Genomic DNA, 72,089 nt, shown 5'->3' with positions numbered 1-72,089 from the left:
TCCATCCTCGCTTCCTCCACCATCCTCCCTCAGCCAGAGGATAAACTCTCTGGCTTGCAGACTTTCCGTCAGAGCCCAAAACCACAAAATGGAGCTCAGTGCCTTTATTCCTCCAGTCTGTTTACTCACAGATACACTATATATATATATACACTTTCACCTCCCTGCAGCTGATTTGCCTAAAATCTGCCACTGCTTCTTCTTAAACCCTTTATAAACAAATTGCTTTGTCTCTGTGCAGAGTTCAGCCAAAGAACATGGGCTATGTCTTTCATTTTATTTAATTTATTTATTTCTTTATTTTAAGAAGAGATTATTGCATGTACGTGCACTGAGGTGGATTAAGACTTTGAGCTAATGAAAGGCCCCCCGACAGAAGCATTTTTGGAAGAGGTCAGCTGGTCTTAAGCCCGGATAATGCGTATAAGACCAAAATGAAATCACCAAAGACATGGGCAGTAATAATAATAAAAAATAATAATAATAATAATAATGATAATACTGAGCATGGAGGGACAGAGGGGGGGTGGAGAGAAAAGCACAAGCAATCAAGAAATGTCTGGAAAGTGCAATTTTCACCCAGAAACCATCTGTTCTTACAGTTTATAATCCAAGGTTGTTTTTGATTAAGATTATATACATGGGGCTCAAGATCCCTAAGCTATTAAATGCATGCAGCCCCTTTTTTTTTTTCAAATAAAGATGAATGATTTGAATAGTGATTTGGGGAGTTCGGAACAAGGTGAGGGGTTTGTGTTTATGCATGTTCTATAAATGTATGTGTCTTTAGGGCTGTCTGCAATTGCTCAGGGATTAAGACGATTTATGTTGTCCTGGCGTGATTTGACATTCACAGCGCGTGTGAGGTTATGGAGCCATCGTCCATCTCTCTCCTCCTCTCTCTCTTTCTTTATTTTCTCTCTGTCCGTGAAAGTAGGAGACTTGATTCCTTTCAGTTTTAGCTTTTAAATCTTTTAAAGCCACCACTGCTAGTCCAACTTTCCTCTTTCAACAACTGTTTCAGGGATAAATCCTTAACCTTAAGTTGTTCTTTCCCTTCCTAAATTTTCAGCCACTGTCACGTTGCTTTTTTTTGCTTTTTTTTTAATTCTCAATCTGTAGCTCCATTTTTATGTTTACGTGCAGTCTAATGTGACCATTCGCTCTAGACCAGCCACAGTGTGAACAATCCAGTAGCCTGGTGCAAACGATACGTCATCATATCCGTAATTTGAGCCAAACAGAGATGAAATTTTCTTTTCTTAATCTTCCTGATGCCACGTCCAAATGTGCAGTGTATTATTTACCGGGGGAGAAGTACCTTCCCAGTACCACCCCTCCAACAATCCCTCCCACACACAGAGAGTTACAGGTAACGGGATGTTTGCTGAGGCCACCAAAAGGCTGAACTCGGGGCATTTACTCAAACAAGGTTTTAAAATCTTGTGTTTTAATCCTGTCCTGCACATACTGAATGGATTAGCATGTGCACTTATGTGTGAGTGTGTAAATGTGAATTGTATTTGTTGGCATCACGAGTGGATTTGCCGCCACATTATCTGGATTAGGATGTTCCATTCTGTCAGGCCATCGGTGGTGGTGGGCCTACACAAGTAGAAGAAGAGATTTTTCATTTGTCTCTTCCTGCTTCCCTTTCCCTTTGTTTCTCTCTAACTCAGAATATAACAAAATGACGGTGTAGGTTGACAATTTTTGTACCAATATGATAGAAATTTAGGGGCCTTTGTGTGAAAAGAGTATGATATTATGTATGAATATAAAAACAATAGTTTTAGTTTGTGGTATTGATCAGCTTTTTACAATGGTTTCCATTTGAGATTATATATTGATCCACTTGTTTAAAAAAGTGACAAAAAAGCTATCAATGAGCTGAAATCAGGAGTAAGTAGTAAGGAGTAAGTGAATGTGTGACTCTTGAAGCATTTTTAGTAATTCTTTGTCTCTCTGTTGACCACATGAGAGCCCATTACCTCAGCTTCATGCATTTTAAATCCAGTCGTGCAGAGGCACGTCTGTGAGCATGCACAGTTGCCTCTCCTCAAGTGATGTGCCTGAGAGTGAGCCACAAGATAAATGCTATTGTTTTAGCCTTCAAGGTAGCCATTAGTCTGCGGGCGGGACTGCAAACAAAAGAGCAGGAAGCACAAAAGAAGAGTCACACACTTTGTCACAAATGCATAGAAGCTGTTGTGCCCTCTGGTGCATTTGTTCCAAGGGTTAATCTTTTTTTTGTTTTTGTTTTTTTACAAACGCCTTGGGGAAGGAAAAACAACCCACCTGGCTTCCCTTCATCAAATCCCTACCACAATTACCTCCATTGTTTGGTTCCAGTGTCGAGTTACTTTGCTGCGATTATGTCCGCCGATGGGTTTTGCCTCTCGGGTGCATTTCTGTTGTGGTTTAAACGGAAGCTTTTGACTGCCACTTTGGCGTTTCTTTTTTCCCATCATCATTCCTCACAGGAAGTTTGTGCTTATAACTCCGCGGTGAATGGAGACGCGGCTTTGTGCGGCGATTGCAGCATTTGCCAGGTTTGAAAAGGCAGCTGCCACGGTGAATGGAGCACAAAGGTGGTGTTTTTTTTTTCCTCCATGATTTGAGGCCTTGAGGTGACAAATAATAAGAAAAGGAAAGAAAAACAATCCACACCTGAAGAGGAGGATGCGAAGCTTCCCTTGTGCACTGCGTGCTTGGGTGAACGCTTCGTTGCCTTCATGACCAGGTGCGCCGAAATTACAAACAGCAGTGTGGGTGTGGAGCTCTGTGCCGCGTCACGATGGGAAGAAATCCGGAGAAATTTGTCAAGTCAAGGGCTCAGGTTAACGTGGCATTTCAATTACTGGGTGCCAATGCATATTCATCGCAGCATGAAAAGGGAAATGACGCGTGGTGCCACCCCCCCAAAATAACCCCCGATCTGTCAGCGAGTTGTTTTATTTCCGAGATGTCAGAAAACCCAGCGCCGTGGTCTCTGCGCTGACGTAGTGATGACGACATTTCAAATCCCTGAAAAATGAAGGTGTTGATGCATTTCGGAGGACAAAAGAAACAGATTGCCATTTTCTTTCGCTCTGCAGTGATTCATAGGTTTCAGCTGACAGAAAGTTATGCAATCCAAACTGATGCAGCGCTTCTTATTTCTTAATTGACCATGTAGGAAGACATATCATACGTCTCAAACGATCATGATCAGCTTTCAAAATGCAACAGATTGGGGACTTAAAGCTGTAGTACGTAACTTTTAACCATAAACAAACGTCCCTGGTATTCAAATCACCGTCAAATGAGTTCACACACTGCTAATTAGGGCCTTCCAGCTCCATGTGACTCTCTGCTCCTCAGTATAGCAGTGTTTATATGTATGCACCATGCACAGGAAGTGATTCGTTTTATGTCGAGGTGGACGGCGGCACGCACAGCACTGAGCTAGTAGAGGAAAATGGAACCGGGGTACGACTGAAAATGAAAAGAAGCGTCCACTAAAAGTAAAAAAAAACTGCTCGTACAGCTGTTTGATGGGATAAAAGCCTTCCTGCCCCTGTCCACCATATCCACCGTCGCTGTACAGACACAAACAAAAATCAACAAATGATTTGGACTGCCATGTAGCTTTAGGTAAAGCGCTTATCAGTGAGGCTAGTCAAGGAAAAGTCAGTGTTATGATCTTAGGTTGCTTCAGTTAACCAGGATTACCATGTCTTGGGTTTCTTTGTGCAAGATGCTGCATGTATGAACATGAACCAGTGTGAGTTGAGAGAGAGGCAGCACAATAGCAAAAAAAAAACAGAAGAAGAAAATGCTACAGCCTTTAAATGGGTCAACAATGAATAAGCAAGCAGCCTCATGCTCATGAGACACAGAGAGAAGCTGCAGAGAGTGCAAATATTAGCAGCACACATACATGCACACACGCTACACGTACACACAGCACTTCCTCCACTTACTGCACACACAGGACGCACCAACTTCATGGGTGGTGTGCGGGAATGACTCAGCGTGTGTTTTATCTTAAGTGGGGTGTGCTCCTGCTCTCGGCCTTCATAAAACATGTATGGAGCTAATGCTGACCATTACGTGAATTACTTGCCTCACAGTCGCCAGGGAAACTGCTTTGAGTAAATGGACAAGCCTTTGTTTAAAAAAAAAAAAGAAAACATCCCCCTGGAAATACATTAAATCACAACGCAACGTTTTCGGACAAACTCCTCCACTGTTCTTTTTTTGACTGCTGACGGAAGCAGAAGCAAAGATTGTTCAGAGAAAGGAAAATAATGAGCGTCCTTTCTTCCCCCTGAAATAAATATATATATGTATATATATATTATACTGTATATATCTCACATCTGCTAAGGGAGGAGATTTCTTTTTTTTTCTTTTTCTCGTCTGACCTCCGAGTAATTGTGTCCATGAGCACATTCCCTTCAGAAAAGAAAGAAGAAGGAAAAGGGATATATGAGCAGAGAGAATAATGAAATTCCTCAGTGAGAGGAACTTAGGAGGATATTGTCCCTCTAGGTGAATGGAGTGCACGAGCTTGCACAGGCTACAGCTGTACGAGGCGGTCTTTTTTGTGTGAGACATGTTATGAGCCCTTCCAGCGTCCGCCGTGTCAAAGGTGACACCGTGTGCTACTCGGTGACCTCTGACAGCTCCGCCACAGATAGATCCTCCCCTCTCTTCTATCTCTCTATGAAGAGCATTAGCTTTTCATTTAATTCCCCCCTCTGCGCCTTTCTCTCCATATGAGACACATTAACGGCGTCCTCAAAGAAAAAGAATGGCCAGGGAGCGAAGTAGAGGAGGAAATGGGGGGGATAATCTCCCCTCCTTCTTCCATTTTGACATGCTTTTATCTATTTTTAAGAAGCAAAAGAGCGAGAGAGTGGAGGGGGCACGGGAGACGCACATGTACACAGAGGACGCATCGCCTGAAATGCTTGTTAATTAACTTTGAATGAGTGTTGCTGAACTGCATTGTGAGTCCCTAACTGTACTCGAATACTACTGTATGTAACATTTTGACAATTTAGCATTTTTAAGCAAAAGTATGAGCCAGCATGAGTATGAGATAAAGCAAACAAAAAGACCGGTACCCTGTGTGCGAAAGACATCATGGTCGCAAGTTCGACTCCACGCTTTGGCTAAAAGCATCTGCTAAATGTGACATGTAATGTAATGTAATGTAAAAAGGTTTTCACGCCCCCCCTGAATCAAAATACTATTGAGAACCGGATCATTGTTTATGTATCTGTATAAACCACTGTATGAGTTGTCCTGCCCTGCCTCTCACAACCCCCCCGGACACCTCACCACGCCCCCCCGCCCCACTATTTGAGAAGTACTGCCTTAACCTTCTGCTGTGCATCACACAGCTGTAGTGCAGGGATGTGTCACAGTCGTATAGCTTAAGCCTCTGTGCCCTCCACGTAACCCACGCAACACACTTGATTATCATTAGCTTTGTGCATAATGCCTGCAGCAAAGCAGGCAATTGTTTGCCTGGGTTTTGACAGTTTTACACCATTTAGCGGCGTCTCTGAGTCATCAATCCATCCTGATTAAAGACTTGAGTTTAAAGAACATGATGTCAAATTCCTAAATAATACCACCTAATTGGTATCAATTAGCGGTGGCAGATGCGAAAGCTGGCAGACTACCTTTCCAGAAGAAAATGCCAGGATACAGCCATGTCTGGCACAGCAGGTTGTTCTATAAATAAGCACGCATGGGTGAAATAGAGGCTAAGGAAATCTACAACAAAAAAAAAAGTTTGTAGCTTGGACACTAGTTCAGATTTGTGTTGAGGACAAAGTCGTCGGTGGTCGGCAAGCACAGTGTGCAGCGTCGGAAGTCAAAGGTCGACCTGCTGGCAGGCCAGATGTCACATATACATAAGTAAAATAAACAGAGACAGGGATTAAAGGAGATCCAACGTGCAGGAATTTGCAATTTCTACCTTAAAGGTCAAAAAAAGTCACTGCTTATGTTCAAACTACAGCTTCCTCTCTCAAGTCACACTCGCTCACAATAGGGGCGGTCACTTTTTGTCAAACTCGAACCGGATGTTACCTCGTGGTCCTGCAGAGGGTGCTGACCATAGAGCTTCACAAACGGGCAGCCCGGCGCATGACTAATCTTTTTAAGAACTAATTCTTCCAGGCCCCTATATTCAAGCCAGGTCCCTCCACTGGACATCTACACCTACAGAGCAAACTTGGGTCTGAAAATGGCTTTCGAAACAAAAAAGAAAGACAGTCTTTTGTCAACTTTGGCAAACCCTCACTAAAATGAAGTCACATTTATAGTAGACATTTGGCTGTAAGGACGTTACATCTGGTTCCAGTCCATTCCGTTGGTTTTGTGCCTCCTCCAAACAATCAGCACAATCACACAAAATGCGATGTGTTTAACAATCAGCCCAGCATTCCTTGTGCGCAAAATTAAATTGTCATCAACATTTTTATTCTTTCCTGAATGTGGAACTAATGTGTTCCAGCATAGTTGTTTTGCATTGATTCCCGTATATATGCTTTAAGTGTGAAATGGGGGGGTGGGGTGTTTGCAAAATACATGAATGAATGCATGAATGGTGTCGGCCCGGCCTACGGAATGTGCGAACACCTGAGTGTGTGTTTTTTTTTTGTTTGTTTGTGTTTTTGTAACAAATTCCCTGAGGTGTGAAAGAAAGAAAGAAAGAATGAACAAAAAGAATGCCTTCATTCTTGTGTTCCTCTCAGATATGCTCCCGGGGTGAAGACTGCCGCCCTGCAACATATGCATGTGCACATACAGTAAAGACACCTGTCCCTTGCAGTATGCTCTGTCCACTCAGAACATGTGCGAGTGAATGAATGAATAAAAAACTCTTCACTTGTCGTCTGCGAGTATGGTTATTGGCATCCCTTGCAGTTTGCCCCTCCCAAGCTGTCGGGCTCACACCGGGAAAGACATGGCACCCACTGTGTCTCAGTGCTGCACACCTGGTGTTCCAGCATGCACAGGAGTATGTACTTCCCCCACTCTGTGCAACCTGCTCATCTTCATGAGCATGCACAGAATCCTAACGGGGAGAAAAGTTACACAGAGGAAGGGAAGGAAGAATGGGGAGTCGATGATGTAGTAGGAGTGAGAGATCTGGAGGGGGGGGATGGTAGGATACAAAAGCAGAGCTCCAGTTACAGATATATATGTATATGTAGATGTATGCATACGCATATAATGTATAAAGTATTTCCCATTCCAGATGAACAACTGTGGGAGAGGGGGATTTTATTCTGAACATAACAAATGCCTGTGTCGTTTGGGCACAAGCCAAATTGTTGCAGCTTGGTTGCACCTAAAAAGGCACAAAATGCACATGGCAGAGTGTATGACTGTAGGCCCTCATTGAAAATGCAGTCATGTCTCGGCAGTACCACGAGAAACCATTCCGCTTTCTCTCTCTCTCGCTCCTATAATTTCTGGCTTGCCCGTTATCAAATGCACATTGGAATCACAGAAATAGAACAATTTTCAAGTGGGAACTGACTCACGTTTGAGGCACGGGCTTGAGTTGCAAGGACTAAACAAAAACGCCTTTAAAATAGATTCTGTTCCTACAAACGTCACGTAGAATATATAGAGCCGCTTAACTTAAATGGCAAAAAGTCTCCTGTCCTTTTCTCCTGTCCCTTATTGACCTGTAAACCCTTAAAATATAGCCTTATTGATGAGTGATTACATTTTTTTGTTTGTTTTTTCAGGGGTAATATTTATAATGAGGCAGAAATACTATACTATGGATTACTTTGTCGCACATTTATCATCCTCCGGGTTTGAAGTCACAGTTCTCCGTTATCCCTAGACTGGGGACTATTTTCTGAGTGGCAAAAGAATCTCAGTGGGAGATAATTCAAAACATACACAAATATAACTAGAACACAGTGTATTGTATTGGTAGATAAGGATGAGCGAATGTGAAATAGCCGATTTTTCCATTTGGGTGAAGTGTTGCTTTTAAAAGGCAACACAAATGTGCAAACGCTGCTTTCCCCACATATTCTTCTGCTCTGGTATTTGTTGACAGTGGGTATTCTTTATGTGTAATTCTCTCAGTGTGGCGTGTGTTACGGCACTTAAGGCTGCACTGGGTGGGCTTTACAGTTCATGTGGCGAGGCAGACGGGGAGGAAGACCGCCGATGTGACACCGGGGTACGATTTAAATACCTGCCTGCTCTGGCTGAGCAGTGATCAATCATCTCTCTGTCAACGACCACTCCCTGCTGGCAACTTCTCCATGCATGCAACCACCAACCATCACTTTTTCCCCTTCTGTTTCTCATTCTCATGTTTTCTTCCAGTTTTTTTCATATCATGAATTTTCCCTCTATCTCCTGGTGTCTTTCCAACCTCGCATCCTTCGATTCCTTTCCTGGGCTCGGTTTCAGCGCGCTACTCATTTACCCCGCCGAGCCATGCCTCCCTCTCTCTCTCTCTCTTCACCTTCCCTTCACTGCTTTTTCGCACATCGTCTCACCAGGCCCTCTTGTTCTTTCTATCTCCCTTGCTGTCACGTTGCCGGAGGATGTCACGGAAAGAAATAGCGGAGCAAGAGGAAGGGGACAGATGGAAACGAATGAGAGAGGGAGATGGCAGAGGACTGCGGACACACACACAGCATACAAAACCCGGCTGCAGAATGTACAGGCATCCCATCCCTTTATGCACTTTTTAAACAGAATGGATCATTATTCCTGTGATTTATTTGATTTATATAAAGAAAAAAAAAACTGTTGTGTTTACACATGGACTGTGACCTTGGGGGGACGTCAAAGAGGAGGAAGCATGTGCAACATGATGATTGATAGTGCGAGTGCCTTCCACTGGGTGATTTTTCACTGAACCTCTCTGTTGGGTAGTGATAGGCACACTGTGCATAGATCTACAAGTACACACAGACACACACTCCCATCTCTCCACTGAGTTGGGGGAAATCAGACCTAAGACCAGCGCTGCTGCTGCTGCTGCTGCTGCTGCTGCTGCTGCTGCTGCTGCTGCGCCGCTCTTCAAATATGAATGGTTTTAATTAAACAAACTTGCTTTGCCATCTGGCCCCACAATTGGGCTTGCCTAATGAACAGAGTAACACACAAACACACACACACACAGACACACACGCGCACGCACATTATTAACCAGGCTAAGCAGCATTCCAATGGGTAAAACTCGAAAATAGAGATAAACAACAACAGTGATCTACCGAGGTGCCACACAAAGATAGAACATGATGCAGTGACTCATTGTGTTCGCTAAAGTGTGTGTGTCTGAGCGTGCTCTTCCCTCATGCTCTGGTTGTTGTTGTGGTAGAGAGGGAAGGTGAAGTCTAAGGGTTTTTTCATGGGTGCAGAGTTGTGACCCACATGTGTTACATGTGTGCTAAACCTTGTTAGAATGTTGTGTAGCTATGGCAACCACAACGAAAACCTGCTTGCAGCACTGTTAAATCTCTGACAAGAACGTACCCTGTCTGCTTGCATGATGACAAAGGGGTGTCCCATTTCGTAGGGCTGGATTTGAACCCCTACAGTCTTATCTACAAGAAACTACCACCGGGAAGCTAACATTGGTTAGCATGTTGTGTAGCTGTACTAAGCATACCAAAAAGTGGGATATGGTATGTGAATTATACACATTCCTATTTAGCTTTTACCACTTCCCTTTGTACTTCAGCTCCAAATGGCAAGGGGTAAAATGACAAACATAACTAAATATACAGTATGTCTGCCCGTACACTTTGTCCTTCCTATTCTTTGAGCTTGTGTGTTTGCTGTGGAGGTTGTCTGCATTGCTGTGATGCACTGCTTGCCTGTCCAAGTCCATAGAGCCTGCTAGTCCACACAAAATCATGATGTTTGTAGTGGAATGGTAGTACCATAAGAATTCTCAGCAGGAGGGACAGCACAGGGAATATGGTGTGGAGTTGAATGTGTAAGCGTGTGTGTGTATGTGAGTGTGTGTGTGTGTGGTTGTCTGACAGCCAAAGCACAGAAACGTGGGAGGCATGCTAACGTTAGCAGCCAGTGCGACGTGTTATTACTCTCTCAGTGGCTACAATAAATTTGCAAGATTCATCTGTCCAACAAAAATCGGGCACTGGCCTTTGTGGGATTGCACTCGGTGATGCAAAACTAGTTTATATCCTCTGTGAACGTTGTGATCACAAGGCACGTGTCCATCTGAAGAAATAGTCCCTTTTTCTTTACGTGTTTGTCTTCAAAGGCAATTGTTCGAACGTTGTTCAGCTGTATTGTATGTTTCTTTCTTCTTTGCATTTTTGCACACGCTTTATTTGCATATATGTATATGATACCCTATGGCAGCCTCACAAAGCATGCATTAATGCAGCTGATTCCAACTGAAGCAGCATTAAAAGGTTATAGCTATAAATCGAATGTCTGTTTGTTTAAAATAACTATATTATTATTCATGCTGCGGATCAAGCCATGACCTACAGCGCACCGCATACAGGCGCTGCACTGATGCACCAAACAAACATCTTCAGTGCCGCGAGCTGTTCTGATTCGCGCGTGAGGGTTGACATGAAAACACTTTACACACTTCACACACCTCACTCGTGATGAAAGGGCAACGTGGAAGTGTGATATTTTGAGGTGTGCTTGAACTAATCTGGCTAAAATTGGCCAAATCCACTCCCACCCCAGCCATGTGGAGATCAATAATGGAGCACAAGTCTTCGACCCACTGATAACACACTGCATCTGGATGGGCTCTTTGCCATCCACGGCGACCTAATCGGGTGTTTGACTCCAAATGCTCAATGTTTATTAATATATGATGAGCACTGGGGTAAGCTTATGAATAAGTGAGCGGCCCAGCTGTGCATCAAAAAAGATCAAGACTTCATGAAACCTATCGAGTACCATATAACTGAGAGATATATAGAGTTGTATGTGCTGCCCAAGAATTATGGTAAATGCTACTGAACGTAAGGCTACAAAAGTATTTTTCCCTCCATTTGGCAATCTTTGTGACGTGGGGGGAATTCTTCTACGGTCATGACATGCAACAGCTCCAGTCAATGAAAACAAGGTCGGTGAGGAGTCTGGGTATGTAAGTATGGGTCAGGAATGTATCCATTTCCCTGTGGTGACTCCAAACACTGCCTGTTTTGAGTAGGTTCTGGAGGAATATGTCTTGGATTCTGAGTTGTTTCTTTTTTTTGCTCTTGTAATATAGTTTGAATCCTGACCTTGATGAAAGATATGAGGAAAAGAAAATACAGTCCCTTGGCATATCTATGCAGAGTGGAAAGGAAGGATAGATGAGGAATGGAAGGAAGGAATGAAAAACAAGCCTGTTGCTTGTGTAGCCTCCATGTGCGTTTGTCTGGGTCAGTGTTAGCATGTGTGTCTTGCCGTGTACATGCATTCATGTGCGCGAGACAGACTCACAGCCGCAGTGAAGGGCGATTGTTCTCCTGCACATTGTGTGAACACTGATTGACGACAAGCAAGTCAGAGCAGGAGGAAGCACGGAATCGAAATGGAGACTCTAGCCTTTGTCCGCGTCTCACCCAGACACAAAACAAAAGCATAACGGATCAGTGGCATGGCAGATTAGAAAAAAAAAAAAATCATATTCAAAGTTGTCAGACAGCAATCGGGCCATTTGCAGCAAAGATCTGACCATAGAATAGCTCTTTCATCTTCATCTACAACACGCGCACCTCATCTCAGTGCTGCTGATTGTCACATTTCCTTGCTGCCTCCTGGTCTTCTGAAACGCCCATTGTCACATTGCGCACATAAATGTCTGCAATTACCTGTCGCTAATGATGTCCATGTCCGCGCCGAGCGCCACAGCAAGCCATCTGCTAACTTTCGTGCTCCCGCTTTCCTCATAACTCTGTAATTATCTACAAGAGCCAGTGCTCCATATAGAGTAAATGCAGCAGCAGCAGCAGTGGCGGCGGCGTCCGCACTGTACAGTTTGTGCTCACAAGAGGGGGTGCTAATGAGTGTACTCAGCTTTCCCTCAAGAGGCCCTGAGCAGTTTGCCAATATGTGCCCTAACCTGAGATGATTACATTTACTTTACGCTTAGGTATTTAGATGATGTTCTTATTCAGAGCGACCAAGCAAGGAAGGTGCCTCAGTGTTGACCTCAAGGACACGATAACAGAAAACATTGATCTTTTTACAGGGGTTTGAGTCTCATTCAGACCTACACCGATTACAGGTCTGTCAGACCACAAAGCCAACCCTGCCCTCCCCGCCTGTATTTCAGCGTATAGCATCTCGTAGTTTTGCAAACGTGTAGGTGTGTACGCTGATATTAAAACAATATGCTGCCCCACATGCACTCACTTATTTCATGTTTCATGCCTATACACACACACACACACAAATACACAGCCTCACATACGCTCACACCAGTTTTTGGCTGATCTCACTGGAGATAGCGAGCAGCAGCAGAGCATGTTGTTTCTTTTGGATGAAGCCTGATTCATGAATTGACCTTCACTCGTGTTTCTCCAACAAATCTCCTCTGAAGCGCCACTATACTAAAAACCTGGAACCGTGGAAATGGAAAATTGACAACATATGTACACAGAGCTGAAACCAAAATTGACTAGGATTATATTAGCATATATATTTCAGGGTCGGCCTTCTCGTTGCAATGTATTTCAAATTTCACGATGCATGAGCTCCTTTGGTGTCGAATATTCCATTTTTGGATTAATGTGTTTCACTTTTTATGCTGCGTTTGGTACACAGTGGATTTGTGTGACAGACTGATCGCAAATTTTAAATTCAACGAGGGCTGCCTGCAATTGCCCAATTACTCTGAACAGACACCAACTTCAAAATGAGCCTTTTGGGTTTAATTTGGAACTGTTTAATTTTTTAGAGATTTTAAATATCCACAAGGTAGCCCTATCCGTTCGTACCAAATCCCCCTTTAATCTGCATTAACGCCAAAATGGAAGAAAGGTCACTGTTGGGACACCTGGCTAACTGCGAGTTTGATGTGCACATGGGTCTGGTTTGTCCAACTATCTACTTTATGGGGTCATCACATTAATTTTAACCAGACATTTCATCCACTCAGATACCATTTTATGTCCAGGTTTCACTTTGTGGCCACAGTGGAAGATTATAGTGTGTACACTAATCATACGCAAGATAGGTCATTATCTACCAAGCAGCTCCATCTAACATGAGAGGATGTGAATCTTTAAGCCATTTAAATTCCCTTATCCTAATCTGCAATGGGAGAGCCTCTGCACTTAGGCTCAGCACTCTTAAGACAGCTCCTCCTTGTTAAGCATTGCCTCAAACTCGGAGGCTATGAATTGGACCATTACCCCCATCTCTCAGTGCACACACACCCATATACACACATACAGTTGCATGTATTTTGGCTAGAAACTAGGTCTCAGACGAGCTGTGAGAAGGTCCTACAAAGGAAAGACTCAGTGCTGCACCAGAAGACTGCTTTTACAATCGGTTTCTATTCCGTTGCTCCCACTCACTCCCTCTAGGCTCAGCCTTTCCACATTACAACCTACAGAACATAGGTTCTACCTCCCCAGTGCAGCAAAACAAGCTCTTTCAGAACAGCAGCTGCCTATGCAGCTTCTAATTAACGCGAGTGGAGTTTCAGTCCATCTTTTACTTTATACCAAATAATCAAAGACTAGATGTAGGGATAAAAAAAAACATAACAAAACAACAACAATGAACAGCGACCCACAGTCAACCTGGGACGGAGGTGCCAAATGAAATTCAGGGAGAATTTGAAAGATAAGGGGGGGTGGGGGGATCAATCAAATAAATCTAAAACAGACCATGGGGTTTATGATAACCACCACACCTCGCCTTCACATGGTACGTATGTTGGAGGGGCGTTTTTTAACAGCTACAGTATCACAACCACCACACCACACCACACCAAACCAGACAGTCTAATCTTCAAGAACCAATCAATGCTTTTGGAGATGTACTTGATTTTTAGAAGAACAAACAAGAGGAGTGATAACCTCACGATTCTGCATGTTTGTGAGACTGTCTAGCTTTGGACGTGCTACGTGAATACTCTAGCCAGTGTGTGTGTGCGTCTAGTGTTTCCTAATTCTATAGCTTAGCGTTTACTAATTAATCTCTTCAGTGTTTGCCCCTACCATTTTCCATGTGCTCTGCCTCACCGACACTGCCATCCGGCGTTGTCCTCTCGTAGCTGTCCTCAGGCAGGGGAAGGGCGCCCAGCCGGGGGCCCGATGAACTCTTGCTGCTGGGCGTCTCCGACTCGTCCAGGCCGCTGTCGTAGCAGCTCTGCAGCGATCCCTGCTGGTGAGGGTCCTGGGGCTGGCTCACCACAGAGAAGGTCACTCGGCGAAACGGCTACAAGAGAAACCAAACGGCCGGGGGTCACTATCAAAGGGACTGTTTCTTTAATTGTCTTTAAAAGTCAACTAGGGGATTTGGGTCCTCTTTGGATTTCAGAAAGGGGATTTGGGTCAGGGTGGTGGGAAAGTAGATTAGAAAAAAAGGGGGTAAGGGGAAAGAAGCGTATATATGTGCTAGCTAAACACTGGGGGTATACTTCAGTCTACATGCTAATTGTAATGTCCCTTTCCTACTTATCTGCTCTGTCACAGTAGCCGACACAGACCTGTTCTCATCACTGGCGCATGGAAAAACTAGCACGCTCATTCACATTCACAGTAGAGGCACAGCCTCAAATACAACACGTACTAAACACACGGTTTACAGCGGTAACTCGCGCTAACCCAAGTTCAAAATGGTGACATCCCTTTCGTGTTTGTGCCGAATACAAATGTCAAGGCAATGTTGTCAAACCACTTGTTGGTCTCAGGCTCACGTCACGTTTTACACACACACTTGCATGGGTGTACCTGGCTGGCCCCGCCTCACAGCAGCAACAGTAGAGTGTGTGTGGCTTGGCTATGTAACCTAGGTGTTTTCTCCTGCTGTTGGTATTCACTGTGATTCTAGGAAATGCTGAATTTTGGTCAACTACAAAATGTACTGTGGGTTCATGCTGCTAATGTGACACATCAAACTTTATTAGAAAGCGTCCTGTGTGCATTCGGCATGTCGTTAGGGACCGCAGCCTCTCTCTTTCTCGGCCCGTCTCTCTCCACACTCTCTCAATCTGCATCTGAGCCTTGTACAAAGGTAGTAGTAGCAAGTGAGGTTGATGAAAGCGGGAGAATGAGCATGGGACTAGGAATGAAAGACCAGGCTTGGTCATCACTTGAACAAATGGCATAACAAGTGGCTAATGCCATTCATTAATTAGATACAAACACAGTCAAAGCTTGCCTCTATTGCGGCTCATCTCAACTTTCTGCCCCTTTGCTGGACCCTCATCACTTCCTCCCACTCCCCTCCTCCGTCTGTCCTTGTTTCCTTATTCCATCATGAAATTATTAAATGGAGCACCAGACCCATTACTCAAACATTTTCTCCTTCTCCCTCCCTCTATATCTTCCAATTTGTTCCCCCAGTTGTCTCGTCCAATAAGGTAAAATCAGTTATAGCCTGTGATTAGTAACTGCGCCATCAGGTCTATTATACGGAGACGTGGGCGTCAAAATATAACGTCAAGCTCTTGGATACTTGCATCTTTTGAGAAAAGAGAGACAGGGTCAATCGTATAGGGGGACATAATCAGCAAGTCTTAACAGGTCACCTCAGAAAGGCAGAGCTCATCCAGTGACACTTACTGCAACCCCCATGTGAGTCCTCTCATATTTCCCACAAGTCACTAAGAAAAATGGGCTTCCTTTGTGTTTGTGTTTATAAATTTGCATTTATTAATACATTTCTTCTTGGTTCCCTCTCTCTGTCTCTGGCTGGCTGGCTGGCTAACACAGCAGTCTTGGCAATAAATCATGTTTCCATGTAATTACAGTCAACACTCAACAAATGAATTGGTATAAATATTCATGCAAATTTCACTTGGATAGTCAAACATTTGTTGCATAATTAAAATCAGGACCCAGAAGAACTGCTCCATAAGTGTAATAACACTTGAGGAGATGTTAAGATATTAAAGCAGATTTTTTTTTATTTTTTGTTTACTTGATTCTTTTATTTTTGTGTTGTTTGTTTTTATTGACTTGTTTGGTGCACGATGCATGTTAACAAGTCCCACAGCTTGTGTGTGTGTGGCGGAGAATACGAGTGCTTTGTCTGGATCAGATATAGTGGAGTGCCACATTCCATGGGAAACACGGTGTTTTAATGATACGGATTAAACAACTGTAGCCTAATGAATTGCTGGCAAGAAGAAGAAGAAGAAAAACACCTGAGCAAGTGTGCATAGATGGCTGTGAAGCTAAGCTGTGAAGAAAAAAAAAAAAAATCAAAGTTAAATGAACACAAATAGATTTTATTCACCTGAATTTCCCCTTGTTTTCACTGGCGGCAGAGTGAGATAGAAGAGAGTAGGGAGGGAAGCTAATTTGTTTGCAGACCAGAAATGGAGTTCATGCAGAGATCGCCAGAGGCTTTGGATTAGATTCTGCAGCAACCACTGTCTGCACAGCGACCTTCACTCCCTTCATTCTGTGTCTTTAAACAAATGAATAAAATAAATAAGTGATTTTTTTTTTTTTTTGTCACATCCCCCTAATGTTTGTGCGTGTGTGTGTCTGCCTTGGCGTGTGCTGGGGAGAAGAGAGAAATTGTCCGACAGGCCGCGTAAAATCGCATATGGCTCTGAGTTGTCACAACCAGTCGTGTGTTGTTGTTTTTTTCTGTCCCTCGTTATAAGGGAAAACAATTTGGGGGCTTGTCATGTGGCCAAACCACAGGGGAAAATTAACAAAATTATCTGTCACACACACACACACACAATCAGGGTTGACGACTGGGGTTCTGCTGCCCTGAAGATAGTTTAACGCATGAGTAACGGTAAAGGGAGATTTTACACTATGAGAACTCTAAAGAGGCGGTGGGTGTTAAAGTCACACTGTTTCCCTTGCTGCCTGTCCATGCTGTCACACGGCACGAGAATTGACCCCCCTGCTCACCAGATACTGGTCATTTTCAGGCCCCGGTGAGTTTGTCAAACTTCACTGAGTACATGCCCTTTGATGCCGGCCCCTCCACCGCCCCCACCACCCTGACCCTCTGCTCTCACGGTCAACACAGCTGCCAATCACTCCAGCAGTGACCGACACTGAAACACCAGTGCACACATACACGAAAGCAAGGGAATGTCATAACCCCGCTCCTATTAAATTGTGAAAAGGAGAGACATGCGATGGCTACACCGTGGCTGTCAGTTTAGTTTAGTGACGGTCTATAATGTGATGAATCTTTTTTTTTATATAGCCTTGAACATATAAAAAAGAAAAAAAAGACTAATACCATATAAAATTGCTCTACTTTGACAGTTACAAATGTGCATGAGGACATTGGCTAATGCAATAGCTAGGTATGAGCCGATATGATACTCAGCACAATCAATCAATCCAATACTGGTTTGATCGTATATTGATATTGATATTGATGAGCCTTGGCTTTAGAGAAAAATGACTGAAATCATATCAAATCGTTGTCCTTTTTTTTTCTTTACAAAGCACATGAGTGTAGTTCCAAGGAATGATGTCATGCAGTACTCAGTGTAGATATTGGCAAATACCTCACTAAGCACAAACTGTAAAAATGTAAACAAAAAGCAACAGCATGTTGTATTTTGATGAGTCATGTCGTGTGCTCTTTATTTCTTCTTAATGGCACAGCATAATGTTGTTAAACATTGGCAGCATAATGTGTCTGAAAAGGCCAGATATGACTGATATATTGTTGTAGGCAGCTTGTGATACCAGTGGCAGACACAAAAACGAGCCATCCTTAGCTTTACCTAACCATATAGTCATGTTAGCGCTGGGTTGCTTTATCACTCCCAGATGCTGGAACCCCTTTTCGGGTCCTGACAGCATAGGGCCTCTTTGGGGCGTGCCTGTGTTTGAAAGCTTACTGTGACAGCCACGGGTGATTGAGTAAATCCTTCACTCCCAAAAAAAAACAGAACAACGCATACAAGCCACAGGTTTCTTGGTGGCTATGGCCGAGGCTCAGCCAGGCCGATAACATATGGGCTGCCTGACTCGAGCTGAACTGGAGCCAATAAAAATAGGACGGTGCCACTCATGTCAATAATGTGTGACCTCTTGCGTTTGATTTTCATTTCCTGCTCCCTCGTACTAAATGTTGAGCTGCTGTCAGGAGCATTCTGTTTCAACCCACTTTTCTTTTTTTTCTTCCAGCTAATGCTGAATGAGTTACACATTGTTTAGAAGTTGAGTGCTCTGCTTTTACATGAAACCTCAAAGCTGATTAATGTCACCACTTGACAACACAGTAAAGACACATTACCTAAGGCTATACAGTGACTTTAATGTCACTCATTAAAGCTCATGTGGTACGCTGCATGTACCAAAACGGCAGTGGTTGTGTTAATGCGCCGCTGCTGCTCCTCCTCGTCCTTTAAGAAAGACTTTTGGACCCATTGGCTTTGGATGTCTGGAATCATAATTAAGCCCACCTTGAAAGGAGTGGATAATGGAACTGTGGAGGTGGATCTGGGTGGAAAACACAGTGTGTGTGTAATTTCAGCCATAAGTACTTTTGGCGGATGGCAGTGACCCACCGCCGTGAACCACAGGAAGTAATTTTGGCTGGCCTGACTTGGGTAAAGGGGAGCAAACATAAACTGCAGGGCCAGTGTCTTATTGCAGTCAACCGAGAAAGACGGAGGGATCCGGAGAAGGACGTATGTGTAAGTGAGATGCAAAGGAAGATAAAGAGGCCAGTCAAACAGGAAGGGAGGGTAAGAGGAGGGAGTGACACAAGAGTACGGCCATAATTGCCAAAAGTGCCAGTCGGTAATTAAGAAGGCATGTTTCATTTTTAATGGGCAACCAGACATAGACTTGCAATATGCCACCTGAGACGCATAGAAAGTGCCAAATGTCCATGTTACACCAAGAAACAACCTCTATGGGATGCACTGCAAAGCTCAAATGTAGGTAAAGCATGGTTGTAATTCCAGTCCTCTGAATTAAAAAGTTGCACTGATGCTGAAGCGACAAATGAGACAAATGCCCTCGAGGTGAATGTCTGTCTGGAAATCAACGGGAATCTGATCCAGGTGGATTCAGGTTCTATTTGGGTGCTGCTCAGTTGCACTTAATTGCAGAGGTACAGGGTCATCTAAGAACAGAATTCTGATGCTGTCTGGCATCAGTGGTCAAAAACAAGGGGTAATTGGAATGTGCACAGTCTTTCATGTGTATTGGGCCTCTCTCTATGAACGACCAGGTATATTTCAAAAGGGGTTTTGGATAGGGCCGAGTAAGTTGTGGGAGTGCTGGCAGGAGTATTTGGCTGCTGCTTTGTTAGTGCAGTGATCGCCAGTGGAGTCTCAGGTATCATGTACTAGCCTGGATGATAGGTTTGGCCCTGTCAAGCTCCGGCGCACTTCTTCAATTCTTTCACATTCCCCCTTACTCTTTAAACTTCACTCCTCCACACAACATACCTCCCAGGTCACTCTTTCTCAGAAAACAACAACAAAAAAGAGGCAGGGTGTGGGGGAGAAACTGAGGTAACAGCTCAAAAGATCACCCAAGACTCCAGAAGAAAAGAAAGACAAACAAAACTGAGATAACATAGGCTCTGGTAGGTTCCTTGTCGGATTTTTCCAACATTATCTTCAAAGTCAACAAAGATGAAGAAGTATTATTTTTTTATGTTTTTCAAAAACATTCTTTTAGACAGCTGGGGTTACAAGGTTATTCAGCTGCCAGTTTCTCACCTGAGCTATGCACACAATACTTGATCTGGAAGAAAACAAGCGAGAGAGGTAGACGGATTCAGTTGGTCGTTTCTATTGACGATAAGGGATGGCTCAATATCACTTGTTCTTGTCCCATATGATACCGATACAACACTAAAATAATTTCAAAATCTACTGAGACAGTATTAGTCTGATCTTCATTTTCACGTCTTTACATCTAACAACTGTTAATGGCAATAGTTGTGCTTTTGACCAGTATCTGACCTATACCAAAACTCATTTTGGCTTATTTCAAACTATGTTAGGAGGTCCTACAAACACCTTTTATTACAATTATGTGTACACATAAGAGGCAACAGTGCAAATATACAGTAACTGTCTCTTTACGGGTTTATGATGCCATAAGTGCCCTTTTCTTAAGAGTTTTTTTTTCAACCTTTCTATGTTCTCTTGGGTATTCACTGACCCCCTCACCACACTCTTTAACAGAAGAAGGCGATGTATAAATACACGTGCCACCATGCAGGACTACTTCACAAACACAAAAAAGCACAGCAGGAAACCCAAAACATGAACTCCCTGATGCTGCTGACTATTAAACAGTTGAGGCTGTGCCATAAAAAGTTGTTGCACAAGAGGTCCTCAGATGGAGCTCTGTGGGGATTGAGTCTTAGTTTTGGCGCCTGTGCCATGGGAACCACTTTGGAATGAGAAAAAGGAAGTGGGTAAATAAAAGATGCAAAACTTGGAGAGACACGGGATGAAATAAATGAAAGGGAAATAGATAAGAAAACTAAAGAGTTCCATCCCAACCACCATTTTTTTCTTTTTCCACATGCCCCCCAAAGTCTTTTCTTTTCCAAATGTATTTGGAAGGCCTTTGGAAGAGTGCCACGGTAAGCACTTTCCTATTAGCATGCATTTCATGTGCGCCACTGCAATGACAGACATAGAGGGAAAAAAAAAAAAACATACATGGTTTCTTTCTTAAAGTCTGGGCTAAACTTTTAATTGCTCTTCAAGTGGTGGATTAGGCCACTGGTGAAACAGAGATACTATTCTTGGGGGATGTGTTTGAACATCCTCAGAAGCTTAGTCCCAACCCCTGACCCACTCTGAATAGCAAAGGAGAAGTGCCTTCAATTTTTGTGTTGATTTTGTTCTTCTTCTTCTTCTGGTTGATGGGGTAGGGGAGCAGCAAGATGTGTTTGGAGGGCACTGGTGTTGAGTGGATTAGCTTTGAGCTGACAAATAAGACTCTTTGTGTTTCTCTGCGGGTCTGCAGGAACATCCATAATAGCAAAGCTAGTGTCACGTGACTGATAGCATGAGGGTAAACTAAAGGATAAACAGAAACGTCATAATTCATACAGGGTGGCTTGTCACTCGTCACAAACAAATAGTGTTTTCCTATTTATGCTGTGGTCATTTTTTTTTTTGGGTGGATGTCCACGCAGACATCTGCAGATGTCAATCCTGAATTATGTTACATCCCCTCATTATGAATGGATGGAGGCTTCTCTTGTGTCGCCATGTTAGAGCTGCTGCTGCTGCTGCTGCTGACACAAGTGCTGGCAGACACTGGGTGTCAAGCAAAACCTTGACCCTGGTGTTCCTTACATAGCGTCTGCTTGAAAATCTCCAGATCGCATATCGGACATTGCTCCTGCTTGAGCCCTTGTTAGTGCCCTGACAGCTGAATGGCATGCTATTCTTCAAGCTCATGCATGTGAGCACATGAGCACGTATATAGAGTGAAATTGCCCTCTGCGCACTCAACCATTCAAGTGCCACTTGTCTATCGGTGAGTGTGTGTCATGTCTTTGGCATTGTCATGTCATTTCTCATGTCACGACGACATCAGCTTTGGTTCCCAGTTGTGGCATTTTGTGGAGTTGGGGGAGTGCGAGGGGGGGGTCTAGGTGTCATGTGTTGGAATCCATCACAGCGCTGGCAGCGCCGGTTTCTGACCAACGACCTACTACTGTCAGTTTGTGACGAGCCGGGGGGGGGGACTTGTCAAGCTAACGTTAGCTTGTTGTGACACAGGTCCCTGTGTCAACAGAAAGAGCACGACGTGTGGAGCTGCAGAGCATTTGCCTTTGTGGATATGAGTCGGAGCATCTTGTTTTATCTGTAACATGTCTCACAAAAGTGCAGATGGGGGGGGATTTAGAAGCCCTTTAAATGTCTATGTCTAAAGAAAATGATGGGGTCTTCACGGATAGACCGATTGTGGAAAGGAGGATAAAGACAGACAATGAGTGAGATAAGGAAGGTAGAAAGAGACCGTGTGTACAGGCTTTAATAAGGCTGATAAATGATTCTTTATCCACCATCCTGAGTCACTGATGACAGATAACTTGCATTTAGGGGATCAGGGCCGCCATCCAAACAGCCAAAAGAGTGAGGAGAGAGATAGATTGGGGAAGGTTAGAGAGCATATCCAGCTTATCCGCTAATGAGGCGTTCTATTTGACTATGATCATGCGGGCATGTATCATTCATGTGGGATAAGCAGTGTGTGTGTGTCTGTGCGCGTGCATGCGTATCTCCTTGTATAGCGCCTGTCCATGCCTGTGTGTGTGGTGTCCTTGTGACATCTTCACAAACACACGCTCTTCCCTGAATTCATGAGGACAGCACCACCAGGTGGAGCTTGTTTGCCTTGATGAAATGGCTGCCAACTGTATGACACATGTGCATGTGCACGCACGCACACACACAGACACACACACTTTCCTTACAGGTCCCATCAAGCACCTGTTCCTGACAACAGAAACATAGGACAATTATGATCTCGACAATTAAGAAAACAATCATTGCAAATGTGTAATTAAACCCTAATGTCAGGATAAATAAAGTGGCAGTGGGAGAGAAGGAGAAGGAGGGTGGGAAAAGGGCCTGAGGCAAGTGAGGGAATAAATGAATAAAGGGCTTCGAGAGTGGAAATGAACTGTGAGAGATTACTGTAACGTTCAGCCGCTGACATGCAACATTGTGCCCGTTGCATGTCAGCGGAACATTTGGATCACAAAAAAACGGTGCGGATAGTTCTCTGATTCCTGTATTTCTTCCTGTCTCGTTCCTCGTTCATCATCTCGGCTCTGCCGCCGTATCGCCTAACTTCCCTCTATCCCTCTATCCCCCTCATCTTCATCTCTGTCTCTCTCATCCTGCTCTCTCCCTCCCTCCCTTCCCTACCTTGCTATCTTCATCGAGATCCCGCAAGGTCAAACCTCCCCGACGTTTGATGGATGAAAATGGAATTAAGATGAAAGCACACTTTCAGATAATGAAGATATGCGGCAGGAGATTAGGAGGCCGGGGAAGGCTGCTGAGGTGCAGACCAAATTAATATTGAAATTTATGTGCGTTTGGCTCAAGCCCAGACAATCCCCATGTGTTACTTTCACCAGGGGGGCCAAAGTGGAAAAAATAACAAAAAATTTAATTGCATTTTAGGAGAGCAAGCGGGCAAGCGGCACTTTTTTTTTTTTCCAGTATTCATTTTGTGTGACGAGGCAAAAAGTAGTGGCAGAAGTGCACATCACAGCAGAGGAGGATTTGTGATGGAAATGCTGAATCTGCACAGCTGTGTCGGGATTTACAGCTTGAATTGATGTGCAATTTATGTTTAGAGGTACATGATCACGTCTGCTCTCAGGTTTATGTGTACATGCATATTGGCGCATGCCCATTCGGATATTTGCGCCGACGTTAAAGGGGCGTGCAGTGATGTGCTTTACAAAAGAGAACGTGACACGTGTGTCACACAATCCAGTCTTCCCCATCTCAGCAGTTCTAAAAGGCTGGATCAGCGTATGTGTGTTTGAGGAGCATGAGTACTTGAAGATAGGCAACAGGGATAAGGCCACACACCTCATAGGGTATCAAAGACAGACACACTATCAAGGCCCTGCATCATAGACGATGCCAAGGATATGCACTCTAATCCGCATGAAAAATATTCCTATCCTCCCTCTTTGAGTGCACTTAGCTAACAGTCTCTATCCTCTTCTCTGTTGATTCTTGTCCTCATTCTCTTCTTTTTTTCTTTAACTCTATTCCCAGTGAAGGGGGGCGAAAAAAAAAAAAAAACGAAAGGCAAGAAAGTTCCGCATTGTGCTCTTTAGGTCTCATTTTCAGCTCCTGCTCTATTAGATCTCATTACTCAGCAGCCATTTTGGGTCAGCTAATGGGAAATGTGATAATGGCATCAGGTTGTTTTGGTTCCTGCTGTCATAGCACTCTGCTTGCAGCAACACTTTGATAAAAGGGCACAGGAATGTCAAAAAAAACAACACAAAAAAACAAGACAATTAACAGTGCCGCTTGTTTGTTTCTGCCCAGCAAATCGCGGTAATGCAAGCAACAGACACATGTGACATTTATTCCTGCTCTTATTGTTGGTCATGTGGGTCAGATTTGTTTTTTTTTTTTTATTCTGCCATCTTGGGCGAAGAACACAAAATACGCTCTTCAGATGCTTCAGTGTTGTGACTGTCAGGTCAGGAGGGCAGTTAAGCTCGCTTGAGTCGAACCATGTGATAATTACTTCTGAGGCTGTACATGATCAACTCGAACCGGTTTTTAAGGGTCTAATTTAACACACATGCACACTATTTGAAATTTGACAAGTGGCATCCCTAGTCGAGGGTGAATAAGAGAAATTCTAGCATAGTTCAATTTGGTCGAGTCTTTGTTCTACCCAAGCTACAAGCTGTTCCATCTCACTGAAAGGGATGGAGAAAAAAAAATGTGGTCAGGTTACATGAGAGATTGCCAACAATGAAATTCTTTGTTAAGACAGTAGGTAAACAGGCAGAATGCTGAACATAGATTATCTTTGTTGTTGTAGATTTTAACTCGGCCAAAGGTTGCAGAAAGTCAAACGGCCATAATTACTGGACACCTGTGCTTGCTGAGCTTGGTACCAGTGTGCAAATGCCCCCTGTGCCATCATTGTCCATACCAGTGCGTGTGTGTGTGTGTGTGTGTGTGTGTGCAAGTTTCACCTATCACCTTACCAGCAGCTGGTATCCCTGGAATAAAAAGAATTGTTGAAATGGCCAGCAGAGGAAGAGACGATGAAGGAGGACAGTGGGTGTTTGAGTGGCAGTGGGTAGCAGATGGAAAGGATCTTGTGTCGCGCTGAAATGCGCCACATTGCAGGTGAAAGCACCTAACTGTATGCATGACACCCCCGCCCCCTCTCTGTCTTTTGAGGGGGAACAGCTAGAGAACGGCTTCTATTGAGGTAACCTAAGCTGCCGAAGGGAGCTTTAGCGTGTGGACACACCTCACGCACATACACAGTCTCTGCATTGACAGAGGCCGTTCTGCTCACTGACTCCTTGAAGGAGCTAGTGTGTGTGTGTGTGTGTGCGTGTGAGTCAATGACACTGAGATGGTTATTGATTTAAAGTGACATCAGCTCAGCAGATAGTAGTGACGGGCACAGAGAGCGGCGCGGCGCTGCACATCGCATCGCGTACGTCACGTGCAAGTTCATCAAGGATCCATGATGCTGGATCAATACCGAGGCATGAGGACGGGCTAGCAATATGTGCATGTGCAGATTGCTATTAATAGCCTTCCCTGAGTCCTTGTGATACGGCAGGGAGAACAGAACAGCGGGGTTTAAATATCTACCGCCACTCTTTCACCCCCCCCACACTGTCACCTCGCCACAACAGAAGTACTGAAAAAAAGAAGACAACAACAACCTGACATCAAAACTCAAGGCCAGAATTGAGACTGTCACACAAAAAGACAAAAAACATCCATTCCATTTGAGCTCATATTACAGTGCCACTTTCTCTCTCTTTGATCTGAGAACAATGGCCAGGATTTGCCTCAGACTGGGCTCTTTCCAAAGCCTTCCACTCAGCTATACACCTATTTTCTGCTGAGCAGGTTTTTCTTCCCCTCCCTTTTCATAGCTTCATTGAGCAAAATTCCTTGCAGCTTGCAGCCGAGCACAGCAACCCGCCACACTAATGATGGCTCTCATCAGGCTGGCTAATTTAACCCCTAGTGTAAATTGAGAGGTACAGTAGCGGTCATTGGGGGGAGTTGGACTACGTGGATTGTAATTCATCAAAGCTGAAGGAGCTTGAGCTTAAAATAATGATCAACTGTGTAAAAGTAAAAAAAAAAAAAAAAGACAATCAAATACAAATACAGCTGCCTGGCCCACATTTTTATGCAAACAAGAATATTGGGTATGTTTTATTTATCTGCAGTGAAAGCAGACCACATTATTATGAATTTGGGGCATTGGGAGTGTAGCTATTTAGAAGGCTACAGCTTCTGCTAGTCCAACCACTGAGCCTCTGGTCCTCTTCTTAGGCCAGAAATAAAAGCAGGTCAAACAAAACTGACACGTCAGTCATGTGCGTAGAATATAAGACGGAGTAATCTGAGGGGTAACCACACACGGTAAGCAGATATAGAACAATACAGGTTTTTCTTACCACCATTGGTTTACTTTGCAGTACCACAGATTGACCCCTACGGTTTGTCGCTCCAATCTGCATTTCGTGACTGCACTGCAAAAATAATGTGCAAACTGAATATTGAATACATAAACCTTTGGATAAAAAAATGAAGTCTTATAGCGCAATTTGTCAAGTTTCTGAGAACAAACATGTGTATGTTGAATAAGAGATACACCTCCATGAGGCAAAGTATGCAAACCTCATCCTTCAATATAATTCATATTGTTGAAAAACTACACATGCTATAGACTTGAACTTTCAAAAGAGAGCATTAGGTGGGAGGTGTCCCCCTATTCATGCATCTTGTGAGTCAGCAAAATGTTGTGGTTATATGATACTGATGGCGTTATTGCAGTACATGTATATACATATACATGTATGTGTGTGTGTTTCTCATTGATGTGTGTCTGGAACCAGCCCGTCCAGATGCGATCATCACCATTAGATTAGTGTGTTTGTTTGTTTTCTTCAGCTCCGACAGCCTCTCATTCCTCACCCGTCTGTCAAGAATATTAGCCACCGACTCATCCATCACACTCAAATCCACTCCCTAATTCTCACGAATGCCTCTTGCTCTGCTTATCACAACACTTTGGGGTTGAGGTGCAACACTAACAAGGTAGAGAAAGACGAATGGCTTATTGAATCGTAAATCCACAGATAAAGTAAGTGCATATTATGTTTCACGTTGTTTTTTTTGTTTTTTTATGTCTATCAGACCTTGGATGAACTTTCTGGCGTCTTCACACTCACACACACACACACAGACATGTGAATAAAGGTTCTTGTCATCCCTTCGCTCTCTCTAATGAGTTCCATTTCATTCCCACATTCCTTTACACGACCCCATCAACCTCAGCCGTGCTGAGTCGCAACGCCACCAACTCTCTGCCTCCTTGCTCTCTCGTTTTCCCTCGACATACTGTGCTTTCCCGTGCAGCTGATCTCGTCAAGCCCCGACAATCTAGTTAATATTTCATCATATAGGGGAATTTCACATCTGTAGGTCACATTCTGGGCTCTGGCAATTAGAAACTCAAACAGCAACTGAGCTTGCTTCTTTAATTCTCCTTGTTCTTCTCCTTCTTCTCTTTACCCATCTGCACACAAGTTTTTTTCTTCTTTTTTTTCAAAGGGAATTAACAAGTTGAAATTAATTTGAGCCCTCGCTGAGGTCCTTGCGGAGCAAAAGTGTCCGAGAGCAGGCTGAGAGTCCGGGAGTAAAGCGGAGATGGGAGGAGGGATGGGCTGAGGAATTTATGAGAGGCAGCGAAGGCAAGGCGACCACCCGCATGAATAAAATAACATTCCGGGTTTTTAAGAGTTGTGCAGCTAAATGAGAAGCGACCAAAGTCATTTGCTGGATACTGATTCCCTTTGGTGTTGGACAAATCCCCTGTTTCGGGGACTAAGTAATTGATATTGCCACACTTACCAAAAACACAGTGTACTGAAAACCACGGGCAGGTCTGGTCACATTGACACCCGCTTGTGATTTAGAGAGCTAAATATTTCACTGTGCAGACGTACATGTGTATTTGTTTGCGTAAATAATGCATTAGCGTTTGAGCCTTTGCCGTTTTGTCTCACTTTTGATCACTAAAGGACATCTGTGTCAGCACGTTGAGGGTGTGTTGTGCAGCTTAAATCTTAAATGCATCTGGATTCTGTGGATTTATCCTACATACAGACGTGGATTAGCAATGCCTCACTTGCTGCTGTGAGATCTTTGATTAACCCTGCCTGTGCTTCGCGCCATTAAAACGACCGGTCCTGTTCCCGCCGATGATAACACCAGAACAAGACTGTGTCAGCTGTGAGTCGACATGAAAGGGCGGGGATTCCTGTACCTCATATGTTTTTGTGCAATTCAAATGCCGGATGCAGCAAGAGACATCATCAATGTGCCATTTGTTGTCATTTCCACTAGGAAGTCACCACAGCGGCTGTGGGAAGGATTTAAAGATCGCCAAGCTCTTATCTGCTTAAGATACTGAGTAGACTTTAAATAAACACAGATAAGAGTTGAGTCCATGATGGTTTTGTAGACCACAAAAACAACAATAATAATAAAAATTAAATTAAAATTAAATTTGATTGTTGGACACAGACATGAGTTAACAGTAGCCCTATAGCGATCATTAGCAATGACCACTCAGTCAGAGTCTAACCTGCAATGCACTCTAATACATGACCTCTTAACCTTCCTGTCTGCTTGCCTGCTTAGAGCTAATACGTATATTGATTGTTTCTTGGGGGAGGGAGTCGTTGAGTAGACTAAGGAATAGATGGATGGAATTCATTTAAAAATGGACCAATAAATAATAATACAAAAAACACAGGTCCCTGCTGGGCTAATTCAAGCAGGCAAACGAAAAGAGGCAGCATGGCAACCCCCCGCAGCCATCATCTAACCAGGGCCATTGCACGGAGAAATTGTGAAAATTAAAACATTAAATTAGTCATTTTTTATCTGAAATTCAAATATCCCTTTTAATTTGAGGGAGAAATTTCAAACTTAAAATCCCAATTGAGGTCAAAAAATACATCTAGAAGAGCATCAGACCATCTGAGCTAATCACTGCATGGTCCACCAGAGGAAGCTTTGAACACTATTTTGACACATGACATATGTTGTTCTTCTGTGAAAATAGACGACTCAAGCCACGACACCGCAGACAAATCTGCTGACTCACCTGCTAGCTTAGCTGTTAGCGGCAGAGTGAGGCGGCAGAGGAGGCATCACAGATGGCAACGTTCAAACTTGTGTGACTAATCGTACGCGTAATAATAATAATAATAATAATAAATGGAGTCATGTGGTTTGTGTGTGAGCAGAAGGGAATATCCACAAGTGTTTTAAAGGAATAATCCGTCAACTAATGTTCATTCTGTGCAGTGCATCTGACAATTATTTGGCACTTTGATTTGAGCGTGCGTGTGCGAATCCGAGAGGACACGCCCATCCCACGCATGCAGCCCAGATCTGTCCATCAGTGGTTTGTGTGTGTGTGTATGTGTGTGTGTGTGTAGCCAACCTGCTAAACTGCCCCAATCAACACAGACGCTGAGGCTTGTCAGTCACACATTAGCAGCCAAGTCACCACAAGGCAGAGGAGGAGATGAGGCTGAATGCTTATTAGTGGCTGTGAAATCTTAGCCCCAAAGCTTCTCTTGCATTCACAGGAATCACTGCTTTTTCTTTAAGATAATGTTGTTGTTTTTTGTTCATCCTTGCAGCATATCTGTTTTGCAAACTTAAAAGTGACAGCAGCAGACACTCATTGTTACATCCAAGACCTGATGTGAAAAAGACGCATTGATTTGTCCCAGTTACTGTTACTGTAGTCATTTTAAAAGAAGTAGATTGATAAAGATATTGAAGCCCAGGACATAGGATGGAAGTAGCATTTAGCCACCATGGGTGAATCAACTGGTTATAAAAAGACTTCATATTGAATGGAAGTCTATGGGAAAATGACCCTTCTTATAACGCCAGTGAACATTTAATGGTTAAGTTAATAACCATGAGTTAATAATCAATGCCAGTTTTGTTTATTATGTTCTCATTTAGAGGATAACAGATGATTTTTTTTTCTTTTCTTTCCATAAAGGCCTGGTTCCATTTGTCATGTCTTTATGTCTCAATTTGATCCTACATTATCCAAAATGGGGGACAAAAAAACAACATTCTGCTTAGACGGCTCCGAAATGAGCCTCTGTACACGCAAACGAAGATCCCACATGCACACAACCCTTAATTTATAAAAGCCTCCATCCACACATACCCAACACAAAAACGCACATACTCCCACATGCGCCACAACACGAGGGGGAAAGCTCACATCCTCGCATATGCACTGTGGCCAGACGGACGTGGCGTTTAAGTGGATGTGACATTAAAACAGCCAGACTCATTCAGATTCACCATCTCCCTTCCATTTGTTCCTCTCTCTTGCTGCATTAATGTTGAAATAATGATGTCTTAACATATTTGTCAAGCAGATGCGGCGACTTTAAACTTTCTGGAGGAAGATGCAATATGCGACGCTTAATGCAGTACTGTTTTTCATCAGCTGTACACAGCAGCCGTCAATCAGAGCTTGACCAAATAATAATAATGATAATAAAAATTTAAAAAAACATACTCCCACTCACAGGTTCTTTTTTTTTTTTTTTTATGAGTCACCGCTTGAGGCAATTACTGCAGCATTAGGAGAAAAATACAAATTCCGTAAAAAGAAAAAGGCGGCAGAGGATCAAGCTGTGGCGCAATGTTGACTCTCAAATACACACAGCAAACAGGGCAGCATAATCAAGATGGCAGGCTAACAGGAAAACAAAACACACATTTACATTTGCCGTGCAGCCCGAGCATATGTGGCTTGGATTAGATTCCACAAGACGCAGCGAGGCGCACAGCCCTGCTAGCATGTGCTACTACTTCATCCAGCCTCTTGGTGTGTATCAACCTGAGGATTGACCATCAATCACACACCGTCCCTGTTCAATCTGCTCGTTGTTTGATCACGGCGAGGCAGAGCCAAAGAATAAACAACTCTATCACAGAAGGGTTTTGCATACAAGAGAAAGGCAAAGAGATACAAGGCAAACAAATACATGTGCCAGGCTATATGAAGAATTCTGGGCTGCGTAATTAGGCAACATTCATAATACATGACCGGAGGGAGAGTGAGAGGAAGAGGGAGAGGGAGAGGAAAAGGTAGAGGGGGGTGGGAGCATTTGAGCGTGGCGATGCTTGATCTTGTGTCACTGATCAGATGGGCGCGCAAGTTTGGTTATCCCCGGTTGTTTTCATCATGTGGCTATTCATGTGACTCTGCACCTTCATGTGACTTTATAATGCGTGTTTGTTGTTTTCCCGTCCAGTGTATGTGTGTGTGTGTGTGTGTGCACGGTGTGATGGAGGCAGAGGGCCTGTGGCAGGTAGAAAATGGCCTGGCCTTTTCATTTGACACCACTGCGCCTTCAAACAAACTACCTAGGGCCCCCGCGCACACCCATAATCCATTCAAGGTAGCAAGCAATTTTCATTATTGACTGCTGAGAAACAGGCAGAGAAAGAGAGACGGGAAACGGGGAGAGAGAGAGAGAGAGAGAGAGAGAGAGAGATGGGGAGGAGGGGGTTGAGCGATGGAAAGCAAAAAGAGAACAGCATTGCTGAGCAGTCAGAGCGATTTAAAGTATTAAGAGTGCGGAAATGGAAGAGATAGCAGAGAATTAAAAAAAAGTAGGTATGAGCCAATACAATACTCGGCAATACTAGGCAAAAACCATTGTATCAGCTATCAATATATAACCATATACAATCCATAAACCCTAAATATTGTGTAAATTCTTCACTAAACAAAGCCGGCATGCTGTAAAGAGAGATCTGCAACATCATCATCGTGTGACAAGGACATAATCTCTTCTTATTTACAAGAGGTTGAATATTGCAGTCGACTGATGGTAATGGTAGAAAGTCAGTGTTGTGGTGTCGGTATTGTATTGAAAGCTAAAAAAGTGGTATTAAGTCATCCATTGAAAACAAAAACAAAACGGTTGAGTAAAGCCTCGATTCCACCAAGCAGGGCAATGCAGTTCAGTTCGCCATCGTGCAGTTTGACCTGGCTTATATTTTCACTGCAGGGCACATGGGCCAGATGGTGATAGCTGCTTCAACTGTGTGAATTTGTGAATAGCATGAGGTCATACCAGCACGACACAGTGTTGCCCACCGCTGTCCACAAAAAAGTACGAAGGCGACACCGTGAACCGAACGTCTTTCTTCTTGGCATAAAATGAAGACAAGCTTTGATTGTCTCGCTCCACCCTTTACAAGCACCAAGCACAGCGGTGCCAAAAACCTGGGACTGCACGGCTCCGTTAACGGAACACAAACGCAGGGCACACCGAAACTGAACCTGAACTGTACTGCTTGGTGGAAAAGGGGCCGAAAAGGGAGAGGAAACAGTTTATAAATAAAGCAGAGGGCTAAGCAGAAGTGAGGGATGCGAGGAGAGATCCGAAGATTGCATGTGGAGAGGAAAGGGGGGTTGAAGGGGGAAGCAAGGGAAAGTGAAGATGAAAGGGGGGATACATTCTTAGAAGGTGCTAATGTATGGACACAAATATAAGAAGTTAATGTTCACCAGTGCCTGGGGTGAGCGCGTATATGCACCGACGACAGCTTGTCACGCCGCATATGAGCACGTGTGGAGACGCACTGTGCTTGCAAACACACTCTTTTACAGCGGAGTGATGCGGTCTCCACTTGAATAAGAGGGACATGGCATGATTGACAGTATGCTAATCCGGGTCTTGTGAGAGGGTTGTGCTACAGACGTGGTCATGACCATGAGCTGATCGACGGCAGAGGCAAATTGTCCACACCCAGACACACACAAACACACACTCTTATCTCTTTACTCTAAATGATAAAAACAAAAAAAACACACCTTAATACAGATTTAAACTCAGGTCAACCTCTGTCACCGCTTGTCATTTGCCTCTGCAGTGTTACAGTATCATCGCTTTGAAGATCTGTCAAGAATATTGACAGGGCATTTTGGGACAGACTCATTGGAATGCAGCTCAGTGAGCCGCCGAAGACGAAGCTGAGGGAGACACAGGCACATACTAGATGGATAGATAAAGAAAGGGAGCATGATGGGGAGCGCGGAGAGTTGCCAGTGCTTGAAAGAAATCCCTTGACACGTTATATAAAATCACACGGATTTGTACTGTTTAACCTCCACTTCCCCCAACCACCAATGAAACCTTTTAAAGCACTTTCCAGAAAACGCAATTTGAAAAAAAAAACATTTCATGAGCTGTACATTATTCACTGCAGGCATGCTGGGTCAAACAGAGAGCATCCCTCTATTTTTTATGCATATATGGGGAAAGGGTTTGCGGCGGTCCGGCTCGGTCCAGTCTGATTGAAGGTATGGCATGGTATAGTAATTCAACTCACGGTCATATTGTGGTGCCAATTCAGGTGTACAAACACATTTCATGTACTTTCAAAGTCAGGATTTAGTTTGACAAACATGCAAGCATATTTTATTCAACCTAATCCGACCTTTATGGCACTTTTCCACTATACAGTTCCAGCACGGCATGTCACGTATAGTATATGCTAAGCTCACTTAGTACCAGGTACCAGGTACTATCACGAATGGAAAAGCATAAGATGATGTGCAAGTCAAGCTGTGCTGGAACTGTGCCATGAGTGTTCCCAGTCAAAAGAGACCACCATTGGAAATGATTGTTTATTCAGCACTGCACCTCTGGTGCCGTTAATGTAAGGTTCACCCCATGGTAGTCCGTCAATTCTTTTTAGCACAGCCCTTAGCTTACAAGCTGGTGTAGTAATATAATCATATTCAGTATTAGTTGTGCAGTTTTTGCAGTTTTTTTTATTTCATTTTTTTATTCGACCAACAGATGGGAAACATTCCCACACACTCACTCGCACATCCACAACCAAGAAGGGGTCAAGCAACCCTGGAGAAAAAGTTAAGTGAAATGATTGATATTCCGTCCCACTCTTGTTCCATTCAAGTTACAAAATTCCTCTGATTGTTTCTCCATCTCGCTCTGTCTCACCAGCAGCCAGCAAATGAGCCTGCTGAAAGTTCCATTTCTTTTATGTTTCGAAACAAACAGAATTACAGTTTTGCCACCTTCTCTGCAGTATTTTTGGGGGCGGGGGGGTTTGTGTGTGTGCAAAAATGTGTGACACGTACGAGCTCGAGATACAACCTGACCGAGTGATTGTAGCAGTGGGGGACGCACGCCCCCATGCCTCGCTAAGAAGGTTAACACCACTCCCTATGGAGTGAGCCTCCCTATGTGCACCTGACTGCACTGGCATCCATCACAATCATCAAACAACAAGCAACACTGTCCCAGATCAAGTTCAGATTCCTCCCTTCACATTTATGGGGCTTTACGCCCCCACAGCCACTTCCTCTTTCCAAATCCCTTATGCCAACATCCCAAATCCCCCACCCCCCTCCTCTTTCTTTCTCACTCACACACATTACACTTATGGGAAGTGTGTCTAAAATTATAAGAATTTGTCTTTCCCCCTCCCTTACTCTCTCTCTCTTTATGGCTAGGGCTAAGGTCTGAAGTTGCCTCTGTCAGCACAATAAGACCCTATAATGGATGGTAATCAGTCAGTGAGCACGGAGGCTATGGCTAGCCTGAAAAAAAAAGAAAAAAGAAATGAAGTGAGTGAGAGAGAGAGAGAGAGAGGGAGAAGCCTGATTCCTACGCTTGCTAATCTCAGCTAATGGCTTCTGCAGAGCCAGGAGAGAGCTATACGCACTAATAATGCAGTGGGGGAAGAAACTGAGGGATTGGGCACATGGGGTAGGGTGTGTGTGGGGGGGGGGTCAACTAAAAGTGTGTGTGTGTATGTGTGTGAAAGAGTGGGATGTATAAAAAGAGTAAGAGAGAGATGGAGAATGGTGGTGGTAGGGGGGAGAGGGGCAAGGAGGAGGGAAAAGGAAAGCAAAGTCAGCTTAAGCGCTGGGTTTAATAGCATCATTATTATGGGAAGGCAGCCACTATGGGATTTAGAGCCGGGCATACACACACACACACACGTACACACACACATCTACACATGAGTCCAAGTCAATTTAAAGACTTCTCCAACCAATGTGATGTAGTATAGAGCGAGTTATGAGTTATGGCTAGAGTGATGTTCAGATATTTTCTGCTATACATCAATATTTTTAATAAAAAACAAAACCAACAAATAACTTTACATCTTTTAAATTCCTTATACGAAATACAGAAAACTATTTATCGTGTTCCATTCTATTATGGCCTGGTTCAAAAACAATGTTTTGGATCTATTTAAGCCAAATTGTTAGTGCAGGAAAATCTCAAACATGATATCAGTTGTATATATATATATATATGTATAAAGATTGTAAACAATCATATACTGACAATGTGGTACATTGACACATGTGTTGCAATGAGCTGTAGTGCTTTAATGCTTTGAGCGATTGGATGTTTGTCTAAAGGGATTAGCTTGTGGGGATAAGCAGAACAGTTTCCCGTATCTCTGAAATCTAACGCAGCAGATGAACAGCAACATAGTACTTGCTTGTACCTCGGCTCATTTCTACGTTTCTATGTACCTATATATTTATCCTTTCATCCCGTTTCTGTCACCCCCCAATGTTATGCAAGCATGAGCAGAGATAGGGGCTATGAGGTCGGAGACACATGGAAGGCCAAAACCAAATTGCTGTCTTCCAGAGCACGTGCACACGCACAATGACTGAGACTGGGGATTCAGGGAGAGACCAGTAGACATTTTTCTCTCATTACAACACCCACAGGCACAGATGGCCTTGGCCAGAGCAGGGGATCAACTCCATTGGACATCACCCAATGCGAGAGCCATGAGCCTTCCCATGGTCACAGACAGCAGTAATTGGGCAAAAAGAAGCTTGAGAGAAATAGTGCAATCCAAATGTGTGCGAAGTTCATATTCTGTGGCGACAAATGATTACAAACTTTGAGCATGTGGAGAGAAAAAAAGAAATACACTGGTTTTGAGAAATTGGCGGCCTTCACCATCAGTGTCATCGCAAATCAGGAACGAGCAGAGGGATTCACTTAGTGGTGATGGGAACAGTTATACACATCAACTTCGTCGGTCATCTTAAATAACTCGCACTGAGGGACGCACAATAGAGGATGTGGTGAGGATTTTGAACAGTTTGAAAATGCTTTGTTCAAATTTTTTTTTTGGGGAATGAGGAAAATAAAATCTTTCCTTTGAGTCTTTCAGTAAAAGTAGGTCAAAAATATAGCATCCAGCGCAGGGACAAAAAAAAAATATGTCTCGCGTAGTGTGTGAAAGAAAGTGCTATAAAGAGAGGGAGGAGAAGATGAAAAAGACTTATTGTGGTGTGATCTCGAGAGGAAATTAAGGTGAGGAGAACGAGATAAGGAGATTGGGAGGAGAGATAAACGGAAAGAAATGATGAAGTGGGGTCTGGACAAAGGGAAAGGAAAAAGGAGCTTACATAGACTATCAAGTGATACCGAATATAATGTACAGTGACCTCTTGCCTCTTTCCTGGCTCCACCCACTCATTTAAATATGGACTCAGTTCTAGTTTCAAGGCAGTAAGATGACTAAACTAATACTGAATATCATTATACCTAACTCGGCGCCATCTTGTAAGCTAACGGCTGTGCTAAAAAGAATTGACGGACTACTCTGAGGTGAACGGTTACATTAGAGGTGAAATAAATCAGCTGTTTGAGTAAGTTCTGTGTTGAATAGTCGCGTTATTCGTAATGTGAGGTTGTACAACACACCCATCAATCCCCTCACGTTAGAATTGTCACTGTGAGTATGTTAGCATGCAGGTAGCTCAAGTGCAGCCGCAATGTGGCAGGATACACTTATTCTTGTTTCCCCCATCATGCACTACTAATTAATTGCTTCCAGTGTTTCACAAGAGGGCAGTGAAGAAAGCTCCTAAACAAACCTAACTGATGGAACATTAGTGCATTTGCCCTGAAGGCATTTCCCTAAATGCTTTAGACTTTGTTACCCCGGGCCCCTCCCCCACGCTTTCCCTCTCCCCGTCATCAGTACTGTTCTACCTCTCTGCCTCGTTTACCTTCCCCATGTTCCCTCATCGCCCTTTCTTCCTCGTCTCACTCCTACTTTTCAATTCCTTTTCCTCCATCTTTGTCTGCTTTTGTTTTCCCTCTTTTCCTCCCACGCAAGTTGCGCAGCTCTGCTAGGACTGATGTATGCCTGCTTAAGAGACGGAAAAACAACATTCATCAACAAAGAGTCGCCGCGTCACTTCACTTGAAGTGAATGTGACTGAATGTGTTAACCGCTAATACTATCAGAGGCATTTGACATGTGTCAGGGTGTGTGTGTGTGTGTGTGTGTGTGTGTGTGCGGCAGCTTGTCTGTGTATAAACACACCTTCTTGAACCTGCTTCCACCTGCCGTGACTGACTGGAGGCAATGTGTTGAATGCTCTGTGTTTCTTTCTAGCTGGTGACATTCAAACATTGTAGTAGGTTTTGTTACTAGTCAAGTGCCAGAGGTGGAATCCATCTGCCCTTATAAAGAGTTGTGTTGACAGAAGAGTGCGTTGCTCAATCGCAGTTACGGTTGCGAGCGTGTGTGAACATTCGTGTGTGTGTGTGTGTGTACGACTAATAGCCACAAAGGAGCCATGAATCATGTTAACACCCTTGGAGAAAGACCTCTCGTCCATCAATATGGTGTGTTTGCGCGCGCCCAATTGGGCCGCATTCCTAAATTGACCAGAGAATGAGCGAATGTTATCATTTTCCTGCCCTTGACCTGTTCCCACACCGATAGAAAGAAAAAACGCCGGCTTGAGAACAGATTGAATAAGGGGAGTGAAAAGAAAACAAAACAAATAGGTGAAAGAAAAAGGTCGAGGGGGAGAGAAAATAAAGACGCTACGTAGCAAATAGCTAAAACTGTTTCTTTGAACAATCACAAATCTCAGTTTCAGCAAACAAACATGTTGCAAGTATTAGTAATTATTAGTATCCTATCTCCAAACTCACAATGTCACTAAGTGTTTTTTTTTGGGAGATGGATTAGCTTTAGTCTTTCTTGTGCAGCCTTTGACCTTTAGGTCGTAAATTGCAGATGGTTATCATGAGACACATAAGCTAGAATGACAAGTGAAGGGAATTTGATCCTCTTGGCTAAAACTTTGGGTCTGCCGGAGAAGTTTGAACCCTGAAAAGTTTGTTCAAATGTGTCCATGTGAAGGGTTTTTATCTCTTTCCCCTGTCAGTTTTTGACATTATCGGATGTTCTAATAGGATTCTGGCGGATACACGCTAGCGTGCACTAGCCTGCAAGCACGCGCACTTCACACGGCGTTTGATCTGGCTCGCGATGAGGTGACATCCCGCTGCCAGTAACGAGGCATGCTCTCGAGGAAGGAGAACCCGAGGTCAAAGAGGCACCTACAATTCCACGGGCTTTCATTTAAGCGCTCAGCTCAAACCACCCCACCTGTCTTTGAGCTGAGATTAAAGATCCTCACAAAACAGACAGCAAGAGCGAGAGAAAGAAAAAGCATGGCGAGATATAGAAATACGGCTGGAGAAAAAAAGTTCAGTGATGAAAAAAATGTCAGCTGTCAAAACCCAATGTCATTGTGCCTCAAAAGGGAATTGGTAATTGGCTGGGAGAGTAGGGGGAAAGGGGACTGGAGAGACGAAGGAGCAGGGCGTAGGTTCTTCGGCTGTGAAACACTGACGTATGCTCCATGTATTGGACAGGCAAGCTGTGGAGGAGCTGCACCTCAACATACTTCCTTTTGTTGTTGGATGTACAAAAGTGAAAATGACAGCCCTTCAAAACCGAGACAAAAGAGAAAGTTCTCGGTATGAGACACAAAGAATCACCGCTCGCAACTCACTAGTTAACCTCATCACTTGGAGGAGTTGAGGGTGTCTTATGAATAGAGACAAAACCGAGACAATTTCTCGGGAGAATTTTGAATATGCCTGCTGATGTGTACACGGGTTGCCAGAGCAACCACTTCATGTACCTGTGATGTTTGCATTTATCTCCACCACTGTTACTTGAAACGCCTAAAAAACAGCGCGAACACACTATCCCTCGTCGCATGATTTTTGGTGATTTTCTCACAAGCTGCAGCACGAACTTGGTGGCACTCCTGCCTTAATCTTCCGTCTCAACAAGCACTAAATAATCCACCCGAATTCTAAGGCAAAATGTGAATGAAAGAGAGAAAACACAGAGAGGGAGGCACTTGCTTGTTTGACACAATGGCTCGCTTTTGTATTCATATGTGCACCTGTCTGCAGGAATCCATCAATACCTCAGCAGGAGGTTTTTGTGACCAAAAATAAAAACCCCACTGAAATTCCCAGATAAAAGACACAGACCACTCCGAGACTGAATGCCTCATCACCTCTTGGAGTAATAATGATGGGGTGACGGCTTCTATTTAACCCTGTCGACTGAGGCTGCTCTTTAATTCCCATGTTATGAGAAGTGTGCAGTGCAGGAATGCATCGAGTTGAGGGTTCATGGGAGGCCAAGGCGAGCGGATCAAAGGGCAGCCTGAGTGCACGCATCGCTTCAGAGTGCCAATGGTGTGGAGGCCAGGTCAGAGTAGCAAAGGAAGCATTTCACTCAGCTTTCATCGACATAGCTATGTTATCTTTACATTAGAATGTAGAGTAGTTATTATTTCAGTCATGTCATACGTGGTAGTGTTCCATTGCAGTTTAAAACAAATACAATATTCAACCGAAGCTTGACAAAAGTATTGAAAACTGAATTCCGTCTGCGATACGACCCCAATTAGGTGTTTTCCCCAAATCATTCAGCCCACCAACACCGTCGCAATCCTCTCCACACAGACATGGCCACATTGCTGCACAACTGCAGTGAGCGTGCTCCATATTTAGTGATCCTCAGCATAGGCTTGACAGTCCAGTCCAAACAAAGAAATCAGCTCAATCAGTTTACTCAGATGGTCGCTATCCAGTATGTGAGTGTGTCGAGAAGCAGTTACAGATGAAGAGAGACTTTCTTTTCTTTTCTTTCTTTCTTTTTTTCTTCTTTTACAGCGCTCTGCCTTTAGTATTCCAAGGATGGGAGCCTAATACTTGCACGCTGTGGGACAGAGACGTTCACTTCAAAGAAAGGGAGTGCTTAACCCAGAAAATACAGCAAATCTAGTCAAGTGGACACTTTCAAACAAGTATGTTTCTGGTTCAGTATGCACAGCCAGATCCTGCTATGTAACCAAATTTAACACTTAGCTATAGGAGCAACATAGCTAGGGATGAACCAGTATGATGCGCCACATTGGTATTACTCTGATACTGGCAAACAACCCGACATTGATATTGGTAAAAAGGAGTAAAGCACGGTTACAGACAGAGCGGCAAAACAAATCTTTGACGTAAATGCTTCGCTAAACAAAAGCAACGTGATGTAAACCGAGATTTCCGCCACCCACACAGCTAGGTGCAGCTAGCTTGAGGAGGTAAAATGCTTTACAGGACTAATATCGATATTGATAAACATTCACGGATGGGATATCTGAATGATATCAGACAGAAAAAAAGTAGTATAGAGCCGTTCCTAAACGCAACGTGGGCTCATGCAGGTCTGACAGAGGGTTGATTTTGCATCGTGTGTAGCATATGGCGGCAACTTGGCTCATGTTAATCCGCACACATGGATGCGTGGCGATATAAAGACGCCAACGCATTAATCTCCGCCGCCGCTTATCCAGCGGAGATGTTAAAAAATGATGCGGTCTGTGTGTTCCCTTTTCTCTCTCTGCCTCATCTTTTGTGCCTTTGACATGCTTGTACGTTTGGGGTTCTTTTCTTTTTTTTTTCTCTCTTTCCACAGTGCTGTGTCATGATCAATTTACCGCTCCGTACATGACGGCCCCCAGCACCTTTAGCGGATTTGGGGGGTGTGTGTGTGTGTGCTTTATGTGCAGTCCCAGTCAGCTCTGCTTTCTCTCCCACACAGAAAAACGGGCATTTGTATTCTTATCCCGCATTTGGCCACTGAGTGAGACTGTGTCCCAGCTTCTGCTTCTCTGATTCCAGATTTTTTTTTTTTGTTTGGAAGAGAGAAATTGCTCTAAATCTTGCCGCTGCACATGCCAGTTTGAGTCAAACCCGTTTTTGTTTTCGCCGTTTTATTTTAAGCGCGGTTTTCAACTCAAACGCCGGGGTCAGTGTGCTGATCTCACAGCACTCTGTGTGTATACCTGTTTGTGCATATGCATGGCTGTGTGTGTGTGTGCATGGAAGGGAGAGATAGGAAAGCACTGAAGCATTCTGCCTTAATCAGTGCTCATTTGTTCAGGGACCTCAAGAAACCAAGCTTATTGCTTTACATAGTGACGGAGCGGGAAGGCGCCATTGACAAGTGTTCTATATAGCAGCAGCATGTTTGTGCACCTGCCTGCTTTTTAAATACACGTCTGTCACAGCACACAACACAAACAGTAACCTGTGCAGCAGCATGCAAAGACGGTCTCAAATATCCAATGAGAACCATTTCAAACCCAGAAACGTTGAACTCTCTAGAAATAGAATAAAATGGTTAAAAAAAAAAGAAAAGAAAAATGCTTCACAGCGGTTCTAATAATCCACCGAAGCCGAGGACATTTGCAATTCAACCACAGTCATCAGCGCTAATGCTTGCTACGCCAAAACATCCAGCCAAAGTACGATATTATTCCGCTTTGATATGCAGCAATGGCGATGCTGCCACTGGCAAGGCTACGTGATTGTGTGTGCACACGCACACGTGTGTAGGTGGGTTTGCATTATTAAGCTGGCTGGGACTGACTCTCTTCACGCCACTTGCATCATGCCCTGCGCTGCTCATTCGCTTTTCTCTCCTTCTCCATCTACCGTCGTTCTCTCTACCCCTCCACTTTCCCTCTGCGTTGCCGCAGCCGGGCCTTAATTGAATAATGCAGTGTACTATAAAATTCCCGCTCATTAAAGGAAAAGGTTCTTCTGTAGATTAAAACGCTGAGGCGAACACATTTTCCGCATGCGAAGGTAACTTAATGTATTCCGTTACCTCCAGTAATGAAGCGAAAATGAGAGTCCACTGATGGACTCCAATTTATTTATTTGCCCAGGCTGGTGGCGTTCGTCAGCCTAATGGGACACGAGTGGGTTTTTGGACGCATACACAGCACGGCCGTGGCTTAATGTGTTTTCATCTTTACCTACTTTTGTGCACATATTTTGTCCGCGCCTCTTCAAGTGCTGCCTTCCCATCTGCTTACCGCGCGGCCGTTCAGACACACCTTCAAGTACACTTTAGAAACATAACAATATCATTGCTGCCTATGGTATGGTAGCCTCACGCACATGAACGCCATCAATGTTACTTCAGGATTAACATGAGTAAAAGTACACTTTCCAGTAGTGGATTATGTTCTGGTAGTGGTAGCAGTGATTAGTCTGTGTAAAGTTGTCAGCAACTTCCAAGTGCATCTAAATTTAGTTCTCTAATTGGTGCGGATAGTCTCCTAAAACATGTTAATTTATTTATTTTCCCCACATTTCCTGAGTTGCATTTGATCCTCACTCCCTTGAAGATTATCCTAATATGCTCTGGCTATGTTACCGAATTTAGATCCTTCCAGTTATCTATCCTCAGTGTATTTAAATGAACATCAAAGTGCCAGGGAGCACGCTACTATCACAACAGCATGGTACGAATTGTAGTTGTGGTGAGCCTGAGACCAGCTGAGCTGTTATGACCCCGTTCAGACCTGATATTAACATCCTGAGTGCGGATTGCACAAAGTCCAGGTGTGACTGAGGCCAGGTCTGATCGATTGTGACTCAAACAGTCATTCTGCAGGCTGTGCACATACAGTTGGTTCCCTGAGGGCCGGATGTTAATGCCAGGTTTGAACAGGACCTACCTTTCTCTTCCAGCCATAGCACATACTGACAGGACACACAAACACACACACACACCAACCCTCACCTCCACCAGCGACCTTAATATAAGTCATTTACCAACCCTACTGGGCAGACAGCAAAAAGCCAGAGAAAAGGTGTCAAGCAAATGTGCACCCCAGTGACAAAGTTAGACAAAAAGGAAAAAAAAGGCTTTCCTATCTCCTGCTTTCTTCAATTTCTTTCGTCCTGCCTTTCTATTCGGGAAGCAGAGAGAAAGCATAAACCCCCCTGGTAGAATTTCAAATTAACCAACCTCGCCCTTGCATGAATGTGATTTCTTCGACTAATGTTGACGTGCCGAATTTTCTCATTATCCTGGGCGTGAAACCGCTACGAACAATACCCAGGCAACCGTGTCTTATGCCTGGCGCGGTGGAAAACGTAAGTAAGGAAAGAAAGAATGAACAAGAGAAAGAAAGAAAAGTTAATATTTAATTTGTGAAAACAACAGCCGAACGAATCAATTTCCCAAAGTTTGTTGCCTGACTTGCAGCTCCTTGTTTGGCTTTGTTTTAATAGCGCACGCTGATTTAGAAAAATGTAGGGGCGGCGAGAGCAAGGGAGAGTGGAGAAGAAAAAAAAGACGTTTGGGCAGAAAACACCTTATTTGGACTTTTCAGAGGAGATCTGACTGCGCTGAGCCAAAATGAAATGTCAGAACTAAGTGTAAGACAAGAAACAGCTTACGTGCGGCGTGCATTGCCAGAGGCATTTTAATGATCCAGGAGTCTAGAAACGTGAGCAACAGACTTTGCTCTCCTGAGCCTCAGACATGTCCAAAATGATTACTGTATACAGAAGCCGACACCTACTTTTTAGAATTGCATGAATCTGCGGGGGTGGGGGTGGGGGGGCACAAAGCCAAGCGAGATGGTGGCCCCCTCAAAGATGTAAGGATACGAGCGGAGACGAGAACAGGATTCATCTGCAGGGGAAAAGTTCAGCTTGAGGTCACACAAGCCTCCCAACCCTCTCTGGAGGTGGTGTGAATAACCTGTATTACATCCACATTAAATGTGAAGATACTTATTATTATAATCATCATCTGAAAGTAGTAAAGAGTGTGTCATTTTGTAGCTGGAGTAGGTGTGATGATGTTCTTTTACTTCCAAGAACAGGATCTCTCAGATTTCCGTTGAAATATTGTTGACAGTTTTGACGCGGAGTGTGACACTCGCGTCTCTGTCCAAACCCGGGCACACAGACACTAGATGACACTAGAACACAAAATGCAGTTGGAAAGGCCAAGAGTGCACTTGCTTTTTGTGTCACGAGAACTCAATGAGTGAAACAAATAGAGTGTCGTTTTTTTTTTGGTGCATAAATTGTTGAAATTCACCAAGAAAAGCAGGGAAGCAACAGTTGGAAGTGCTGACTCTGCGTTCTCAACTTAATTGTTGACTCAGCATTCCCAACTAACACAGAAAACTACTGAAAATGCTGACTTAGCATACCATGGTATTGTTCTAATATTGTAGATTAGGGGAAAATGTGACATAAAGTAGCAGCACAAGCAATAATTCCATGATAAAGTCCATAGAGAAAATAATACTAACTGAAAAATCAACCACTGTTTTTTCTTTAAGTATAAGCGGTGGACAGTGAATAGATTGATGGTTCTCCAACAGCAGAGAAAAGGCATAAAGATGCCTCATACTCTCTGCTTTGTATGAAACCTTTAACAAAGGCTGGACATGTTTGGAATTGGGGTAAAAAAAAAAGAAGAAAAAAAACCCAACAACACTGTGATAAGAGCAGCCTGCCTCTTCGTCGCTCTTTAGCTCTCAACTCCTCGCTGATTCCAGCTGCAAGAACTACTGTGAACCTCTGAAGTGGAATAACTTTGCCGAGTGCTGTGACCTTGTTGCTTTCAACATTCTCACAATCCGGTGAAACACAGATGCAAAGAGGACCCCACACACACACACACACACACACACACACACACACATACTGTTGCTTTGAGGTTGAACAAAATGATAGGATAGAGAAGTGGTAGCGCGACCATGTGCATTCCGTTTCAGGCCAAAATTATAGTAACAAGCGTTAAATTCCTTGTTGACAGTGCATCATTTACACTAGAGGTTGGGAGTAAAACAGGATGGACATGCTCTCAACACACAACAACAACAACAAATTAGGCCTTTGGATGGACACTTTTTATCCAGATTAGTTTTTTAAAATATAATAAAAAAATAAAATCAGATTCTTCTTTCCCTTCCCTTCACCCGCACAGAACGGCGTCAAAACGCTAAACTGCATTCATAGCGCCCTCTGGTGGGCCATGCGTTAATTATTTTAGACGCTCTGATGCGCTTCGAGGCTGAAAAACTCGAGCGTGTTTTTCACATCCCGCCGCACAAGTTTGATTCCAGTCACTTGCACGGTTAATAATGCAGATAGTCTACCCCGATGAAATCTAATTTGCCTCGAGTCTGGACGTAGCCATTAAAACAGTAGCAGCAGGAGCAGTTGTGCCACACGCTGACTTGGCAACGAGTTCAGTCTACTCGGGGCTCCGCGGGCCTTGTCTGAACCTTCCATCGACACCGAAGCGTCCGTGTTTATTCCCATCAAATTTATCGGCACATCGTGAGCAAATCTGCATGCCAATACTTGTTCTAATGGGGTTTGTAAGATTGCTGCAAAACTCCCAGCCACTGTCTGAATATTTGACATAATCCACAACTTCAAAGACTTAATGAATATCACGCCAAAACTCACTGTCTGTTTAATAAAACACAACACGCACACAAACACACAGCGGTCCCAGGAGGATGTCAGGAATGTGTTTGTTCCAACTCACCACAATAGCGGCAATTACACAGGGTATTTAATGCCTTTTCATGTTTTCTTCTTCTTCTCCTTTTGTACTATTTAAGACAAGCTGTGTCAGTCTGTAATTAGTGATCACTGAGAAGAATCAGAAAACAAGAAAAACTTGTTTTTGTTAAGCTCCTTGACTCACTCTCTCGCCGTCTTCCCTTTCTCCCCCTAGGGGAAGACGCCTCACACGCAATTTCATTCAGAGACCGAGTGCCAAATCCCAAACTCTCTCGACTTTAGACAACGGTAACTCTCGGAGATACTCGCAACCTGTGAGATTCACTACAAATGCAAGTCGACGTGTCCGCGGACAGGATGAAACACTTACTCCTGAGGGTGTTGTCGATTTTCTTTTTTTTTTGTTTGTTTGGTACTTCATCCTGAAGAGAGTAAAGACTAGGCCAGCTTCCACGCGTGTTCAAAGGACTCTGTGCTCAGAGGTGACACGAGAAGAAGGCTGCAATCTCGAAAGAAAAACAAAAATCTGCACTTCAAAGTACAGTATATCTATTTTAATTTGTTGCTATATTTAAAAATGCAGTCTGTAACTTTTGATGATTTCTTTTTTTAATTTTTTTTTGCTGTTGTGCCGGCTGTGGAGCAGAAATGATGCGACATTATTTGTTTGCGGCGTCCCGTCGTCTGAAAACGGGCTCTGTCAAACGCAAATATCAGACCTGACTGAGGGAGTGTTTGTTGGTATACAGCAGCGGCGCAGTGGCGGGCGACGATAATAAGCGCTTATTCCCGTCAAACTGCTGAACAACAGGTTTTTCCAGCAGTAGACGTCACTTGAAACTTCACTTTTTTTGAGTTTTTCCGCCGTTACCTCTGTTTGTCACTTCCTGTGTCCCCAGGCGGCAAGAGATCTAGTAACGCACTGTAGCTTCAACGTTAAATAAAAATTAAACTATATAGGAGAAATGAATAATCAAGGAAAAACGCATCCCACAACAACAAATCAAATTTCCCCTTGCTTTTCGCTGTATATAACGCCACTGTCACATACACTGACTCTTCATCTTATAACGGCTGCAGGGCTAAACTAATGTAAGTCACACAGCTGGACAACCCTCCTGCAGATGTTTCTAGCATGACTTAGTGTTTATTAAATCCAGATCCTCTGAGAAAGCACATGGGGAAGCCACACTCCAGTGGGGGGAAAAAAAGTGTTTGTGTAGCAAAAAGGGCAGGAATGTTTTACTGTAAACCAACAAAAAAAAAACATCCTCGAGAATGATTTTTTTTGGGGGGGTTGGGGTGGATTTTGACTGACATCTGAAACAACCTTGACATCACATAAGAAACGGTTGGAAAATGCATTTAATCGTTGTGGCTTAAGTTTAGGGCCTGGATGATTTGAGCTATTGTGATTTTTCTGATGCATATTGCAAATTGATTTGCACTTTTGCGGTTGTATTGTTTTGAAACTAATTATCCGTTGTCAAGTGTCCGCTAATCACATCTAACCCAGACAGACTAAAGAAAGTCCATATTTATATGTATATTAAACCATCGCAGCCACGGCTTTTGTCCGTCATGGCCAACACACGAGGCCGAGAGCAGCGTCTGTCTAGACAGGCCTTAGAGCCAGGTGGTCTTTATAAACAAACCCATTAGAGGCTGGAAATGGCGCTTGTTTGAACGACTTTCAAATAAGGAGGCCTGGTGTTTATCCACCATTGATCCCTTCTTTGCATTATAGCTCAGTGGGAGGATGGATTGTTGTCAGCAACTGCCATTACAGGAAATCTATACCTAATACCCGTCTTATTATGAATGCTCGTTGTGAAAATTTCAATAACAGCAGACTGGCAGCAGGGTCACTGATCATGCTTCTGACTGGGGGCAGTTTATCTTGGTGTCTTTGTTTTATTATACTATTTATTATTTGTGTATTCTTTTTTTTTCTTTGACATTGGCCTTGAGGAAACCTAGCCTTATGATATTTGACATAGGGAAAACATATTGAATGTAGTTTTGGACTTAAAAATGTGTTTATATGTTGGTGATGATGAATAGAAGGTGAAACTGAAAATGAATAATGTAACTAGCTTCTTTTGCACTTTTGCTTTATTCATTCGAGCATTTATTAACATTTTTGTTTGTGCTGGTCTTTTTTCTTGTTTATAGGCGCTCATATTCATATTCCTTTTTTTTTTTTGTTTGACTTTTAAAATAAATCAAATAAATTCCCACACACCAAACTGTTCCTTTTGACACTCAAGATTGATCTTGTATGAATGCGCGTGTGTGGTCAGTGGACTGTGGAAACTCATCTACCCGCTCGGGGTTAATAAAGTTTTCTGTATCTGTATCTGAAAACTGAAAAAGACGCTTCCATGAGATGAAACAAATAAAGTGATTAATGATGAGAACTGGAGGAGACGCTGAGAACCAAAGGTGTCAAGTAAAGTTTGTGTGAAAAGTTGTTTTTTAAACAGATTTTTGACCATCTTCTTTAAAAAAAAAAAAAATATTTGGATGCAAATAGTATCTCAGTGTTTTAATATGCAGGCAAACACATAAAAAAAAAGAAGAAAAAGTCTCCTCGTACCCACAGGGGGTCTAGGGTTTCAACTGCAGCCGTGCAGAGAAAATATGAATAGAAACATCACACAAAAAAGCATCTTTCAAATGTACATTATAGATGCAGCATATAGCTATATACCTGGATTTATAGAGCCCCGGCGAGCCCCAGAGACATTCTGGGTTGTGATGAAACAATGACCCAGGGAGCTGCCACATTTAGAGACATGCTGGGTCTCCCAGGAAGCATCTCCATTTGGACTGGAATTGCAAGTTTGACCCTCATCTTTCTGCTCTTCACCTACAACTAATTGAATCAGGCGCCTGCCTGGGATAATTCTCTGTGTGTGTGTGTGTGTGTGAGGAAGGAGAGAGTGTGTGTGTGTGGGTGTGAATGAGCCAAAATGTGACTTTAACTTCAGATAACCATCTGTAATATTTCACACGCAGAAGGATTGCTCCCTCCCTACCAGGACCCAGAGGGCAAATGTATAACAACAGTGAAGAAAAAAAAAAAAGTCTCTTTTCAGAAAACTATCCATTAAAATCCCTTGTGGACATTCTCAGTGAAAATTATTGCATTATAAATTAGCTTCTCCCCGCCCTCAAACCCACTTTTTCCACTTTATTCTGATGCATGGATTTAATTAAGGAACAGCGGAATAAACATTAAAAATGTATGATTAGAAATTGCCGCAAGTTATACTTTTCTTTTCTTTCCTTCCTTATTTTACCGCCTTCAGTTGGATACACACAAACAATGTTTAAGCACTGTGAAGTCTCCTCACTTGATTCATTTCTTTTTTTTTTACGGGAGACTAATACATTGGCAGACTTGGCATCGTCAAGGCCAGATTTGGACAATAAGAGGCGGCGCTCAAGGGGAAAAAAAACCCTCGTCGCGCGCTCCATTTCTAATTCTCGCTCATCAGTGTGTGCGAGATTGAAACAGGGCTTTAAAGGAGCTTGTGCCTGATAATTAGTCAATAGTCTGCTTTAAGAATGTTGAGGTAAACAGGGTTTAATTAGGAAGAGTAGAGCAATCTGGGACAGATGTTGTGCAGGAAGGATCACGCTGTGGCTGTTTTTAGTTTGTGTCACGTTCCCGTGGTTCCCGACAGACAAAGAAAAAAAAGAAAAAGAAAAAGTAATTGTCTCAGACAATGTGCCTGCCAACGCGGCGCACGATCTTGTGATCTTGCTGCGGGCTGCGCCGGCCAAGTGCACGGGGGAGAGTGTGAATCACACTGTGCCCCCATGGATGTAATGCAAATCGCTGAGACGTCATAGCCTGCGATGAAGTCACCGGCTACGTCATCATTTTCATAGTCTTCTTCAGAAGTTGGCTGTAGAGCGACTGGTGAGAAAAATTATTTAACCTCTGAAAAAGCATCTTGGATAAGAGGTCTTCTACTCAACTCAACCAACGACTAAAGAAAAATTGGTAGACGACTTGACTTATTTACATCTTCTAATTATTCAAATATTGACGTGTTACTGTTACTGTTTGTTTTTGAAAGCATTGGGTGTCTGCTTTGGCGGCCTCGTGTACAAACCTGGCAACCGAGCGACACCAACACCATTACATCAAATCGCGCGAAAGGAAGGTAAGGCAGGAAGTCAGTTGGTTGCTCTTTTAAGCGAACTCTAGTTAACGTCTTGGAGCTGGTTATGATAAGTGTACAAAATGTGCCTTTTTTGGGCCTAATATTTTAAATGCAATTCCACAGTCTTATTTATTTTAATTCATCGATGTTAATTCTATATTTTTTCTATAAAACAACTCAGTTGCATGGGACCGTGAAGCAGTCCTTACATTGTAGGAGTAATACAGCGTATTTAAATGCTGAATATCTGGAAAACCATCTTCATCTTCTACGACGACTTGTCTTGTAACTTGCTTGATTCTTGCAAGAATGACCTGGGTCTTGCTTGAGACTTGAAAATGAAGACTTGAGACCTGTTTGTGACTTGCTCCCATCTCCGTTGTCTCATCTGAGACCTGGTCATGCGTTTATGTACGAGCTTCAGAGGAAATTCCACCGTGGACAACAATGTGTGGGAAACTGAAAGCACTTCACTAATGCTGCTCCACAGTTAAGGAGCTTAGAGATGACTCTGTATCCACAGCCCTGCAGGGTGGATCCCTGACTGTTTTCCTTCAGGGGACAGAAAGGTACAAGTATCCTGAGAATGTCTTCCAGACTTCCCCTGCTAAGTGGCAGCCACACTACTTAAAACCTGCTGATGGGATTGCGGGGCTCCACCTTGACTTAAGTCGCCACTAAACCACATGAAACTCTCCTGTGCTCTCCGCGGCCAGTGGCTAAAACCAGGATCAGCAGCTAACAATGCGGCAGCCGCTGCACCATTTTGGGGGAGTAACAAAAGCAAACACACCTAAGGCGAGTTTTATGGATTCAAAGCCTTAAATAACCACGTCCGCTAAGCTGGAAGAACAGAGGCGGCGGTGGGGGGGAGGATAGGAGTGTGAGAATATGAGCGATAGAGGGAGCAAGACAGAGAGGAGTGATGGAGGAGGGAGGGATGTTATGGTGAGAGAATGGCGTGTTAAAAAATGGAGATGATGAGAAGTGGAGTGAGGAAAAAGCGAGCGTTTGAAGGGGCAGATGATGAGGATGACAGGCAGGCAGCCCGGGTGGGAGAGAGAGGGAGAGAAAAGAAAATCACGCTCTCATGACAGAGGCAACACGGCAGGATCACAAAGCTATTTTTCATTCACACTCCTCTGCATTTGCACATGATTCCAAACGGTGCCCGAGCCCCAAGGAAGCCTTCCAGCAAACGCTGTTTGCCAATTTCTCAAACCTGTCACTCCCCTTCTGTGTATCAGCATGTGCTGTACAAAAGCGGCCTCCTCCTCCCGGTGCTGTCGCTGCTGCTGCTGCTGCTGCTGCTGTTGTTGTTGTTGTTGTTGTTGTTGTGTCAGTGCGAGGTAAACACGTGAGGCGGCGTTGTCCGTGTCCACCCACAACACGTCACTCTGCCGTCGCAGGCGTGCAAGGCGGCGAGCGCGACTGTGGGTGGGACACTTTCTTTTCTTCCTCTGACACACGTTTCAGCGGATGTGTCGAAAAATCATCACCAGCGCCTGAAAATGTGACTTTTGAAAATTGGCTTCGAGCGGCACGTGAGGCGCACGGTGCCTTGTCGAATGCGCTGTGGACAGTGTCGGGATTTAACTTATGACATACTACTACTTTATTACTCTACGTTGCCAACTTCCATCTTTGTTTCCTGCATATTCCTCGGGGCGACAGCGAGCAGTATGCATGATTTTGGTGAAACATGAAAGATTACAAAGCATAAGCACATAGAAAATAAATAAAATAAAGCTCCTTCCTTTTTCCTTTCTCGTGCACAGTCTCAGCTACAACGACCAAGCAGGTAGAAACCCAGTCGCCATCAGGGGCGTCACACATGGTACACACACACCTATTTTTCACACCCACATACAGGAGTGTTCACTATGAGCTTTGACACAGAGCTGCCATATGTTTCACTGTAAGGCAGACAGTCGCTGCTGTCCACCAAGACTGGGGAATAGTCTTTTGTAATGGCTTGTAAAGCTCCATTGTGGAACTTTCAGGGTTGTTTTAATAGCCATCTTGTGACGCCATGTCCAAACCAGCTAGAGTATGAATTCTGAACTCTTTTCATACTTAAACTGTCTCAGTAAAGTACATATAAGAGGCTTATTCTAAGGCTATACAAAAACCTAACAGATTTAATTTCTGCCTATCAACTCTTCTACACACTGGATAATTAATGATTTGATTACAATTATCACCGGTTGAAACCCTATACCCCCTCTGCATGTGAAAAAAGGTCGGACGAGGGTGTGAAATAACAGGCTGGAATGCCAGTGTAAACACATGTATAGGGTTAAGACGAGGTGAGTGTTTATTGTAAAGGTGTGAATATGCGACTCTCTGCGGAGCAAACATGTTTGAACGCTGCAGGCGGCCTCTGAGGAATTTCAACAGCAACCTACAATCCGACATGTTCGTGTTGTCACACAGGCTAAGTCCCACTTCATTAAGGCACACGCACGCCAAGAGTCATCACAGCGACGAGACGCACTCCGGCTCCATTTGCTAGATTTCATTCCTGTTGCTGCAGTTTCACATTTACACTGGTGTCCACTCCATACGCTCACGCGGGGTGGTCATTTTCCTCACTCTCGTGTGCCGAGGCATTTCCTTTATTTAATCAACATTCCTCCTCTTTGATCCTTGACACACAAGATGCTTTAATGTGTCTGCATTATTTCATTACTATTCAGCTGTCGTGCTCCTCAGATTCTGGATGAAATAAAGGTCTTCTTTCATAAGTCTTTAAGATTCATGGCCATTTGATACTGAGAGGCTTGACAACACTGGAATCCTATGTGGCGCATCACATCTGTAACAGACTTGACCTTTTTTAATTCAAAGACAGGCCTCCCTGTGATTCAAATCCTTTAAGTTTCTCTTGTTTTCACATCAAAATCATTCATCTCCTGTGGCTTAAAAAGACAAGGCGTGTGTATTTTTGACTTAAAATATCTTGTGTTGTTGCACATTTTTCTTGGGCAGGAATAGATGTAGGAAATGGTTAACCAGCGACCAAAACCCAACTTGGGATGGTGCCGGAAAAAAAGATGCTGCATGGCCTTGAGTTAAAGAGCGAAGCGTTTAGCAGCCACTGGTGTTCTCGCTCTCGCCGTCTAATTTGATCTTGTGAATCCCGAACTCAAAAAGTAGGGAGGACTGTAAATTATGATCCCTGAGGAGCTGTGACACAGGAAAGCGATGAGCCCATTGTAGCGGAGCAACTGCTTCCAATTTAGCGTTCGGGGGGATCGTCAACTTTGAAAAGCTCCCCGCTTACCCAGGTGGCATTATCAAAAGAGTTTAGTAGAACATGGCGTTCCCACGCCTCATCCAACTCCGGGCCAAAGCTGTTAGATTATTTTTTTTTTCAAGAGAACATGACACTGAGCTCCACGTTTGGCAGCGACGTGTCTGAATTACTTGTTACAAGCAAGATGAGAGGCAATGAAACCCTTAAATAAAAAAAATAAAAAAAAGCTCCAGGCATGTGGCCACAGGAGAAGTCACAGTGGGTGGTGGTAAGTGCTGCGGAGGTATATTGCCATAGTAACAACGGATAGCCCACCAAAGACTCCTGAGCAAACACAGACATACGCTTTTCGACCGCGACGGCGGACCCCTCACCAGTGTTCCTCCTCGTTCAAACAGAACCACGCTGGCACAGATAACGCTGACATCTTTAAACATAAATTACAAGTGCTTCAATTGTCATGTCATGTCTGCAGTTCACAAAAGAGAAGAGGCTGTCTTGGCAAAGAAAAGCTCATTCAAAGCGATTCAAAAGGGAAGGCGCGCACCCCGGCGTAAATCATGCAGAGGGGGAAAGGGAACGTTTGCATGTGAAGCACATTTGTGTCACACATCAAATGGATCACGCCGCCGTTTGCCGCACGCCGGGGAAAAGCAATCCGCGCTGTTCAAACATTCGCATGCGGCACCCGCGGAAATCTGATGTCAATTAAAGAGCAAGTCACTGTCTTTTTCCTCCGAGTCCGGCCAGGGGGAAATCCACAACACACTCATAAATGTCGCCCACGTCTGCACTTAGTCGCTTGTCAAAGCCTCTATGAGCTCCATTCTGTGTCAGAGCTGGTCGGCAGCTCTTCTACATGACGTGAGAAGAAATTGAATCATTGTGTCCGTCTGTCAAAATTGGACACGTAAACATAGAGTTTTATGACAAACACGGCCACATGATGTGGTGGCGAGTCAAATTACCATGTTATACTGTTATACCAAACTGGCCTTGGCACACAGCACATGTTCCACAGTTCCTGCCCCTGACCTTTGACCTGAAAATAATAAGAGAAGCCGGTCGACAGAAGAAAACAACACCATGAAAACAAACAAGGAAGACCTAGAATGATGCTCAACATGTTACCAACTAAACACCAGCTAGTTTGCAGCCTGTTATAGTCAAGCAAAAAAAATACCTAATACCAATGGACACACTTTTTCAATCAATCATTTCTCTGCTTGTGTTTTTACACTGGGGTTAAAGACAGTAGTGCAATTACATGGTGTAGTGGAGCTACAACTGAATGTGTCATCGACTTCCTCCGTGCACCTGCATTCCCCGCAGTTTTCAGGTTTTGTTGCTAATGAAAATGTCATTACAGACGGATTAAATGTGATGGAAGTGGCGATGAGGGAATAGCCACAATGTTTGGGGGGGGGAAGAAAGAAAGAAAGTTGAAAGTACAGTACGAAAGAAGCCTGGTCATCTTTAAGCGTCTTTGTTTGCCATTATTCTAATAATTTTACCGCCCCCGGACTTGTCAACTTGATTGATGTCGCTGCCTTTCCCCCAATCCCAGACCTCATCAACCTAGAACCAAACAGCAGCAAATGTAACAACATTGCCTACAGAGCCGCCCCCCCACCCCCAACCCCCCGCCAACACAACACCATGACAACCCCACTCCTGCTCCTCTGTGGGCAAGCTCCCCCTCCAGGCAGTTCCCACTGCTGAATTTACTCTGGAAATGTACAATTGGCTGTTGTGTCCCAAGTGTTGCATTGGACCAGCTCGCTGTAAATGAACCATGTCAAAGACCAGTCTTTCAGTCTTGATTACATCCCCTCTGCCTCCCTCTCCCTCTCTCTCTCTCTCTCTCTCGCCTCCATAAATGCGGCGAAACTGAGCAAAAGCCACAGCTCAGAGCACACTATTATTCAAGCACCTGAGTTCACCCACCCACTCATTCAGGAGCCAAAATGGCCGACACCGTTCTCCACCAGTGGCCGCTTTGATTGACTATTTGTAGGTGTTACTCGGAACATTGTTGCCGGGAAGAGAGACGTAGAGGGACTCCATCTCCTGAGATGCAGTGAGAAGAAAAGCAGGTGATGCCAAACCGAGACGATATGCAGGCTATAGGGCAAGGTGCCGCAGATCGATGGCTGAAACCATATTAAATGTCTGGACTTTCTCAAACCACAGTGGTATAGCATTTGTCTGACTGAAGCCAGTCAGCTCCTCTTTATATTGCAGTTTTCAACAGTACGTAATAATGCAGGATATACCACGACAGAGAGGTCCAAATGTCCTTTCCTTTTCTTTTCTTTGTAGGGAGAAGCGCCCAAATCTGATGCGAGGACTAAAACCGACATTAATTGGATACAGGCTCGTTCTCCTTTTAAATGGCAGCTGTTAATAAGACATCTGTGGTTGTATGTGTTGTTGCTATTTCACCAGAGGGTTAAGGATAAATCTTCCCGCCACGAACGGTGATCACAAACGAGACCGAGGCTGTAACCTCATTCATATTTGAATTAAATCACAGTATAACTAAAAGGCCAAGCAGAAGCGAAACACACGTACAAGGGAAACTGGGAGGAAAAAAAAAAAAAGAAGATCATTTTCAAAAGCCCAGCCTCTCTTCATATTTCAGTTGATTTGATAGCAGATACCTTTGCGAGGCCGCTCGTAACTCCAGCTGCCCCGTGACCTTCATTCTTCAGCAGGCAGGTAGACTCTTCCAGCAGCTGACAAGATTTATCGGGCCTGGCTAATAGCCTGCTCTCTGCCAGGTAAAGCTTCATCGATACAGAGGCTCCTCCTGCCCCTGCCAACGCTCCGCTAATGAATAGTTCAGCTTTTTTTTCTTTGCACACATCTGCAAGGTTTTTACCACAGGTGCTCGTGATCGTGTCCACACTGAAGCGGCTTTTAAATTCACACCTTAGCCACGGGAGTGTCAAAATAAATAAATAGCTTCGTTGGGCGGCAGAGGACCTCACAGTGCCTTGCTCGAGGGCGCTTGTAATTACTGGCTGAAGAGAAGCTACCGCGCCGCACTCGACTACTCAAGCTTGACGTGTTTTTTTTTGTTTTTTTTCTTCTTCTATAAAATAAAGTATTGCTCCAGCCTTCGGGCTCCAAACTGCCTTTGTACGCATGTGTGCAGAGAGTCTGTGTAATAACCAGACACACACATACAAATATAATGAACTTGCTTTTCTTGGGTAAACACAGCGGCACAGACAGACAAACACACACACACACACACACACAGGATATTGAAACCCTCTCAGGCATGTCACAGTGTGTGTGTGACTGCCGTGGAGGATGATGGAGAGGCTGAACTGCTTAGCCCCGCCCCTCCTCCCCCGTTTGCTCTGCTTTCCAGCCCTCACACACACACGCGCGCACACACGTTTGTACTGTACTGCACTGCACGCCCACACACTTTCGCTCACACCCGTGCACCCGCGTTGACACGACTGTGGGTTAGCCCGCTGAGGAGACATGTGGACAAACTTTCACAAAGGTCCCCCCGGGCTTTGATGGATGGTCTGTGAGTCCTGTACCTCCTGTTTCATACACGTATAATCTCATTTGGGGGGGGGGCGCACGGTGGGCCCTGCACCCAAACGGGGCTAACGGAAGCGGGCAAGCGGTCCTCTTCCTCTCCTTCTAAACTAGTCAAGTCATATCCAATAGGCTCTGCTGCTTAGCAAATATGTATGACTGCACCCTATTAGTCCTATACTCTCTGTATGAAACACAAAGCTTTCAGATGCATTATTTAGCCCTGACAAATCCTAATGTGTCTTATGCAGTCATGAGAGCTCAGTGCGTCTTAATATTTTAGCACTTTCTTAATATAAAAAAGACACAGTCAGAGTCAAAAAGGGTTTAGAGGGACTTTGCAGAACAGGTGCATGTCTGTAAAGACAAAAAAAGGTGAAGGTTGTACTTATTAAACACACTCCAATTACACTGGTTAACTTTCCCCCCATCGACGCATCCTTCTGGTTTTATTTCCGTCACCTATTTTCCACTAATGGGCCACTTCTTTACATAACATGTGTACCTGCTGCAGACGTGGTCTTTTGGTGCTGTAGCACATATCCTCCAAGGTCTGGGGTGTTGGTAGTTCAGAGATGCTGCAGATACTGGTTGTGATGAGTTACTGTTGCCTCTCTACCGTCAATCTCCACTGACCTCTGGCATCATGAACCGCCGCTCACAGGATATTTTCAGTTTTACTGACCTTTCGCCGTAATCCCTAGAGATGGTTGAGTATTTCTGAAAATGGGACGTACTGGGATTTCACTTTGTGACGAGCTGCCATATGTGACTAGCTGATTAGATATTTGCTTTAGGTAAAAAAAAAAAGTCAAAGTCGCTCTTTGTGTGTTGTAATCTGAGCAGCTCTGTTCTTTGTTGTGGGAGCCGGTCCTGAGGTGCATTCATGTCCGTGCACGTGTGAATCCCTCTCTGTGAAACCCCTTTGGACCTCACCACCCAGGTGGACACGGTAATCTTTACCTCTCACAAACACTGTAAACACACCTGGCACCTGGCCACCGTGGTGCTGTTAAAGCAAAAAAAAAAAAAAAAAGCACTGCAGCTGGCATTTCTGTGAGCCGCACAATGCACAGCATTTATATGCTCACAGTGGCAGCCCTGCTAACTAGCCGCCAGCCACCTTGCAGACCAACTAAGGTGCTCTGTAGCCTTGAAAGCAGTTTTAAGAGCGCACATTCACCGATGGAATCGTCTCGCGTCGAGAATAAACTCGACGCTGTGGTCTGCAGTTCGCTGGACTGTTCGTTGTTGTTGTGGCGTTGTGGTCACCCAAGCATTCATTTGGATATGAGATACAACAATATGTATGTGTAACCTTTAAAGTGATAGTTCTGTTTTTTTTTACTGAAGAAAACCAGGTAACTTCTCTCTGAAAACATACCTCACACTCACAAAAGACCCGTCTAATAAAATCAGCTTAAAGTGAAGTTATCTTTATCTTCGTCACAGCATAGCCCTGTCTGACAAGTTGCAAACTGAAGTCTGTGTCACTTTGGAAACCAGTCTCAAAATCAACATGGCACACGGGAGTTGCTGATCCACTTTTGCCTCCATCAGTACATTTACACAAGTTATTGTGTGACTGAGGTGTTGTGTGATATCCTCACCACAGTGACTCCTGTGCTCCTACAAGCTAAAACACTGACTTTTCATACATCAGCAAACATAGTCTTAGGTTATTATAGATTTAAGCTGATATAGATATTTGTTGGTAGGAAGTTTGCGTGTTTCATCTGTGTTTTCATTGAGACCGAGCCTCCGTGCCTCATGTGTCAGTACCTCTTTAAGAGCTGCACTTGGGAAGAAAAAAAAAAAAAAAACTGAACTATCCTTTTAATAAATCAGTTCATTTTGCAATAAGGAGCTTTTCAGTTGACTGCCAGAGGAAAATGTGGCACTCAGTGGTAAATTATGGACCGGTGTAACTAGCTTTCATGGCTGTTATTCTCATCTTCGCGAAGGCCATATGTGACAACATGGCGGGCGCTGGGTAAGGTTTAAATCGCCGGCCGCTTGCTCGCAGTTCCCTTGACATCCTGCACCCATGTGAGCACCGCTGACAGTGAGCGATTCATCTGCTGAATCACGGCGAGGGTGAAATAAGAAAGGGAGAGGAAATCAAGCATACAAAGATTCTATATGAAAAATGAATGTTGAATTCTCGTTTGAGAACGATGCTCCTATGACAGGAGCAGCACTTCCCAAATCCCAAATCTCATGATTTAAAAACAGAAGACTATGTCCCAGTAAACACCCCTCTGCCACCTGTTTGAATCAACATCAAACGAACAAAACTCTCGCAAAAAAAATGACATTATAATGGGCCTGACTGACATTTTTGCAATTTCGATGAGGTACAGTGTCACAGTAAATAAAACACTATTGGCCCATTAGTTTCACAAACATCCCTTATGTCTGATCTGTGTTGTTAGTCAGCTCATTGGCGGGGAAGTATTCCCCAGGGTTTGCTCCCGCGGCACAGCGAAGTGATGTTCTCATTTAGCCCGCTGTAGTTTCTATACGAGAGGACAGCTCGCAGAGGAAACAACAGCACGAGCGCACTCGCGTATCATGGACCTTGTGAGCCTTGTAAAAGTCAATTTACTGTACCAATTCCCTCACAGTCGCGGTGGAAAACAAGTCTGCAACGGGGCTGAGTGTGCGATGATTGATAGTGCCACAGGAGAGGCAAATCTGCAAATATGAATCGGCTTTATCCTGGTGTGAGCCCTATCTAATGCGATCGCCGCCGGTATGAAATGAAATTCCATTTTCGATGACACCAAAATTGAAAAGAAGCAGCGAGAGGAAGGTGGCATCCTTGACACTGCCACTTACAATCAGCAGCGTGGAGAGCAATCAAGGTGGCATGCGGCTTAAATTTCTCGTCTGTATCTTTCCCTCACTCTCCTTTCTTTCTCTTTCGGGCATCTTATCGTGACAAACGACGCAGATGAGCGCAGGGCATCTGGAGCGTGTTCAATCGTGTATTGATATTACCATAAAGACATCTTGAGCTGCCTGGCGTGTTTAGAGTATGTAGAGAACAGCCAGGCGGAGATAAAAATAATAAAAATAGTAAAGTAAAGAAAAGAAGACAAAGACCAAGAGATGAGGCAATGCCTTTACAAAGTTTGCCCTACAGGTAACAGCCTCTACTGTATATTAACACATTATGCAGAGTAATATAGCAGAAAGTGGAGAAACCAGCGATAGCAATATCCTCGCGTTTCTCACTCCATCTCCTCCATTTCTACTGGTGCATCAGGTGAGTCTAATCCTTCAGATTAGTAATTGCTTTGGAGCAAACGCATTCGAACCAAATTACACGAGAAAACGCTGCCCGCTGCAGAAAAGCACCGCAAGCATTTCTCCGCGTCCCCAACTCCTTTCATTTCTCTTCCCAGAACATAAACAACAGAACCTGGAGCAGCCATATTGAATTAAGCGACGGATAATGGATCCAAAACAATTTTGATAAAATTAGCCACAGTCTGCGGTGCGCCCGCACCACACAAAGGACGAGTGCTAATGACAATGTGGCAGTAAACAAACCAGCTCAATTGCACATAATCTCATTTCTTAAGATTTCCATAAAGTGTTTCTTTTTTTCACCTGGGTATCATAGTCTGAATTTAATTCAAGTCCCTCTGCGACACCCTTTCAGCGCAGTTTAAGTTCTTACCTGTATTCAGGCCTTTATAAAAACACAAGACTGAAACAACAGCTACTTTATCTTCTCCTTCCTCCAAAAAATGATCCGCAACAATGGGAGAACGTGGGATGACAAAACATGTTGAAGCTCCTGTGGCAGATCTTATCAAGTCATTATCTCATTGAGCTCAATGAGTGACTGACTGCCACAACAATTTCACAGATAAAATCACACAAGCTGCATCGGGGTTGGGGTTCCAGTTGTGCTGAATGCTAAAGAAAGCACGGCAGACAGTGGCGGCATTGTCTCTTAATCCAAAGGAGCCGACGTTCCAATAAAAACTGTAGGGTCACTGAGGTTCACTTTGATGAGATTCGTTTAGGTCGGCTGTGGCTTCTCATAGGTGTTTAGGTGGCTACATTTTGGAGGGTTAAAAAACAAATGAGGCTGAAGGCAAATGCCCCACATTTCCATATTGGTTTCCTGATCCGCCGAGGAGCATGAGGCGCCATCACATCTCGTGTTAGATGGTCAGAGCAAGGATTTGCTCAATGCAAATCAGCTGCTCTGTGGCCGTATAAGTCTTGTGCGGGAGGTTGTTGCTCCGACGCGGTGCCGGAGGAACAGCTGGCCAGAGCACGGGAGGTGAACGCCCGGGCAGAGTTAAGGGCAATGTCCGATTATGCTTGCTGCATCGACCCTGAGGCAAAATAACCTGGTGCTAGTTTGTGGAGCGGGGGGCTTTTGCCTGCCCTGAGGGGCTGCGCTTTCCGAGAGCATAAAACACAAGCTGCTGTGGCTCACTACTGATTAAAAATGATCCACCTGGGCGCGAGTGGCTCTTTGAAGTGCAATGATAAAACAAAAGCTGACGCTTTGTGATAATTCAGCGGCTAAGTGATTTCATTCCTCGCCGGCGTTATGGTCGGACAGCGTTTATTTTTCTGGCACAGGATAGAACGGACGCTACTGCCAAAAGTAATAAAGTTAAGTGTTGTGTAAAATGCATACACTACTCATCAGCGTGCGGATGCAAGGATTTAGAAACAGGTATGTAAGAAGCAGAACGACACCGTAGGCCCAGATAGGCAAAATGTCCCACACCACCCAAAAACTCAAAAAACAAAACAGAGAACCGTGAACGTTACAGCCTAACAATCTTAAGCCTCTTTCACACTAAAATGAACGGTTATACTCCACTTCACCTCGAATTAGCTCCCTTATCTCGCTGTCATGCCCGTGTTGACGATGAAACCGAATCACAGCTGAGCGCTGTCCCATTTTGTAGAAAGTACGCGGTTTGCTCCAGACTTTTAATGGCTCTTTACACGCTAACAAGCAGAAGATGATCGTGCCTGAATTCGCCTTTTCTCTCTTTTTGATTGTTCCAAACCAATTAGAATTGTAATCCATAATGTTGGAGACAAACTGAAGCAAATAAAAACTCACAATCATTCGATCTGGGGGGTGAACGTTGATTTCATACATTCTCACTGATCAAAAAAAAAGGTTCAAATTTTGGATTCAAGGGGATTCTTAAACAGGGGTGATGAGTATTTGAGAATACTCACTAAATAACCCAGTATCATTCTGAGATTTGGAGATTGTTTAACATTCAAGCAGGCCTCTAATCAGGCCAGCACGGTAAAAACTATAAAAGTGATTTTAAGATATTGATTAAACATCTGACAAGCTATGTACCTAAAGGCTCATCTCGCTAATAAACTCCCTTTGTTTCCTGGTTACCTGTCCAACCAGGTAGCCTATGCACTTATGGGAAGACTAAGCATTAGTGAGAAGGGAAAAAGACGGAACCTGATACCTCGGAGATTACACTCGACCCTATTCTCTCTCCCTCTCTCTCTCTCTCTCTCTCTCACACACACACACTCCGCCGCTTTTCTCTTTCCACCCGACCCCAAGTCCCCTGTGAAACAGTAGGGGCCATTTTGCCCACCGCTAACAGAGCCGTCTTTCTTGTGCCTGTCTCTATCTCTTCCCACAGATGGACAAAAAGAGGGAGTGGTAGAAGAGACGGGACACTGGGTGTCAATCAACCTTGTTTGTGGCAAAAAAAAATGAAAAATGAATAATGCAAATAATATATGTCAAGGAGGTAAAACATTTAAGGGAATTATTTCTCCTTTTAAATGTCTCCTACTAATCCAGGTTTCGCACAAAGTGTGCCCTTAACCGAGGCCCACAAGTGTCCTTAAGTGTCTCATTATGCATTTAGCTGTAGTGGCACTTACCTGACAACAGAAATATATATATTTTTTTGGAAATTCTGCGTCCCTAAAATCAAGTCCATGACCACTTCACTACCTAATCCACTATAGAGGTTGCTGTTTTATGCCATAATTGAAGCACATGAACACACACACCTTCTCCTCTATCAGCTCACTTGTGCAGCCATAAATTACCTTCTATTCCCCCCCGGCTGAATGAATATTTAACAACTTTAATATCTGCTTACAGTTGTATATTAAAAAACCTAAACAGGCTACAACCACAACTGACATTCCCCAGTCGGCCAGTAAACACTTACTATTACTATATTTATTACAACTTAAGTACTCAAACTGAGTGGCCCTTACCACAAGAAAATTCTCTTTATAGTCAGTGCACACTAGTTTTGGTCCGAGCCACTATTGTATTCAAACAAATGCTTAGTCCATAAAAGTTGCTGCAGCATTAATGTACAGAGTAAATAAATAATTATATGAATGGAGCACAGTGACACACAATACACACTGCTGCCGCAGCAGCAAATAGAGTGCCCTTTTAATTATGCAGGAGACATCCGAAAGCAACAGCACTCCTCACACCCTGGGAAGCAACTAGGCGAATACACCATATTAGAAGCTGTTAGAGGAAAAAAAAGAAAAAGAAAAAAAAAAGAGCGGGAGGAGAGGAGGAAAGGGGGTAGTGAAATGATTTGAGAGGATATAGAGAGAGTGGAGCCAGCGATGCATGGGGCGGGATGTGGCAGAGGCTGGAAAACGATGAGGGGGAAAAACAAAGTGAATACAGATAGCATTTGTGGCTGCAAAAAAAAATAAAAAAAACCTCAAGGATGTACTACAACGAGGCCAAAGGAGAGTTTGAGAAGGGAGGCTTCACGTGACAGCGGACAGCGAGTATAAAAACGTGAACATAGAGATATCGAGGAAAAAGAAAACAAAAAAACACACAGTGACAGGAAAAAAGAAACTCCTGTGAGCTGAAGGAGTAACTGCTGAGGAGGATCAATAATGCATTAGAATGCCATAGAAAACACATAAAACAGCAGTGTTCCTTTGCCTGAAAAAAAACAAAAAAAAACGCAAATTAGATGGCTTCATGTTTATGTATTACCCTTTTTGCTCCCTACTGTTGTTGCACCTAAGAGTGAAAAAAAAAACCCAAATGAACTAATAAAAGCCACATTTACTGGGATTTCAGTGCATTATGCCACCTACACCTGTGTTCAATAGAGGAAAAAAGCTCAGCGAGGGAAGGAAAGAAAGCAAAGAAGAAGGTGAGGCTGAGGAGGGCGGCCTGGAGAGCAGGTGAAAAGATGGCAGATGTGTATATATGAGCAGAAAGATAAGGGAGTAAAAGGAGCCGAGGCTTTAATATGGGCGGCGATATAAAAATGTCAGCTTTCACTGCCAGGTCAATGAATTGATGCAGACCCTGAAGTGCAGAAGAATGTTAATATGACTTCCTGGCCAGATGTTCCCACTCAAGCCAAGACTGTAAAAAACCTGACTCACCAACCTTACAAAGCCATGTTTGTACTACATTCAACCTACATCTACCTCTCTCTCCTTTCTGCCTTTGTTTTTTTGTCTCGCTCCCTTTCAGAAGAAGAAAAGGTAGCCTTGTCACAGACGGGGAGCAGGGCAGGGCTTGACACGGCTAAGAGAAGAGTGCAGTCAGTCCCTGCCACGTTCCCCCTCTGGGAGAAAATAGCTGCAAACCAAAGCCTTATGTGAGCTGTCTGGAACACTTCTGACACATATTTGCCAAGGCAGTCTCAACACATGATCCGAATGAGTCAAAAAAGTTTTGGTTTAAAAAAAAAAAAAAAGGATACCCCACGTTTCCTTCCCTTCCTAATCCAAACCTTACTCTTTTAAATATTACATGTGAACGGCACTCCGAACCAAAACAGATCAATACCACTAACTTGACACACATTAGCACCATAAAGGCAACAAGACTACTGAGACTAGCCCTGTCAGAAAGCATTATGGTGGAGAGAACACTAAGAGGAAGAAACAGGAGACATTTAAGAGTAGTGGAGGGGAAAGGAAAAAAAAACAAAACACAGAGATGTTTCTTCTTACCTGTTTGTTGTACTTGTTGATAGTTTGACTGCTGTAGTCGGAGCAGTGGTCAGATCCAAGGGAAATGTTATCTCCGGTGCCAACAAAGGTATTAGCAGGGGGCAGGTCCTGAACTGCCTGGTGCTTTTTTCCAGCTGTTGGCGACTGCGGATGAAGCTGGACAGTCGGGAGTGGTGAACTGGACTTGTAGTGTCGTGCCAAATCTGGGCTCCCCGGCCCTCCGTTGACAGAACGGTAGCGGCCCATGCCTGGACTGTCCGACAGCTTCTCGTTGACGCTGTCGTAGCGCTGTCCGTTGGGTTTGGAGGCCTCAACGGTGACAATGCTGCTGTAGAGCGGCTGTTTTGATTTCTGTTTCTTCCTGTCTTTCTTGGGCTTCTTGGACTTGTCGTGCTGCTGTGGCGTAAAGAAGTCCTCGTGGTCCTTCTTGCCGGCCTCGTAGCCATTCTTATTCTTGGGACGGCAATAACGAGCCATGACAACAACAAGAATAATGAGGATGACCGTCATGATGCCCGAAACTACTCCGATTACAATGCTTAACCGCTGTTTGCTGAGATCATAGTTGGGGTCACCGGCAATGTTTGTGTTAAGAGACGTGCTCAGGCTCTTAGCCACCTGGGCCTCCACAACTGTGGAATTGTAAAGAGTCTCATTGACATACACGTGGACCAGTGTCGTGGTGCTCTGTGAAGGCAGCCCTCTGTCATTCACCTGCACCACTAGTCTGTGGAGGCCATAATGCTTCAGCTCCAGCTTCCTCACCAGTGAAATGACCCCAGATCCTCCATCAATCTCGAACAGCTTGAAGGGGTTTCCCCCGATCACGCTGTAGTTCAGGTCCGCATTGATGCCGGTGTCAGAGTCAGTGGCGATGACAGTTCTGACGACTGTTCCGATGTTAGTGGCAGGGTTGAGAAGCGTGTAGGAGCTGTTGATTGGGAAAGTCACCATTGGTGCGTTGTCATTTTCATCCATGACAAAGAGAGAAACTGTGGCAGTGGCCGATCTGGGGGGGTCACCACCATCCACAGCTTTGACGCGGAAGGTGTACGTGGTTTTCTGCTCTCTATCAAAAGACAGCGTGGAGAAAATAGTCCCAGTGTCATTCTCGATGGAAAAGATGTCCGCCTCTTCCTCAATAAAAAGGCTCATCTCTGCATTCCGGCCTTTGTCTGCATCAATCACTGTTACCATGCCAACGGGGCTGTTTGGCTCCAGGTTCTCTTTGACATAAAAGGTGAACACATCCTGCATGAACTTTGGCTCATTGTCATTCTTGTCGGCCACGAGGACGACCACTGTTGCAGAGCCCTGAAGCGTGTTTATGCCCTTATCTTTGGCTATCACTTTGAATTCGTAGCGCTCCGTTTGCTCTCTGTCCAAAATGATGTTTACTCGGATGTCTCCGCTGTCTGCATCAATGGAGAAAATCCCATTCACTGATGAGTCGAGGGAATAAGCTATTTCAGCATTCTTCCCACTATCTGCGTCAATGGCCACCACTGTTGTCACCCTCTCGCCTGGGGCATTGTTTTCTGGGAATGACACCTCGACAACATTCTGGCTAAAGATAGGAGGGTTGTCATTGGTGTCACCCACTTTGACAATTAGAGAGTTATTACTCGCCAGACTGGGGCTTCCGGAGTCCACGGCCACAATGACCACATTATATTCCTGTGTGGCCTCATAGTCCAGCGGTGCAGATGTGTGGAGGAAATATTTCTTTTTATTCTGCTCGCCCTCCATTTCACTCGCAGGTTTGAGCTGAAAGGGCACATCCCCGACGACCGTGCAGGTCACTATGCCATTTTCCCCCTGGTCTCGGTCCGACACCTGAACTAAGGCAATGGGTGTGTCCACCACCACGTCCTCAGCCACATTAGCTATACCATCTTTCAAGAAGATGCGTCCGATTTTCCGTATCTCAATCGCAGGGACATTGTCATTTTCATCCTTAATGTTCAGCACCACTGTCGCCTTGTCCATTTTAGGTGGCTGACCGCGGTCACGGGCCATTACTGTGAACCTCAGTTGGCTCACTTCTTCACGGTCGATGCGGTGCAACACACTCAGCCACCCCGTGCTCTCGTCCAGCCTCAGCAGCCTCCTCACCGACTCCGTGGCTGCCCCAAACACATACTCAATCTGACCATTAACCCCCACGTCTGCATCTGCTGCTTTGAGCTGGAGTATGGGGGCACCGGGGGAGCTGTTCTCTGGCAGGTCCGCTTCGTACACACTCTTCTCAAAGCGGGGGCTGTTGTCATTCACATCGGTGATCATCACCCGGAGGATGGCCTGGGAGGAGCGAGGGGGATCTCCTCCATCCCTCACGCGCAGTGTGAGCTCATAAGAGTCCCTCTGCTCCCTGTCAAGGGCCCCTTTAATGATGAGCTGGGGCTGTTTCTCTCCATCAGTGGTGTCTGCAACTTGCAGCTCGAATACGCTGCTCCTACTTGCGCCTTCATCAAACCTCCTCTTCCCTGAGTACGAATCCCCAGAGGAGCCCAAGCGCCTTGAGGTCTCCCCATTGTCCTGGATCAGCTCATATCTCTCTATTCCATTTCTGCCAAAGTCTCTGTCTGTGGCTGTGGGCAGCAGGTAAAGGGTTCCAATGGGTCTGTTCTCCTCCACTGACAGTGTCAGGACAGGGGAAGGGAACGATGGTGTGTTGTCATTTATATCTAATATGATGACTTTTCCCTCAAACAGGTCGACCCAGCTCTGGGCAGGTCCTATCACTGACACTTCAAAATCTATAAAGCACTCATTCTCATCAAATATCATTTGGCACTGCTGCAGTTTCTCGCGGTCTATCCGCCTCTCGTTGGTGGTGAGCTCACCTGTTATGTTGTCTATTTTGAAAAAATCAGATCCTGACTCCAGCGTGAATGTCACCTCTCCAGACCCTGCGACGATGCCCAGGTCGGTGGCAACGTTCCCCACTCTGACATCCGCGGGTCCCTCCTCGGCCAAACGGTACCGGAGCACTTGCTTGGCAGCGGGCTGATTGACGAGCTGCAGGATGAGCATGCAATAGTACAAATAGTCCACTGCGCCAGTAGTCCTCATTGTTCCACTTGTGTTTTCTTTTTTCTTTTTGAAAAAAAAAGAATTACGAAATCACTGATGTTAATATAAAAAAGAGGGAATGTTCATCAGGAGCGAATAAGCCCTCAGTGTCGGGATGTGCAAGACTTCATCCTACATCGCTCCTGCTGCAGTGAAAAGCAGCAAGTGCACGATGCTCTCTCCTCTTCTCTTCTCTTCTCTTCTTTTCTACCGCGGCACAGGATGCCAGTTGCTCTTTTCTTGTATTAGTAGAAAAAAAAATAAAAGCCGCAAATGTTTTTGGTCTAAGTACACCAAGAGGCTCCTCTGCGCGCTCTGTGTGGTGAATTTGTATGCGCGTAAAGGCGAAAAATGGTCACAGTCCGAAAATCATATGCGGCGCAAAGTACGATCAGTCCACATCGTGCGCCCTTTTACTTACAGTTTGCGGTAACAATAATCTCCTGTTTTGATGCTGGTTGCTGAGGCTGCAATATTCCCGTGTCCACTGATATGTCCACGTGTGTCAAATCGGGTCATTTAAATGCCCGCGCACGCAGGTTCCAAACTCATCACAGGGCGGGAGAAGGAGCCCGTCAACTCTCCGACTGTTTGAGGATGTGAAGCAGATTACCTGTCCGGCTGCTGCTCTCCTTTTCCTCCAAGTCACTTGCAACAACCAGTACACTTCTCTCTCTTCTCGCTCGCTCTCTCTCTCTCTCTCTCTTTCTCTCTCTCTCTCTGTGTCTCACTCTCTCCTTCTCTCTTCGTGCCAAGTCCACAACGCGCAATCTCCTTAAAACAATCTGGGTTTTGTATTTAAAAAGGAGAGAGAGAGAAATTCAGGAACGATATGTCCGATACAGCAGTGGTTGAATTCCTCACTGTGTGTCCAGCATATTCAGCATGTTCCTTCACCTGCAGACGCGCCGCATGTGTTGGCAGCCCCTATCTGCAGCACTGTGAGCGGGATCCACAAATGATATTGCAGTCTCTCTCTCCCTCTCCGTCTCTCCTCCCTCTCCCTCTCTCTCTCTCTCTCTCTCTCCCTCTCCCTCCCTCCCTCCTGTGGTTTCTTCTCACCCGACAGCGCACCACGTAAACAGGGTCCGACGTTTAGGTCCCGATCGCAAGGTCCGTCACAATATTTGAGCAGTAACCCCAGACTGAATGAGGTGTAGATACATTAATATTGTCATTTTCACTGAGACGCGCGTGGATTGTGCCACACGACTCCTTTACGAAACGCCACAAAACTGTCCATTTCCATTCATCCCGCTTGATATGAGGCAGTTTGTGTCATAGTTGAAACTCGACAAAGGACGTGTGTACAGTCTGTGCAGTGTGCAGTGCAAGTCACTGTCATCGCCGCAAGAGACAAACCCGGAGCGTAACTTTTACGCACGGAACGCGACCAAACACAGCAGCGCTACAAGACAGAGAGCCAGACGCACGGCACGGGACGTGGGATCAGTGGTGGCTGCTGTGTGCGCAAACGCCGCGGCGTGGTTGGGTACAAACATGTATGTATGTATGTATGCGTGTGGGCGCAGGTGGCTGCATGTCTTCTCCGGCGGCGCAGCGGGCTTTATTTGTTGTTCCGTCAACTCAGCATCCAGGAATGGGAGTGTATGACTCTGAATTTTATGTCATTAAAAAAAAGAAAGAGGAATGAAAGGAGAAACTCCCCCCTGCGTGGTTCATTTCTGAAGATTAGAGTAAGGGATCCTTTATGGTGCCACTGCGCAATCCCAGACTGAAAGATGTGTGTCCAAACACAGCTGCAGTTCAGTGTGTGTGTGTGTGTGTGTGAACAATGTTGATCCAGTTGGTGTTCGGTGAGGAATCTGACCGGCACCGAGCTTTAATTCTTCCACGGATGCTAAGCAAAGACAAGACATGATGCACATTCTACGAGCACACTTTGTCTGCGCAAATGTGGCTTGAATGCGCATTGGCACAGTCGAGTTGTGCACAATAATGAAGTGGTGCTTTGATACGCATTTCTTTCTGTCATTTGGAGTTATGGAGGAGGATGTTGTTTTAAGAAATGGGGCCGTGCGGCGCTGCATGTGTGTCTGTGGGATGATACAGTGAACGAGTGTAATGAGCGAGTAAGGGACGGAGTGAAGACGAGAGGAGAGGAAAAGAGGGAGCCACACTTTCAGCAGCTGCGTCTCTCAGGCGCCTCTCTGAATTCCAGCAGTGGCCTTATCCTTGCTTACTAGCGCCCTCTATCGTCGCATTGAAATCAAACCCCCCAAATAGGTTTGTACTGTAAATCAGTCATGCTGCACGTGCCCTGTACCCTGTTAGTTCCTCTCAAAGCAAGATTTAATGAATACGTCACATGCACATATTCAGGGGGAAAAGTGTAAAATATGAAGTTAAAATAATTTGATTCAAAATCATCACTTTATGCTACATAAATATGTATATATGTATATATATATACATAAACATATATATGTACTGTATATGTATATTTACAAATGGTACATTGAAATTAGGTTTAGATATCTGGATATTGCATTATGATTCTGAATATATTTATTATACTTTAAAAGTACTACTTTTAAGTTCTACTACCATGGCAAATAATGATGATGATAATAATAATAATTATTACAATAACAATAATAATAATAGGTCTATGTTTGACCCGCAGCACACCAAAAGTAAAGCTGTCAAAAGTGTATATTCAAGAGCAAATAAAGAGCAAGTAACATTCATAATGGCACAAATCATGTCATTATTCCTAATGGTGTTTAAACGCTATAAAGAGCTATACCATAGAGTTAAAAGTAGAAATGGCTCCAATTTGTGTCAGATATCGATCATTGGAAACTACAATTGTCTGTTTTGCTTCTTTTTCTTTAATCTTACATTATGTCCATATACTGTAGGTCACATGGTCACTGCAGTGTGACATTGCTCGTTTTTCTACATTGGATATTCAAGTATTCAATTTAAGTGATCAATCCATGTCCTATCAGCATATCCCTATAGTCACAACTTCTCCTTTGATAAGTGGTTTTCTATCCATAGATACAAAGATATGTCAACTGCATGTTGCTAAACTGACCAGTGTTTATTTTCACTTGTTGCCTTCTGTGTGTTTAGTAACACAAAAAAATTAAGCGATACAGAATGTACAAAAGTGATCAATAACTTTTTGTCCCAAACTATTGGGACATCAAGACACAAAGTGGGGCTGAGCAGGAGAGCAACTCTAAGCTAATGTTTACTATCTGAGCCATCAAGCTTCACAAATCACCAGTGAAAATCATTATCATAGATGTGCACAGCATCGATCTTGCTCTCAAGTGGGTGAGTGGTCTAAAACGATGCCAGCCTAAGCTCTCTACGCCTTTACAAAGACCTCATCAGTGAACACCAGGTGTTTTGAAAACGAGATGTTCCCAAAAAGAAAAAAAAAAAAGGTGATTCATACTCCCACACAATGACTGAGAGCACAAAATTAAAACCATTTCGGATAAGAAATGATACATTGTTCCCTTTTTCTTTGCCCAAAAGTAATTTTCTCACTGAATCTTTTTTTCATATTAATACATATTATGCAAAATACTAGGTAGGGGAGTGGATAGCAAAATATCTCAGAATACACCTCCCGAAACATTTCCCCTCACACGCTCCCTCACGTTCACTTATTTTGTTCCTGCATTGACAATCTAAAGGTGTTAATGAAATGTGGGGAGAGAAAATGAAAAATGGAGATGATTGCACAGTCTGCTGAATTAATGGTTTCCGTTTTATAAACATAATAACCGCACGGATGTCTGTGTGTCCCGTTACTTCTTTTCTTTGTACGGCGCCGCATGCATTTAGGGCAGCTGTCAGCTATGAAATGACACATCTGTTGTCCAGTGTCCGTGCTTGTTTTGACACATTTTATGGACATAACAATCAATGGCAATCATAAAAAACAAACAGCTCTTAGATTAATATAACTCGGCTTTGCCAGTAATGTGTTTGTAGGGAGAAATGTTGCAGTTTAAAAGCGCCACGTAAGAAAAACAAGTGAGCCCAGCAACTCTAGCGAAGTTGCTCAACTTGATAGAAAAGTAAAACGGACATCGAAGCTGAGTTAAGTGTTTATTTACATGTTTGTTTCACGGTGTGTCTATGTCATCCCAAATTAAACGTGACAGATGTGTGTCTTTAGAACAATATCACACATTAACATGATGATTTGTTTGTTGCTTTTTGTTCCTGCAGTTTTGGTAGCTCACTTTCTTACACGGCCCATTTTTTTTATATCTTTATTCTTTTCAACTTGCTGTTTTTAATTCACCGTTTCTGTTCATCTTATCCTGCCTTGT

General features: G+C 44.1%; 1 protein-coding gene across 1 annotated transcript; it reads right to left on the bottom strand.

Annotated features, from left to right (window-relative positions):
* Window positions 1-13,912: 13,912 nt before the first annotated feature.
* LOC122759000 (protocadherin-7-like) lies at window positions 13,913-68,719 on the bottom strand. Its single transcript, XM_044013444.1, has 2 exons — window positions 64,693-68,719; window positions 13,913-14,424 (listed from the first exon to the last, which is right to left on the bottom strand). Exons 1-2 carry the CDS (start codon window positions 67,765-67,767, stop codon window positions 14,188-14,190), a joined length of 3,312 nt encoding a protein of 1,103 aa, XP_043869379.1. The 5' UTR covers window positions 67,768-68,719; the 3' UTR covers window positions 13,913-14,187.
* Between the last annotated feature and the right edge of the window lie 3,370 nt (window positions 68,720-72,089).

This window comes from Solea senegalensis, linkage group LG18 (assembly GCF_019176455.1).
Source record: "Solea senegalensis isolate Sse05_10M linkage group LG18, IFAPA_SoseM_1, whole genome shotgun sequence".
NCBI classification, from domain to species: Eukaryota; Metazoa; Chordata; class Actinopteri; order Pleuronectiformes; family Soleidae; genus Solea; species Solea senegalensis.
This window is presented reverse-complemented; position numbering and strand designations above follow the sequence as displayed.

Bases quoted from the DNA above. Each gene is read 5' to 3' on its own strand.
- LOC122759000 (XM_044013444.1), bottom strand. From the start codon at position 67,767: ATGAGGACTACTGGCGCAGTGGACTATTTGTACTATTGCATGCTCATC. The intron at 14,425-64,692 runs GTAAGAAGAAAC...TTTCTCTTGTAG, and splicing joins TCAACAAGTACAACAAACAG to CCGTTTCGCCGAGTGACCTT.